Source organism: Carettochelys insculpta, chromosome 3 (assembly GCF_033958435.1).
Source record: "Carettochelys insculpta isolate YL-2023 chromosome 3, ASM3395843v1, whole genome shotgun sequence".
In the NCBI taxonomy this organism is placed as follows: Eukaryota; Metazoa; Chordata; order Testudines; family Carettochelyidae; genus Carettochelys; species Carettochelys insculpta.
In genome coordinates, this window is record NC_134139.1 from 63,604,513 (window position 1) to 63,676,601 (window position 72,089).

The following is a 72,089-nucleotide window of genomic DNA, read 5'->3' on the forward strand; positions in this document are numbered from 1 at the left end:
TGTAGAGGTGGGGGAGACAAGAGCTGAGGGTGGGAATGAGCTTCTTGAGTCTGCAGTGCTGAGTTTTGTGGTGGAGCATACAGACAAGGGTGCGGTGCTGGTGGGGTGGAATGGCTGGAGGTTCTTTCCCCCAGCCTGGGGAGGGTGGGCTGCTGTGCCTGGGGACTGGGCGGGAGGACAATGGGGAGGGTCTGGGTTGAGTGCAGGAGGGAATGGTGTGTGTATCTGGGAGAGATGAGAGACTGCAACACCACAAAAGGAGAGCTGGGACCAGGACAAAAGAACAGAAGATCCTCGGCGGTTAAATACTGTTTTCTTCTATACTGCTTGACTGAAAAGCATCCCAGTTTTTTCTCTGAAAAGATAGCCAGGGTGGGTGGTGTCCCATTCTCCTCTCATGGTGCCTCTTCTGGTCACCCTCATCTGCCACCAGAAGGATTCCTTGTGACATCCCTGCTGCAGCGTTTCAGGATTTGACTTTGAAAGTCTGATCAACCTGCATGGGAGAGCAGAACAATGTGTGTGGAAGAAGATAAGGGGAATTTACCACCTGCAGTAATATCACTTACTGACACCTGCTGTTACTGCCTCTTTTATCTTCACTTTCTGCCCCTTGGCATATAAATTACATTCATGTTGCACATTAGTGAATGGCAAATTTGTGCAGGTTACTTTGCCCCTTAATTGTGTTTATGAGCAATGTACCAGCAATAGGCTAATTCCTGTATTTCATACTCAAGTAACAACAAATAAGTCAATGGTTACTCCAGTCCAATATCAGGATCAGGCCCAACGTATAAGTTACTCCACAATTTAGTCACCATTTAATGTGGCCCAGAGACTTCCAGAGGAACTGTGTGCTTACACCACTTCTGAGTTTGGCCCATTGTTATCACAGGGACAAGGTGAACAAGAGCTCACTTTCAGCACAGTGGCACGAATGACACAGACTCACCTGCCAGACTCAGGTCTTTATTTTAATACTTTAATTAGAAATCTGATTGCACTCACCACTGGAGTTATTTTGAAATGATTAACATTATTCATGATAACTCACACACATCTAGCAGGTGTACATCTTAAAGGATGCATTATTCTAATATTTCACATCTCTAGGAATAATTCTTTGTTAATTGCTCAGAACAGATTGTTGCCTGGAGCTTATAGATCAAAATTCGACACCTAGGCTGGGTCTACACTTGCCCCCAACTTCGAAAGGGCCATGGTAATCAGGGTGATGAGAGATTACTAATGAAGTGCTGCATATTCACCACAGCACTTCATTAGTAATCTCCCATCATCCTGATTACCATATCCCTTTTGAAGTTGGGGGCCAGTGTAAACAAGCCCCTAATGTTTTTCAATTTCCATATATTGAATGTTCAATTAACCTGACATCATAGAGCAAAGGAGATAGTGAGTGTCCATATTTCTTTATAAAAACGGATTTATTGCCATGACTCAGATAAACAGAATTATCTTTTCATAAAGTTTGAGTGATCTGTCTTTCCATACAAGATGCTGCTATGGTAACCCAGGTGGTGTTAGGAGAGTAACCTAATAAAAATAATTGTCTGGTTTTGCATAAACTATTTTAAAAGAGTCTGGGCATAACACTCATCTTCTCTTTCTTTAATAATACATGTACTTATGTATCTAAATTAGGAATACTTTCTAATTTCCCAATTGCTGTTACTAAGCATTCAGATGCCATTTTAATACTGTCTCTTAATATTTAACACTTATTTAGATATTTTCATCTCCAGAACTCTTCACAAACTTTAACTAGGCGACACTCCTGAAGTCTGAGTTTATAGATGGATAAACTGTGGCACAGAAGTGACTTGACCAAGCCTACCAATGTTAGAACTGGATTGAAACGAAGAAGCATCTGGTGTCTGGTCCTGTACTTGGATGACTAGAATATGACTTTCCTCTTAATTCTGAACTCCTGTACACAAGGGCTTTTGCTTTTGGTGCTGATTGTCCTGATTCTGAGCCAAGACAATGCTTTCAGAGTCTGTGGCTATTCATGGCATGGGGCATGGCATGTGACCTTTTAGTGTTCGCTCTTTCAGTTCATGCAGAAAAACTGAGACAGTTCCATTGGATTTACAGCTTTCCATCACCTTTGGGGAAGGGAGGACAGTATATGTTTCTTGATCATTATTATTTTACTGGCATTAAAGAAGAATAAACAAAGCACAGTTTCTTTATTCACACTATCAAATACGCCATGGAATTTTAAAAAAGGTAGGACAGATTCTTACCAGAATAATTAGTGATGGCAACAACCAGCTGTTTTGAATGGGAATTATGCATATTTTTCCTTTTAATTTAATTCAGAGTATCAATGCCACAAGTAATAAAGCAGACAGATCTCAAGAGCTCATCAGGCATGTAATGTATGGGCAGTCACCCCATCTGTAAAATGGGATAATGGATTGGTATGTGCCCACTTTTATAAAACACTTTGGCCGCATCTACACTAGCAAGTGCTGTTGTAAAATCAGGACCTCTTCCAAAAGAACAAATGGAGCATCCACACACAAAATGCGCTCTTTCAAATTCCTTTCGAAAGAACACTGTGCTTCTTCCAGAGGCCTCCTTCCTCACCCAAATGAGGAAGAACGCCTTTTTCTGAAAGATTCTTTCAGAAAAAAGCACGTATAGGCGCTCCAGGAGTCCTTTGTTCAAAAAAGCACTCCTTATAGTGCCAGATTTTTCGATCCCTGGCCCGTTATTTCAGAAGAGCAGGGGCTGGACGGATGCTCTCTTTCGAAAGAGCAGATTGCTCTTTTGATCCACTTTTTTGTAGGTGGATGTGCTCCTTCAAAAGAAGCTCTTCTGGCAGATCATCTTTCAAAAGATCACTGTAGTGTAGACGCAGCCCTTGAGATCTGTGGCACTAAATAAAAACAGGCTGATTTTCAAAGGTTTTGAGTCCCAGCAGTTCACCTTGTCTTCATTAGGATTCATGGGCACTCAGCACTTCTAAAATCAATCCATTTTTATTTAAGTGCCTAATGCCCTGGTTAAAGAAAGCACTTAAGCACATACTTACCGATAATTACATGCCCAACTTCCATTGAAGTCCTTGGGATTTAAGCATACGCTTAAAACTATACGCTTGCTGAAGTGATTTTCTGAAGAGGTAGGGACTTAAGCATGCGTTTAAATGAAGTAGGATCTAGATGTGGATTTAGGAGCCTAGCTGTAGGCCCTCCAATCTGAGCATTTTTGCCACTGTGACTATGTAAATCACACACAGAAGACGTAAGGCCTAGAATTTTTGGAGATCATCTCTAAGAATCCATACTTCCCCAGGTCTTTCTAGCTGTAGCACAGCCACATCACTCATTGACACATACCCAGTTATCTAGCGACTTATGGGAGCAGGAATCTGAGGCAACGTCAAGAATGCCAGACTTAACTGGACGTCTTCCTAACAGCCAGCTCACTATTTATGTGCTTGCGAAAGAAAAAAATCAGGGGCTTTCAGATACGTGTTAGAGTACAGTAGAATCTTATCTCACTTTCGGCATCAGTGCGCTTTCAGAGTGAAGGGACCAGCTAAAGTACAGTCCAAACGGTTGTCTTTTTGCTTATGATAGCTCAGCTGTTCGGCTGCAGCCCCTTTTCTATGATCCCCTGACAACTGGTGTCCATTTATGGGTTACAACAGTTAAGAGCCTTCTAACTGAATTGCCAACATTTTATCTATTATAACAAATGTGTTGCTAAGGAGCTGTCCCTACTACCATGAATGCAGTTAGGCCATTGCACAAACAAGTTAAACACAATAACTAAAAGCAGCTTAAGACAACTGAAAAACCCAGTGAAATGTTTAGAAAGCCATTATATAGTGACATTAGAGTCTGAGGAAGAGGCTGAAAGTGCTCATGGCTGCCATGTCCTGAGCATTGTGCTGTGCATCATTGCAGTGATGTGTGGTGGTAGAGGAAAATCTGCAAATAATGAGAGATTGTGAATCTTGAAATGGTGTTATTGCCATTAAGCTGCTATTGCTGCATCTGGCATCTTCAGTGTGAAATATAGCAGTATGTGGCAAAAGAAGGAGAAAGCAAAGCTGGCGAAATTAATCCTTATTCAGGGTCACTGTAGTTGACCTTTCAAAAAAAGAGGACACCCCCCATGAAGTAGTGTATCTCTATCAAGTATCAGAGGGATAGCTGAGTTAGTCTGTATCTTCAAAAACAAGAAGTCCTGTGGCATCTTATCGACTATCAGTGTCTACAAAGGCACATTGTATTAATGTACCATATATACTATAACACGTTAATACAATGTGAGTTGGTAGATCCTGATACAGATACACTCCCTCTCAAGGGGGTGTCCACTTTTTTATAGGGTAACCCTGCCTTATTACCCTCCCATTCCCTTACCATCTTCCTCTCATGTCACGTAAATCTCTCCCAAATTCTGGTTCATTGTGTTGCTGCTTCTGCTACTCCGGGGTGGTTGTAGGTGCCTTGAGTCCTTAGGCAAAAATGGAATTAGTACCTCCTCATATCCTTGTCATTCCTTCCTTCCTGTCTCTCCCAGACTTAACCACCCTATGCCATTTTTTTCTCCAATTCATTTGTGTCTGTTTCTTGATCAGTTAGCTGGGACAGGAACCTTTGATTTCTTAACACAGCCCATAATCCTTCCATTGACTGCAATAAAGGTACCACTGCAGCCAATGCAGGATTCTGGAGGCACAGCTGAGCCCCAAAGTTGTCTGCTGATAAGGAGGACAGGAAACAAGGATAATACATTCTGGGGCTGGGGAGAGTACCGAGTACATGGCAGCTCTGCAGACAGAGTTGTCTGGATGGTGGCAGGCTGTGGCTACCGCAGTGGTAGGTCAGTGCCCTTCAGCAGTGGAGGTTACAGCCAGCCATTTATATAGCCTATGCCTAAAGCTGCTCATGCTGATACTGTGGAAATATCAGGGCAAATGTGGGGTTTGGTTGCAGCACAGGGACAAAAGAAGACCAGAGGCGGGAACTGAAGAAGAGGAACTGTGTTTTTGCGAGGGAACTGAAAGTTCATTTGCTGGAGATACATATGTGTTGTTTATTGTCAGGAAGGACATTTTTCACACCATCTTCCACTTCCAATTCCCCACTCAACAATCTGCTGGTCAAGGAAGGCTGGACATGTTTCCTCTGGCGTATGTTTGCATAGCTCATGACTCAAGTGGAGGGGAATCAGCTGAGTGTCACAAAAGGCGTTTGCAGGACCTGAATGCGTAATCTGTATATTCCTCATTCCCCTCCAAAAGCCTTGGGTTTTGTGCAAGACTTCCACAATACACACAAGGATATGTTAGCCTGCAAGATATCATTTGAGCACGATACGTCTTTGTGTTATGCAATTTCCAATGAGGTAAGCCAGGGAAACAAAGCTGGAACAGAGCGTATGTGGAAGTCTGAGTCTGTAGGTGTAGTTTTCCTTTCTAAGTGTCTCCTGCTTAAGTGATTCCATACATCATGACAATGAGTTGCTTCTTGTACGAAGGTCATGCCTTTTTTGCTTCACATCTACTCTGCAAGACGCTGCATCTATGTGGAGGAGATGTAATTATTGCATTTTTTGAGGAATAATGAGTGGTCCTGCAGCTACAGGCTATTCTTTGGCATGTACAGAGCGGAGCAAGTTGAAGCATCAGTTTGCAACTTTAACATTGACATTTCCTGACTTTTGATTCCTTAATTATGCAGCCTTAATGTTGGTTAAATTTCCTGTGTCATGCCACCACCTTCTAAGCAGATACTAAAACATTCTGTTTATTGAAGTAACCATGTCTAATGAGACGTGAAGTGAAGGGTCTGTGCACAAAGGGACAGGTGGCTCAAGAATGAAATTAAATGCTATGGGATTTAAAATAAAAACAAACACTAAGATAATTGTACAATGAAATAGTTTTGTTCATTGCTGTTGGCTGTGTGCAGAGAGCAGCATGTTCAAATTAATTTCAGTAACATAATGATTGCTTGTTACTTTAACAACAAAGCTTTTATAAGCACTCACGCTCCCCATTATTAGCTGTGAAGTCTAGTTTTAGACCTTTTCGGAATCTCTGCAGATAAGTGATTTTTTTTCTATCAAGGGTATCCTTAGACTGTTTCATGAAAGAATGTAGAGTGCCTGGTTGTTAGAGCAGGGAAGGCAGCATGGACAACCCCAGGAATGCTAAAATCATGAAGAAGGCCCAAAAAATAATGGGATTTGCTTGCAAATAATTAATTTTTTAAAAAGAGATGTGGGGGTTCATTTTATTTGTCTTGTCATTTCTGAGCTTTTATGGTAACTCTGGTCAAATTGTCAAGCTCTTCTCTGCAACCATGAACATTGAGATGCTCACCTCACTGCATATTTCTGGGCCAGTGGTGGGCAACCTGTGGCCCACTGGGGCTCCACCTATGGCCTGTGGACCGGGTAGCTGCCCTCCCCTCTCATGTGCACCTCGTGTACCAGGGCACTGGATCGCAGCACTGCCTACACCTCCTTCTCCCTATCAGAGCTGTGCATAAAAAGGCAAGCAACTTACACAGATAATGACAAGATGTCTAAACCACACTAGCTGAAGCCTGATTGCCTTACAAATAAGAGCAGATAGAAGAAGAAACTGGGTGAGAGACTGAATATATGTTGGCTAGTGCAAATCCGTTATAGGGCTATGTTGATAGGAAAGTTCCATTTATAAAGAAAAAAGGTGTTGTTGAAGTTGGTAGGTCCCAAATTACACCAATCCACTGTCTTTTCCAATAGAAATTCCAGTTGAAATTTTAAACTGATTTTCAATTGGCCAACTAGGTTTTGGAGTGATTCAATGGATCTGTAACTCTACAGGATCCTGGTACTACTGATATTTAAATAACTCCAGTCTTCTAGAATTTCCAGTGTGGTGAAGCCTTTGCTCATCTGAAAAGCATTCAAGCTAAAATATTTGGCCAGCACCTGTAAGTGTCAGGATATCTACATTTAGGAACTGTAGGTGCTCAGCTCTGAATATATAAGCTTGAATATTTTAGCCATAATTTGTAATGTTTTCCCAAATAAGTAAACAACCACAAAATCCTCACACTGTAATTTAAGAGTTTTGCACTCACAAATCACATTCTGCTTTATCAACCTAAACCAATCTATAAATATGAAGTTCTCTAGCAGCCCTCCAACATATGTATTATTCCCATTTGGCAGATGGGTAAACTGAAACATGGGGCACTAACATGACTTGCCCGATACTTTGCAGCATATAAGTTCTGGCTGCCACTGTCCTGATGCAACTACTATACTATGGATAAAGCCAGCAATGTAGCATTTGTGGGTAACCCTACAATAACAAAACAGTGTTTATACCTGGAAAAATATATAGTTCAGTAAACAAGGCCAGTTTCACCTTCCAAAAACTTATTATTGTAAATCTAGAAAACATTTTTTTAAAAGATAGCTTATTGTTCTTCTAAGAAAAGAAGTTTGTTGCCATACTTCGAATGAATTAAGGGACACATGAGCAAATGTATATTTATTTTTTATTAAAGTATCAAAACATAACCTTGAGAATAGAAAACAAATTGCTTTTAATGCTGTTTTAAAGGTTCTCCTGAATAAAGTAGACATTTACAAAACCCATGCAATGAATTGCTCACGTCTAGCCTTTTTAGACATTGCTTTGTTGGGTATGTCCAAATTAATTTCAGTACCATAACTTCTGAATTATACTCGCACATACACACGCGTGCATGCATACACACACATAGTGGTGAGCAGCTATAGCTAAACAGAAAGAAATAAAAACAGTATCTTCTGACAAAAGTAGTGATACCACATTGACATTTGGCATGCTAGTAAATAACATTTATGTTTAACTCAAGCAGCAAAAGCATGACGCCTGCGTCACCTGTAATAAAGGTAAGAGCAACTGTATACAATTCCTAAAGAAAAGATATGGATTTTGTGATTATGTTTAAGAGTAAATGAATCCAGCTCTGCACTAATACCTTGTATGAGTACACATGACAAACTTTTTTTTATTTTGCCTTTATTGATACAGGTTGAACCTCTCTAATCCAGATCTCTCTGCCGGCAACATCTGTAATCTGGCATGATTTTAGTTAGCTGGATGACCACTTATGGGTGTGGCCAAGTTTCCCCATGGTCCCATAAATTTTGTTTCCAGCCACAAGGGGCTCACAGTGTTCTGTGGTGTTATTTAGCCCTAGTTTATCCCTAAGAGCCCAGTAAACGGTGGAAGTGTTGGTAACGTGCGAGGCAATATTGACCTTCTGTGATCTAGCAAATTCTCTCATCTGGCACCAGTCAGGTCCTGAGGGTGCCAGATGAGAGAGGCTTAACCTGTATTTGATGAACAAAGGACAAAGATAAGGAGTTTGGTATCTGGATTATGTCTAGATCTACTGCTTCTATATTACAGAAGTCAAATGCTAATGAAAATACATTTGACGAGGTTATTGAAATGTTTTCTGTGCATTTCCTGTATCAGGCAGTGGGCCAGATTTATCCATTGTGTAACTCCAGTTAAGACAGAGGAATTGCATGAGGAGGCTCTGTTCTCCAGCCACAGGCTCCAAGAAACTCACATTGTAGTCAGTGGGAGTTGCACATAATCTGCAATGTGAGACTTGGTCCCCAGGATTGAATCTGACCCAATGTATTACATTTTGTACATTCACTTTTCAGGTACTTGAAGTACATATTTCAAACATGATATAGGACATCACAATATATCCAGATACTAGGAAAGTATTAAGAAGTTCTGTTTCAGAATATAAACATTAAAAAGGAACTGGTATGATACTCAGTTTACCCATTTGGAACTTGCAAAATAAGAAGCTGATGGTTGAGGTATCTGCTGGTTTTGCTTTTAGATTGAAATTGTACTTTTAACACTGCAGAACCGGTGCAAAATATTATGTTCTGTAAGCTCCATTCTGATGGTTTGCTTCACTTAAAATGCATTATTAAGCAATTACACCTCACTGAGTTATGAAATCTCTGAACCCAATCCTGCAAGATGACCAACACCTCATGTGAGGCAAGGATCAGGCATTTACGCTTTTTAAACAGTGGTGTCCCAAATAGAAGCACTGAAGTTTACCAAGATATAATGTTAGACACCAACAAGTAAAAAATAAAAAACAGTACAACACTTGTGTTTTCAGTTTTGTCTTCTTTGCAATATTTATTAGTTCAACTTCTTAGGAATATTAGTGATAAATAAGGATAATATTTAATAGGATTAAACAATCTGAGGATTTCACAGAAACATCAGAATTTAAACACTCATAGCTCTAGTTATTTAGTCCAGCTGCTCAACTAGTAGTTCAAGACATTTAGGTTAGATTTTTAAAAAGTAAAAATAGTTCCTCATTACATCACCAAGCCCTAGGCTATTCTTGGATTCAAAGCAGCATTTTGGTTGACTGCAGTTAACACTCAGATGTGAAAGAAAAAGGACTACAATCAGAATTCTCCCCTCCCCCACGCCCCCACTGTATAAATCCTCTGTCAATAAGAAATAATCTTGACAGGATGAGAGACTTCAAACCATTACTGACATGAGTAAGAGCTACCCATGGGACTACTTATGTGAACTGGACTACTCATTTGAGTAAAGATCTGCAGACGCCGTACCTACACAAGCTAATGTAAGGTCTTCCTCATTTCTCTTTCCTGTGATTCACAAACTGGGGTCCAATCCTCCAATCCTTATTCAAGCAAAAATCCTAGTGACGTCTCCCTTCCTGGTTAGTTTCCTCTTTCCAGAAAGTACATTCACCCATAGGAAGAGGGCCAGCACAAGGCTGATGCATTATTTAAATTGCACTTATTCAATCGTATTAGGGATAGATAGCCCTTGCATCTGCCCTCTGCACAGGAGTGAATTTCACCCACACAATGACAAATGGGAGTTTTGCATGGCTAAAGATTGCAGGCTCAGAATCCAACACACCAGGGAATCATTAGATTTTTCAGGACTGTTTTTACTGTGTAATTTCGTTTCCATAAAGTTATTTGAAGTACCAATATTATTTTTTGGGTGCACAAAGGCCAAGGTGCTTTCCTGCTTTTCATGGCAATATTGCAATTCCTGAAGAACAGCGAGTGGGATTCCAGTTCAGTAAATGCAAACTTAGCTACATGGACATTTGACAAGAAACTGACTTTTGTCACACCTATCAAACTTCTCAGAATCTGCCTCTGAGTCATAGAAAAATCCACACAAGTGTTGTGAAAAAACAACACACAACAAAAAAACCCAACCACATAAGTACAATGCTTAAAATTGAAACTGAAGTCTTTGCAGCATTAGATTAGACTACAGTATGTCCCACCACTTAGCAACACATTCTGCCAGAAAGCATCATTCTGGAAACTGCAAACCTGTAAAAATACTCTCAGTGTGCTTTCCCTACCAGCAACAAGGAAAGGTAGTGTCCATCCAGCACAGCTTTTGGTACAATGCACATCATTGGAAGTCAGTGTTCCAACACAAACATAATGAGTGCAGGCACTGTACACTAGCACGGACCTAAAACTTCCGGAGCTGTTGTAGCTTCTAGGAACAGCAAGAATGACAGTTACTGAAACCTAGAGTTGAGGCAGAGGACTCGTCAACTTGACCGAGGCCAAATCTTTGGAGAGGAAGAATCACAGCTAAGCCAATATGATCCTTCCCACTTAAACCAATCTCCTCTGCCTAACGGTTCTAGACTAATAGGATCCTACAGATACACATTGAGTCAAATCCTCCATGGTTTCTGTTTTGTTTGGTGTAAAGATGTACTATTAGAACTCTTCGTTTGCCTCATCAGTGTCACTTAACTCTGCAATGTTCCTTCTTTGATCTGTTGAATAAAGAGGTTTCTTTCATCCTCGGGCGTCCTCCCATTCTGTGCTCGGACTATGCAAGTGGGCCTGTGGAGATTGAGCATGTATATCAAATGTTGCTTCTCATTCTTTAGCTCTTCAATCTGGGCCTTTAGTTCTGCATTGATGGTTTCCAACTTTTCGGATTCCTAGCCAAAGAGCACAGACATGACTATTAGGTGAGCATTTTACACAGTTAACCATAATGTTATTGCCTGTTATTGATAGCAAAGTATGGTGGCTGGATTAGAAAGAATTAACTGCTTCTTCATTCATCTTGCAACAAGGCAGTTATACCTCAACAGTATATAACAATTGAGGAAGAGATTCAGACAATGGCCTTTGCCCTTTAAAGAAATATGGCAGTGGTCACAAAGTCAAATTTAGCAGAACTACTTGACAAGCATTGTTTTGGCCAAAAGGAAACTAACTTGCCACCACCAGAAAAAAGCAAAAAAAAAAAAAAGCCATTCTGAACTCACTCCGCCAAACCAATGGACTAGTGGAAGTTCCAGCAAGCTGCACCCCATGGTTTGACTAATCTAGCCTGGTTCCTTGTTCCCACACTTGGAGAATCTTGAGGCTGTCTTTTTGTTTTGGGTAGGGGAGAAGAAGGAGCACCCTGCTTTTCTCTGATAAGCACCCTTTTGGCAACACAAACATGATGTTAATAGGCTCCCCACACTTTCCGAAGAGAGTCACTGATATAAGGCCTCTGAAAGATTGCACTAAATATTAATGCCACTAATCATATATTTGCTAATGCAGAAAGACATTAGCACCGTAAGGACTATTTTGTGCCTATTCTTGTGTCCTCTGTGCTACCAAGTGTAAATGCTTTTTTTTAATTGAACTTTTATGACATCTTTACTCTTTTACGGTATCAGTAAGCAATAATAGTAACATCACCTAAGCTTGTGATTTGTAAAAATTACTTCTATGATAAGTTCAATCAGGAGTGTTAATTATAAACGAAATGAGCTGCAGCTTTAATATATTAAGCTACTACAGTGATTATTTCTAACTGGAGAGCCATTTCACAGCAAAATCAAGTTTTGGTGCATGAAGTAAGCACAACTTAGAATCTGTAATATACAGTGTATGAAATGTAATTTTAATTCCTTGGGTAGTCCACATAATGCTATCACTCATTACATTTGTAACAAACTTTTTTATCCTTCTAGATTTCATATATATCTTTCATTGTTAACCAAATTTGATTTAAAGGCATTGGGGTGAAATTCACATCAGTGCCTTAGGATTTTTTATAGGCCTTTTGACAGCCTTCTGGACAGAGATGAATTTCACCCACATTGTTGAAGTCAGTTTTCCACAGCTCAAGTGGTGGAAATATCTCCATTTTACAGTTGGGGTAAAGAGGGTAGATGGGTTGTCCAGGATCTCACAAGAAGTCTGTAGCAGAAATAGGAACAGAGTCCGGATCTGACTTGCAGTCCTGACTTCTAGCTCAAAGACATTATCCTATCTGCTCAAATAATAAAAGAAGGAAATAGGGTAAGAACAGTCAAAGTCAGTGTCTTACTTTCTGCAAGCATTCTGTTTTCTCCTTCTTTTTGTTTCGGCATTTTGCAGCTGCAATTTTGTTCCTTTCCCTTCTTCTCTTTTTCCTTTCATCTTCTTGGGGTGAAAACTAGCAAGATTCAAATTGCAAGTACTCAATATGATGCAGTAAATGCAGATTAATTATACTGATCATTGCAGACTTTTAAAATAACAGTAGTACTAAAGGCTAGCACTAATAGGTGTGTTACCGATACGGAGCATCAGACACCCTGCAAGTATGATTCTGATCTCACAACAGTGAAAATAAGGAGTATCAACATAAAACTGGTGTAACGAATCAGAAGAAGATCCTGTGTGTCACATTCTGAAGATTTATTTAACCCAACATTTTTAAATTAAAATATATTCAGGTGTTATTCTACTGACTAATGTTTAATTCCCTGAAGTCAGAAGGAATTTTGTCCAAGTAATAATGATGTGCTCCTATTCTGGTTGTTGAACAGCAGAGTACAATGCTAGTTTCTAAGATCTACTAGCTGTACTCAACTCAGTCAGTTTTGCACACTGAATACCCTCTAATGCCAAAAGGAGTTTGGAGAGGGGTTGACACATGGAATTCACAAAAGTTTCACTCTTTGCACTCAATTCTGCTCAGTTACTCCAGCGCAATTCCAAGTAACTTTGGCCCTGTGGACCAGATTCTCATCTCACTTGGATGTTACACACTGGATTTTACTGTATTATACTCGAATGGGCATGAGTTCACAATGTGGCCCCTAAGACTCAGAATTGAACAGCTGGTTTTGCCAGAAAAGGGTGCTGTTATACAGTGGAATCCTTGCCTTTTGGCCACCTGATAGGTTCACAACAAAAAACTGGTTTACAACTGCTTCACAGCTATTGAGCTAACTGAGGCTATGGTCTTGCTCACAATTAGAGGTATCTTTTTACCCTGAGATAGCTAATTTGAGAGAGTGATCTTGAAGCAAAATCTTCATGGTGGATTTTACGTCACTCTAGCAATGTGAGGAAAATCAACCCTTTATCTCCCTCTGGTTAACCTCAATGTGCTTCAGCAAGGTTAAACAGCAATGACTTGCTCATGGAAAGGTGTGTGAATCTAGGTCCTAAAGCAAGTCAGTAGGTAAGACAGAGACTCTTCCATTAGTAAGGGTTGCTATTACCTGTGTCATGCTAAAAGTAAACTGGCTCTATCTGAAATTAAAGGTGAAACAGTGTTTCACAGTAGCATCTTACGAAAACAGAATTAAAGAAACAGTGGAGCACTGAACACATTGACAGATTTAGTCCCCTGAGGACTGTCTGTGTTTGAGATTACATCATTTGTGGTCTTTGGTTTATTTTGTAGTACATTACATTAGAATACTAATCAATCAAATGGAAATATTAACAAAGGAAAGATACCTCTGCTTTCAGAACAGACATTTCAGCTGGTCTTTCCAACACTGTCACTGTATCCAATGTGGAGGACATCCTGTGGGATAGGCACTTATTTTGGATGGCAAATCTCAATTCCTCCTTCACCAGTGGGGTTAGATTTGTGAAATCCTCAAGCCCCAGTGACACAGTAGGAGGCAAACAGGGAACAATTGCAGAAGCGCTGACTTCTGATGCAGATACATGGCCTGGGTTTTGGAGCATCATTTTGCTGAAAAGGAACAAAGTAAAAACATTGCATAGTCTCAATTATCTTGATAAGCCACACAGATCTGATGGAGGAGAGCTGCATTTTTCATTATTGTGAACAAATCCCTGTATGTTTTTAAGATGACATTCTTATAATATTTATAAAAAACAAACAGTCCTGTAGCACCTCAAAGACTAACAAATGTATTAGATAATGCGCTTTCTTCCTTCTGAAGAAGTCAGTCTTACCATGAAAGCACATCACCTAATAAATAAATTTGTTAGCCTTTAAGGTGCTACAGGACTGCTTGTTTTTTGTGATGTTACACACTAACATGACTACCCCCTGAGACTATTTACAATGTTTTTGTGTACATATACACACATTTATAGGTTTATTTTAGAATCTCATGGAAAGGTGTGTAAATTGACACTGTAGTTCATAATGGTTGCAAGACAACAGTTACCAATTCAGGATCGGATCGTAAGTGAATACATCTATAGTTAGTATGTGAGGATACCATGAGGATGGGAAGGAGGAAAGAAGGACCATGCAAAGAAAAAAGGCAACTGAAGAAGTTTTAAGTTTTAAAGTGTAGAAAGATACAAAATAAATGGTTCCCTCTTAGGGCTGTATTTGAGTTTGGAAGGAATGGGCCAGACTGTGACCTCAGTTACTCCCACATAAATCCAGAGGCACTCCACTGGATGCCTAGCTATCCATAGGTGTGACTGAGCATGTCATAGAGCTGGAAGAGACCTTGGGAGGTCATTGAATCCAGTCCTGTGCCCTCTTGGCAGGACCAAACACCATCCCTATTATTTTCTTTTTTAAATCTATTGGCTCCAGATCCCTAAATGGCCCCCTCAAGAACTGAGCTCACAAACCTGGATTTAGCAGGCCAATGCTCAAACCACTGAGCTATCCCTCCCCCCAACATTAGACTCTGGCCCAAAATTGTTTCTAATCAAAAGAAATTTCTGCAGAGTAGTTTGTAATAAAAGCTGGCACAAGTGTAAGCAGCTATTGTGCTCAGGGTAGTGATAGAGGGAAAGTAATGAAAAATTTGAAGCATATTCCATTATTTTGCTCTTGTGAAATCTGAAAGTGCCCTTGCACACCCTCAAAATTAAGATATTTCAAATTATTAACATTTATGGACAGCTGCTTCTCCATTGCAGATTGATGTATTAAGTTCAATGGAACTATGCCACTTGAGACCAGTGGAGGATCTGACCCTTATTTTTAAAAATTGGATAAAATTCAGATTATTTTACCATATTGCTGCTTCAGCTGCCTCACAAGATGCAATCAGCTGTATATCTTGTAGTTTTGGGACTACTGCAGTATTAGCTGTTCTTGGTTCATATGGTAATTAATAGACAGCAGGTTTTAAAAACAAACAAAAAAAAACACAAAAAAAAAGTTTTCTTCGCACAGTGCACAGTCAAGCTGTGGAGCTCCTTTCCAAAGGATGTTCTGAAGACCACGACTTGATTAGGGGTCAAAAAAAGAACTAGATAAATCCACTGAAATTATGTCCATCAATAATTCTTAGCCAGGATGGGTAGGAATGGTGTCCCTAGCCTCTATTGTCAGGGTCAGGACATGGATGACAGGAGAGAGATCAATTCAATGATTACCTGTTCTGTTCACTTCCTCTGGGGTATCTGGCATTGGCCACTGTTAGAAGACAGCATACTGGGATAGATGGACCTTTGGTTTGACCCAGTTTAGTGGTTCTTAATTACAGTCAAATCAGTTGCAGTTAACTCTCTAGCAGATATGCAGACAGGTGCCTCCGGGAATCTGTGTACTTAAGTGAAGGTCCTATGTAGTCGGCCTAGATTTGTGCATTCACCTTTATGCCAGTGTTATAACTTGGCAGCTTCGGGTGGTGGTAAACATTATGCACCCTACCAAAAGGCCAGATTCTTCTCTCAGTTATCTAGAAATTTATTCTATGTTTACACTACGGTAACTGAGAGCAGAATCTGGGTCACAGCTAAATATTTGTAAAAGTTAATTAAAACATCCGAACGTTAACGAACTAGGAACATGTAGAATTCCTTTGCCCCGGTCACCAAATCCCAGGTTTGGAGGCTTTCCAAACACTTTCTCGCTTTCAATAAAAATAGAAGAATTGACGAGCTCCCAAATGCTCTGTGTGAAATCCTGGCCTTACTGAGGTCAGTGGAAAATTCCCACAGATTTCAGTGCATCCAGGGTTTTACCCTCAGTTGTTTAAGAAGGGAAAATTTCCTAGAACTAGCTGTCATTCTAGCAGACCTTGGGAAATTTATGTAATTCACTTCAGAAAGTCCCTACTTGTGGATCACATCTGAAGTACTGATACCCATTGCTCCTATAATCTCAGAGGGCTACGGGATACTTATTTCTAGTAAGTTAGAAATGCCCCTCTGATTTCCAGCTGACAAACTGACAACAGCATTTACCATTTAACCAATACATTTAGGATAGGTTCTTCCTGTTTCTCAGCAGGATTGAGCCCATGATTGCCTGTAGATAGAAGCAGCCTTAGCTATGCGTCACTGTGTTTGCTCATGGTGAGGGTTTAATTCTATATAAGTAAATTTGTTTAATTCACTCTCACCAGAGAACTAAATTAATAAAGCCATTTCTTTTGCCCACCCCAAGTAATTAATTGTGCTAATAATTTTTTCAGTGCTAGGTCTGTTTTTTCTTTAAATATGTGGACAAACTTTTTAATTAAAATCAGCATTACCAACAAACAAATCCAAGAATATTCACAACTTTCATGGAAAACATCATGAGAAATATTGTCCATGCTGCATTTTCATTAGTAATTGGAGAACTTATTTTCAAATATTCACTAACACCAACAAAACTTCCCTAAAACCCCTTTTATAATCTTATTAGCTTTTCCTGGTGTCTCCTTGATTTAAGAAGGATGGGGGAGTGTTATCTATAGGTGCCCTTGACTTAGAACATGTGGCTCCCCTTGGTCTGAAATAGCCCAAGTCTGTTGACCTTCAAAGCATCCTGGAAGATATTTCTTCTTACTCAGGCTTGAGGGAAGTGAAGAAGCTGAGGTTTGTGGGAATGTTGTTTTGGGTCAGTTTTTCTTTGGTGGGGTTTGCTGCTAGCTTCAACTTATTTGGTTTAGTAAGGAGTTTTGTGCCAGGGACTGACTTTTTGTTACAGTTATACAGCACCTAGCACAGTGGGGTCCTGCTCCATGCGTAGGGCTACACAAACTATAATACAAATAATAATAAATCAGAACTGTATCAGAAGTACAGAGTGCTAGGTAGACTATACCAAAGTTATGGGGAGTGCTAGATAAATACCTCTTGTATACTTGATAAATCAACATAAAATTGTAATGTTGGTATTTTCTTCTGTTTAGAAACATTTTTGATCCAAGATATGACATACAGCTTCCCTTATAACAATACTACAACAAGCAAGAGTTTAAAAATGTTGTTTTGCATTCTTTTCCCCCAGTCATTTGCCCATAAATTATCTGAGGTTGTTAGTTATTTGGGTCAAGGACCTGGTTTACGCCATTTGTGAAGCACCTAAGGTACTTGGCTTGCTCTATAATTAGACCAAGAAAATAAGCACACCTAGACTTTTCTGTGTAACCACAAGTCAACTACCTGGATCCAAATCTGGTGAGGTGCTGATCATTACTGATGTCACATTAGTTCAATTGTTCCCTGGTGTAAGTGCACTCTTCTCCATCAGAATCTTATGATCAAGAAAAACAATACATTTCCTGATGGAAATCCCATTCAACAGTTTGTTTCTATATCCAATGGGTTATACTTGCTAGTTATTCAGAGTTCATTTTCAAACCTGACACTTCCATCTATTAATTTATTAATCATCACCACTATTGATTTCCCACTATTCTTAGTTTTCACTTCTCACATTTTTACATTTTATGTGTCAGGACACATTCTCCAAAGTCCAAACCTGTGTTATTTTAAGCGTCCTTCAATTTAAGGCTAATATTAAAAATTAACACTTCAGGTCACCCTCACTCCTGGCTTTCTTTAGGATTCACTGCAGATGAATGATTTAGCTGTATTTCTTTCTATGAATTCATTTCCTCTGCTGGTGTCACAGCAAACCCTGAGAGCCACACAAATTAATGTGAAAGGGCATTAGGAGCAATCATCGTTCAAAACCTCTGTGGACTCTAATTGATCTTTAGGAGTCTGATATCCCTGTCCTACCTGCCTCCCTGTTTGCTGACTTCTCTGTTGTTTCTGCCAAGACAATCAATTTGACACAGGAAGCTGGTTCCGCGTAACAGTTTTCTGTTGCGTCATCGGTCAACCCTGCTCAGTGAGGCAACAGTTCAACTGATCTTTTTCATGGCTGTCCTCAATAGGGGAAAAGTGACTAGTGTGATCTCACAGTGACTTTCCCCACTATCTAATTATTCACCACATTTTGCTGGACGAGATTGCCTCTTGTCACTGCTTTGCCAGAGTATCAGAGGGGTAGCCAAGTTAGTCTCTGTCTTCCACACCAACAACAAGAAGTCCTGTGGCACCTTATAGACTAACAGATATTTTGGAGCACAAGCTTTCCTGGACAAAGACCCGCCCACGACAGCTTTTGCTCCAAAATATGTTAGTCTATAAGGTGCCACAGTACTTCTTGTTATTTTGCAGAATAACAGAAAAGAAAGTGGCTTCGTTTGCCATCTGCAACACTTCTGCGTACCCCCAGACCCGGCAGCCACTGGCACTGCTGTCACCTACATGAACAACAGTCTGAGGCTGCCTTAAGTGCTCTGGCTACTAACTTTTCTCTAAACCACTGCACCCCGCACACCCGAGGCAGTCGATTGCGAGCACAGCGCCGACAGCAGCCGCGCCCCCTGTGGGTCCAGCGCTGCTCCAGCCCAGAGCACCGAATGGATCGGTCCATAAATCAAAGCAGTGTGAGCCCCCCAGACCCTGGGCGCTCTTGTCCCTCGGGAGGCGGGAGCTGGCAGGATCCCGCGAGCAGCGCTGCTCCCCGGGGCGCCCCGTGATAAAGCATTAGGCTCCAGCCGCGAGCTCGGGGTAACTTGTTGCGGACCAGCGCAGAGCCCGCAGCCGTGGCGGGGCGGGGTGTGCGCGTGCAGTGGGTGCCGGAGTCTCCCAAGCAGCAGATCCGGGAGAGGCTCCTCCTGTGCGCGGCTCAGCGCCCGGAACTCCTCCGGCGGAGCCAACTTGTCCTTTCGGTTGCGGTTCGCGGGGCGATCCTTCGCCAGCAGCCCACCGGCACCCGGCCGGCCACCTTCCCCGGCTGCGCGCCGCTGCCGAGCGCGGACACGCCCGGAGCAGCCGGCCGGGTCGCTGTTCCCCTCTCCCGCCCCTTGCGAACTTCCTTACCTTCCCCCCGCCTCGTCTCACGCTGCCGGGCCGCCGCCAGGAGAGGCCGAGCGGGACTGAGCGCTGAGCCGCCGGCTGCCGGGCAGTTCCGAGTTGGCCGCCTGGCGAGCAGCGGCTCCAGCTCCGCGTGCGGCTGGCTCTCTGGCTCCCGAGAGGTTGCATCACCCGCTTTATATAGGCGAGCGGCAGCGCTGGTATTTACTCTGGCTGCGAGTCCCGGGCTGATGTCATGCTATTAATAGCCGGGCCCGGAGCGCTGGGAGGGGGAGCCAGCGCGCGCGGGGCGGTGATGCAAGGTACTCCCCCGGCCCGGCCAGGAGGCGGAGCCAGCGAGCCGGCTGGCAGGCGCGCGCGCGAGCCATAAGAGGACGAGGGCCGCCCGGGCGAGCCGCCAGGTGTGAGCTCCCGCTGCTGCGTGTCAGCCTCATGAGCCAATGGTGCCCAAGCCCGCTGCATGACTCCAGAGCGCTGGCATCCCGCTCCGCCCGGGGCGGGCGGTGACTGACGGGGGCGGGGGGATTAGGGGGTCGCTTGTCATTTCGGGGAGCTGTTTAAATGGGCTCACTCCCCCTCCCCCCATTAGATGGGGTGTGGCGGGGGGAAGGGGGAGCGAATGTGTAAGAGTCCATCAGGCACCTGTGCCGGGGGCGGGTGTGAGACTCGCTATCCTCGTGCCCCTGTGAGGAGTGAGCGGCCGCGGCGCGCCTTAGCGCAGCCTCCCCGGCCCGCCTGAGGCTCGCGCCCTCACCCCCAAACACCCCGTCGCCCCGAGCTGAGCTCTCGCGCCTTCCCAGAAGCGGCCGTGCCCCTTCGCCAGCGGCTGCGAGGCAGGGAGGCTGCGGGACGGGCGAGGGGCGCCTCTGCCCGAGGCTCGCGTTGCCCCTGGGCAGGGCAGACGTCTCAGGGAGCTCACCCCCCGCCCCCGGGCTGCGGCTGCACGCCGCGATTTCTGGAGAAAAGTCACTTCTCTATTCCCGCTCCCCAGGCGGCGCGAACGTGCTGCCCGGGAGCTTTGAGCGGGCTCGGCTTGTGCTTCCCCCACTTCCTCGGCTTTTCCTAGGAGCCGGCTGCGGAGGCGAGAGGGGCTTTTCGGCGTTAAAAGCCAAGTCGGGTGGAGGCTAATTTTCGAAGGATTTATGTAGTTTGCAAAAGAGCTGGTGGTGTGATCCCGTGTCACTGGGCTGTGGTTTCCCCAGGGTCGGACGCCGCCTGAGCCTTCAGTATGCGAATCTGCTGGTCCGACGGGTTCATTTGTGCCCCTTTCCCGACACTGCTGGGAGCTCGAAAGATCCTTCCTGAAACACGGCAACTAACAACATCCTTCTGGCTGGGGAGGGGAGAAGAGCTTAAGCCTTCAGGGAAGGAGAAGGTTTTCCTTTCCTTCCCTATCCCATCATCCTATTTTTTTAAACAACACGAGTTAAATGCTAACAGTCACAACTGCAACCCATAGTTTCATGTTTTATATATTATGCTTCAGTATTCACACAGAAATGCACACATATATATACAACATCATACAAAAAATGTGAGTGCAACTTGCAAACTCAGGCACTCATGTCACGTTAACTGCCCCTCTATGTACTGTGTACATGCATATTATGATATATATCAATAAATACATACTATATATTCATGGACAAGAGTTATTTTAAGATCTGCAAATAACAAGCAGTCCTGTGGCACCTTAGAGACTAACAAACGTATTAGGTCATGAGCTTTCCTGGGTAAAACCCATTTCCCTTAATAAGAGGCTACCTCTGTGCCTGGGGAACGATCTAACATTGAGAATAACTTTAAATGCCATGACATTTGCATCGCTCCCTCACAAATTTAACACTTGATTAACAATGGCATTTTGCATTATTTTCCTGCTTGTTTTTAGTGATAGGGACGGAGGATGAAAATCTGCCTTGTACAGTTTAGAACATCTTTGCTGTGTGTAGGTGGTTTGTTCCTTATGGGACATATTCCCTTTATAGATTCTGCCAAGCTCTTTATTCTATACCTGTTCACTTTTGGACCCCTGGCAAATCCTGAAACACTGATTGCTGCACACAACCTACCTGTGCACTTTTATAGTGGTAATCTCTCTTTAACTACATACACATCTACACACACTGGAAAAAAACTCAGCCGGTTCACACCCTTCAAAAGAGTTTATCTTTGTAAACCCACCAAATTATCTTAACACAAGGTGAAAATATTACTCTTTAGTGGGGACTGTGGAGACTTGTCTTTGACAGGGTTCTTTTCTGGAGTAGCCCTGTAGTTAAATTGTTTATACAGCATGGGGATGTTTTCTTCGCTCAGACAACATCCAAAAACAGCTGGAAGGACTTTCCTCAGACTTACAAAAAAGTTAGAGGGCAAACATGGAGAATTTCTTACCCAGATGTAATCGTTGTGTCAAGTTCTGAGCATGTGGAAACATGGATTATTATGGAAGTTGTTTTGCAATATTAATTTTAATCGTCATGAGTAGGTGCCTGCTGCAATACAGAGAGCTTTAACAACTACTCAGGGTTGTTTAACTACTTGTATTATCCATGGAAATATTTTGGAGCATTTTGAATTAAATAGAGCAATGTCACACAAATAGGGGCAATTAGAAAGGTTAAATCCATCATTTCGTCTTTCAGATTGGTTAGAAACACCTAACAAAGATAACAAGCAGTCCTGTGGCACCTTATAGATTAACAGATATTTTGGAGCATAAACTTGTGGTCAAAAACCCGCTTCATCAGATCCATCTGTCTTCATCAGGACTTCTGGGTTTTGAAGATACAGACTAACTCGGTTACCCCTCTGATACCTAACAAAGGTAATTACTGTTCACCTGGTTTTGTCATTTCACGATCACATTGTTTCACAGGTATAATATACTAATCAGACGAATGCTTATGTGTCATGTATCTTCTAGTATCATCATTGACAAGGAAATATGTTTAATGTGAAAAATGCTGTTGACTGTAAAATAGGTGTGTTGTTTATTAAATCCTTCAGGTGAGAGGGCTCCTCCCCTTAGAATAAAACATAGACATAGCAACTATACATGTTTTAAATTTAGTTCAATGTACAATGTCATGAAATTCCTCAGTAAGAAAGAAAATGAAACTATAATAAAAATGAAACCAGATTTTTACATTTAGTTTCATTAATTTACAGGGCCCCACCCTGCTCCCATTTAAATCAATTTCAAACTTTCACTGACCTCTGAAAGGATGTAGGATTGGGTCCAGATTCAACATAATACAAACTAATGTAGCTATCAAGAATGTCAGGAAGTTAAAGCAAACAATAGATGCACATTATGCTTAAACACTTTTGGTAGTTTTACTTTTCTACTTTAAAAAAAATGTCCACCTTCCTCTATCTGAGTATTCCCTGATCCTTTTAGGTTTCCTCTTTGTACCAGAAAACACAGGGATCAATCTAACTGAAACAGTAGGTCTATGGCTACGCCAGTGATCTGTCCACCGAAGTTACTGTCGGAAGCTATCTTTTGACAAAACTGTCGACAGAGTGCATCCACTCAAAAAAGCAATCCGCTCTGTTGATGGAGGGTGGCTGGACTGCCCGTCCCTCTCTTGACAGAACGGTGGACCAGAAGCACAGCAGACAGGGCTGCCTGGTGACCCAGAAGTCCTGTCTGTCAACAGAGGGACCCCTGGAGTGTCTACATGGCTTTTTTTGTCAACAGAAACTGTTGACAAAGGCATTATTCCTCATTGTGGAGTGGCAGAACACTGTCGGCACAAGTCCTGGGTTTTGTTGACAAGACCATGAACAAAACACATTTTTACTTTTACATTTTACTTTTCTAAGTATCCGTCCTCCCTAGTGAACTCTTAGATGAAATCTGATTTTTTGACTCCTTTGTGGCTTTACTGCTGTTAGGTTTTGATATCCTTATAAACATAAATGGCCTAATTTTCCCCTCCATTGCACATACAACTGAAGAACAATTCTGTTGAACTCAGCGGGGTTACAGCAATGTGAAACCATTACAGACTAGGCTCTTGCAGTGGAGCTATTTTAGAGTTCTGTGTTGAACAGCCACTTTGCTATGATTTTTCCTGTACAGTATATTTCTGTTCTAGTGCTGTATTGCAAGATTCCTGCATTTGTTCTTGAGTTTGTATTGGCACCAAATTCCTATATCAAATGAATGTGGCTTCACCAGCATTTAAACCTGAGTCCATTGTCTCTCCATCATAGATCTTCACTGCTTGACTGAAAGTAGTAATTCCTAGTAGAAGCAGTACCAGTAGTAGTAGCAGCCACCAAGAAGGGTATGTCTACATTGCACTGTAAGCCCCGTCTCTGATTCAGGTTTAAGCCTAAGCCCTACTGTCATCCATGCACATAATTCTGACTTGGTTCAGCAAGTGCTCAGGACCCATACACTAAGACCCTGCCAAGTAGGGCGAGTCAAACTCAAGCCCAAGTCGTTAAGATTTTGATCCAACCCACTTCTCAAGCTGCAGATCTGACTCAGAAGACATGTGTGTTATAGTATGAACACATTAGTCCACTGTGAGACCTGGGTCCAGTAATTGTAAGCCCAGGTTTACATGCAGTGTGGATGCTCAGGTGCTGACTTGAAAACACCGCGTCCACTACACTGGGTCCCACAGATGAGCCAGGATTTAGAATGCAACTTAGACATCCCTTAAAGGGGCATGCAACACAAACATTACCCATGTGCTACATACTGTCCTACTGTAGCCAAGGGAATTTGTGTATGTGCACCTCAGGGGGAAATTTGGCATGTTATGCATTCTTGCCACTTCTATTATTAGCAATAAAATATTTGAAAACAAGATTTGGTCACGTCAGAATTGTGGGCATCCTCTTTTCTTTCTTCCCACTCTCTCTGTTTATATTCCCTTATTGACTGTCTCTATTTCCATCTCTGTTTTCATTCTCTCCAACTTCATTTTCATCCTTTCTTATTTTATCTCCTTTTCATATATTCTCTCTTTTCCTGGACTCTATTTTGCTGTATGTTTGAGCAATAGCACTCTTCCCTATTTCCTGACTACAACAACTTCTCCTTTTCTTCTGGCCACTTATCTCTTCTCTATTTCCCATCCTTCCACTTCTCTCTTTTCTCCCACTTGTCTCCCTAATCTCCCTGCCATTCTTCTTTCTTCTTTCTGTTCCCTTTTTCCTGTTATTTTCTCCCTTGGTCCTCTGAGACCTGCCTCTTGAGCTTCCAAGCTCCCTGAGTTTTGACACATAATTTTATCCTGCATTGCTAAGTTTGACCATCTGTGAGATGGAGATAATAATACTGTGTTTACCTACCTGACAGGGATGGAAGTAGATTTATTTACTCATAGACCAAACATTGTGGCCTAAAAATCCTATTGACTTAGGTGGGTGTTTTATTTCATTAAAGACACCAGATTTTGGCTTATTGTAAGTTTAGTGTTTGAAAAAAAAATCAAGGGCAGATGGTTTTGCTCTTTGGCTGAATGAGCCAATTTGTTGTTTCCTTCTTCTAAAACCCTTTCTGAGGTTTTTATTACATGGACTTTGCATGCATGAATATCGCAGTGGTCTGTGAATACTCCTTTGGAGCTGGTATGGTCTATCTAGTCAGTAATCAGCAAAGAAAATTCCATGTGAAAGTCTCCTCAGGAGTTACTAAAGTCCAGTGTGGAAAGATCCACTTCTTATAAAATGACCAAATACACTATACCACCTCCAAAAGTACCATTATGCCCACTGAAAAGACTACCATCACTCTTTGGTCAGAGCTCCTCACACCCAGCACATTTTCCATTTTGGGGTCCTGCATAATCGTTTTAAGTTAGTAGAAGCAGTCACAAACATAGACTGAGTTTGGGATTACGTGTCTGCAAAAACATCACTGTTGAACCCTTAATCAACTACCTACATGTCTAATTAAATTGAAGTAAACAGAAAGATCCCCTCACTAAATATTTATGTGTATATATATATACACACACACACACAATTGGAGATATACATCTCTTACAGCTGGAAGGGACTCTGGGAGGTCATCTAGTCCAGTCTCCTGCCCTCTTGGCAGGACCAAGCATATCTATTTGTCCCAATCCCTAAATGGCCTCCTCAAGGATTGAGCTCAATGCTCAAACCACTGAGCAATCCCTCCCGTGATAGTTCATAATTATTCAAAATTTAGTGGAAGGGAATATTTTAAGATGGGAATTGTTTGCTGGAGATCCAGGTTTCACTCTAATGCCTAGTACAATAAGGGATCCAACACAAAAACATACACCCAATCACACACCCGTGCACTCTCTCTCTCTCTCTCTCTCTCTCTCTCACACACACACACACACTACAAATCTTCAGACATTATCATATCAGACATACCCATGATTCCTACCTGTATGTAAATGTGTAATTTATAATCTACTGGAATAATTACAATAATATATTTTAAGCATTACAACAAGTTAATTTTTAGATCCATATTCATGTTAAATAACTGTAATCTCCAATACAGATTAACAATCTCTGGCAAAGTCAAGGCTGACATTTCATCTTCTGGTCAGATGACCATAGTGCCCCTTTGCCCTCTGTAGGTGAGAGTTTCTGTAAGAAGGACACATGCGTGCATCTTAACTTTCAGTTTCTTGACAATGCTGACTTGTTTTGTGGCTTTAATTGTACTGTGAATTGTCCAGCAGGAAAGGACAAGGCATAAGGAAAATGAAACAAAAATGTCTGGATGCAGCTTTTTTAAATGGGAAAAGTTTAAATGAAAATGCAAAAGCATTCTGCTGTCGTCTGCATAACGAGTGCAAACCCTGATCCTTCTCCAGGCGCATGGAACCCCTGGACAAAGATGTAAAACAAAAGGAGATCCACTGCCTAGGAGGGAGAAAACACAGTTTAAAGCCCCCATTGGGGATGCAGATCTTCAAGATGACATGCTGTAGGGTCTCTGTATGTGTCGCAGTAGACAGTTTGACAGGGATGGGCAGGAGTTTACCAGGGAGGGGAGGAGAAAGAGTGTATATAAATAGTGGGGGCTTCAGTGGGATAGTGGGGGCTTCGGTGGGAACTTCTAAGGCTGCATTACTGGAATGACTCTATAAATTTTTCTCAGTGGGAAAGGCTGACTCCAACCTCCCCCCACCCCAGTTGCCTACTGCAGATCCTCATGTCATAACCGGTTGCTGGGTCTATGCAATCAAGTAATGGGCCCTAAACATTTTGATGTATTATTTAGCACTGGCATCTGCAGTCAAATGGTATGACCCACTGTACAGGACAGTGAAGTGAGACTCAGAAAATCTGGGTTATATTCTTACCCCTGCCCTTGATCTTCTGTGTAATCTTGGGGATCTTTTGGACAATTTCCCTCTCTCTCTATTTTGCCATGGTGAGATGGGGGTAAAGAGATACAGTGTACGTTTACACTACAGGGTGAAGAAAAAATCCTTGTCTGGACCATGCCAGTTGATGTGGCTTGCAGAGCTCAAGCTGAGAGGATGTTTCATTGCTATGCTAATTTCTGGGATTGGGCCCGGGTCTGCAGGTGCCTACGTCCCTGCAGGTGCCTATCACCTGGGTTGCAGCCCAAACCTAGAAATCAGCCCACAGCCAAAGTACCATGAGATTAAGTCAGCTGATATGGGCTGGTTGTAGGTTTTTATTTGTTTGGAGTTTGTGTGTGTGTGTGTGCGCGCACGCACATGCACACACACATTTTTTGTCTACTTTCTCTTTGTAAAAATAATTTTACTTTCTATTGTGAAACATCTGGGGTGCCACAGATCAAAAGTGCTGTCATTAAATATTTTGTTAGATATTTTAATTAAGTTACAAACTTAGCACCCCAGGTGGCCCGATCAGAGGGGTGGCTTCTTATTGTGTGGGTGCTGCACAATCACATAATTATTCAATATTTGTGTTGCAGTAATATTTAGCATTCCCAAGCAGGAATCAGGGTCCCATGGTGTCCCACACTGTATCTATATCTTAAAAGACAGTCCTTCCCCCAAAGTTTGCCTGCAAATAGATAGTCCCTAAAGTTCTTATACTCTATTTTAGATAGCGCTTTCCTAAGTGTAAACATTTAATTTGGAATTTGGCAAGAGACCAGTAACTTTAATTAAGTAATATAGGACCAGATTCAGGAAAGTATTTAATTGAATACTTAATTTTCAACTCATGAGTTGTCCCAGTCCATTTAAGTGCTTTGCAGATTTTGGAGGGTCTTAATGATTAGTAAATAATTCAGAAAGTTCTCTATAAATATTGCACCTTCTTTCTGTGTTTAGCTCATATATTTTTCTCAAATATTTGGGAACTGAGTGGTTAATGGGATGGGGTATATTGATATTATGTTGGAATCATTATTTTGGAAAGTCTAAACTTTATTATACATCTGGGCTGATCAGTTAGTTCAGTGTAGTTTGCAATATTATAATAAATACTTTTAAATTGTGAAATGCCTGAAATTTGAGGGAGATACTGATCAATTAAAATAAATAGATAAATAACATAAAGAACAAAATTTGTGTTTCCATATCCATAATAACTTAAAACTTTTTTGTAGTAATAGTGGACACAAGAGATGAACTTACTTATTCAAAAGTAAGATAAATTGTGTCCTGTGTACACAAATGTACAATAAGATAAATGTTGTTAGAGCTTCATTCATTCTGCAGTTCTCATGCACCCAAAATTTCTAATTACTTCAGTGGGAATTATGAATGCAAGAGGACTTCAGGGTTAGACCACCTTATTTGTTAGTAAACTAAGTAATTTGTTTTTAAAGAATTCAAATGAAGCAAAGCTAATGCACAGACCAGCTGCTCTGTATAAGAAGTTTTAAATAGTTTATGGGTCTTTTTATTGAAATAAATATAGGTATTTAGTAGAAGGTTGAACTTATATATCAGGCTCTACAGAAAATTCCACAGAGCACCAGGTGCTATTATAATACAAAATATGTACATGTTTAAAACTTATTACAGTTAACATCAAAAACTTATACTGGTAAAGGAAGACACTAGTAAGATTTTCCAGTTTACTTGGGATGTCCTCCGTGTATTTAATAAAGGATTACAATGACTGCATTCTAATTACATACATATTCTTTTTAATGCTAGTGGGTTCTGCCTAGATGATAAATGGCAAGAATTTAGCAGATCACAGGTACCTGTTTGGAAATGTGCGTGCATGCAATTAAATGTGTATCCACAAGACTAGTTAGACTTGTACCTGGCTAATGCACACACAATCTTAGTAACTGCATGCACAGGTGAATGCATATATTTCTGAAAATGAGGGTTTGTTGACTTAAGAGTGGTTGGAGGCTTTGCATTCTGAAGTGACTCCCTGTCTAGTAGGAGGGAGACCTAACAAATGTTATGTACAAGCAAAACAGACCCATTAGAAAAGATTTTCCTGGTAGTGTAATCATCAGATGGTAGTGTAATCATCAGCTGAAAGGGTTTCCACCTCAGAATCTGGGTCTCCCTCCCTGTTGGTCATTATAACCAGTGCTTTTTTTTTTTTTTTAGAAAAAAAAAGTGCCGGAACTCAAATCTGATGATTCCGAATAGGGGTTAGGGTGTTCACTTTTAATGTCCTGGTCCACATGCTGCTGCAGGGCGGTGGGGGATCCTGCTGGGTCCTTGAGCTGCTGCAGGACTGACGGGGGCTCCTGCCTGGGCTGGCGGGGGGCTGCTGCCCCAGTCCCTGCACTACTGAAGGACCAGCGGAGTCTCCTGCCCCAGTCTGCACAGCGGGGGCTCCTGCCCTGGTGCCTGCACTTTTGCAAAACCAGCGGTGAAAATTTTTCTGGTGTTCTAACAGAAGAAAGGTGTTGGAACTCTGTTCCAGTGTGTTGCACCAGAAAGAAAGCCTTGATTATAACTATAGTAAATTATGGGAGTATAAAATTATAAAGAGAAAAATAAATGTCCCAGTTCTGTTCTACTTACCTGAGTGAAACTCCCATTGCAGCAAATAAAGATTGCTGCTATATAAGTAGAAATAGACCTAAGATGAAAGCAGTGACAGAAGAATCTCTCTAATTTGCTCTGAAGATGGTAGAGCTATTGCTTATGAATGGATTTTGCAAATTAATAAGTGAAGAAAACAAAGAAATTAATCAAGGCAATTTATACACAAAATACATTTTGCTAGTTTTGTCAAGCTTAGTTTTATGGTATTATTAATTATCTTTAGTTCCACTGTCTTCCTTGGAAGCAGGCTCAGCAAACTCATGATAGTACATTTTGTAAAACTAAGGCAATCACAAGTACATCAAACTTTGCTACAGCAGTAAGCAATTAAATCTTTGCTGAGTAGTGAAACAAACTGCCTGATTTTCTAACTTATGTCTGTTTATTTAAATGGTGTGTGATCCTTACTCGTAAGTTCACAATCCTGTTTTATTACTTTTTACTAGTTGCAGCTCTGCTTGCAAGCAGAAGTTGGGCTGTAAGAAAGTTGTAGACATAAATTTCTTGTAATACACATCCAAAGTATATGGGCCAGGCCCCCGTTGGCAAATGTGGGGTCAGGGCTCCATTGGGGGGTGCTGGGCCAGGCACTGTTCTAGCTGGGGCTGGGGCTGGCATGGTGTGGGGAAGGCTCCATTGCAGGCTGGGCCATGCCCTGCATGGGCCAGGGGAGGGGCTCTGTTGCAGGGGCTGTGCCGGGCCCTACTCTGCCCAGGGGAGGGGCTGGAGCTAGCATGGTGGGTGGGCTTCATTGGGGGGGGGGACTGGCTCAGGCCTTGCACTGGCCAGGGAAGTGGCAGGGGCTGGCAGGGTGTGTGGGGGATGCTCTGCACTGGGTGGGGGAGGGGCTGGCATGGTGCAGAGAGGGCTCCATTCAGGGAGTGGGATGGGCCCTGTGCTGGTCAGGGGAGTGGCTGGGGCTGGCACAGCATGGGGGTGTGGGGTAGGAATATGGCAGAACTTTAATAGTAACAGAGAGGAAGCCGTGCTAGTCTATACACTATCAAAACAAAAAGCAGTCAAGTAGCACTTAAAAGACTAGCAAAAAAGTTTATTAGGTGAGCTTTCGTGGGACAGACCCACTTCTTCAGACCATAGCCAGACCAGAACAGACAATATTGAGTCTGTTCTGGTCTGGCTGTGGTCTGAAGAAATGGGTCTGTCCCACGAAAGCTCACCTAATAAACTTTTTTGCTAGTCTTTAAAGTGCTACTTGACTGCTTTTTGTTTTGGTAGAACTTTAGTTGGACAGACAGATAGACAGACACACAAAAATAATATATATATGATAGTAGATACTAGAGATGTGTTTTATCACTGCTCCAGTTGACCATTAGGAATTAATGCATGCAGGTAACAAATAGTAACATTCTGTCTTAAGCAAGTCTTTAAGCTGTCAGCAAAATTTTGTAAAAAGATTGCTTAACAGAGGTGATCTAATAAAGGCAGACAAGAATTTTAGGCAGTGCCTTCAAGAGTAGTCTGTGGGTGGCTTCTCATGAAAGAAGGCTGCCTCATAGAGGTGACCTCTTGTTTAGCTAGATACTTTTTTCTCCTCCAAGAATCAACATAGAAGTGAAAAGGTTTAAGAACCAGTTTTTATTTTTACTCAGATACAGCTTCTGTGAGGTTTGGTGTGATGTTTGCTTTGGACAATTCTGCAGAGTTGAACCCTATAGCCCGAAGGATAGTTTATCAGAAAAACATACTGTGACTTCCACGATTTACTTCCTTTTGCATGTTAACACTGAAAGTTTTTTGTACCTTTGACACTAAGCAACCTTGAAGCTACAACTGCCCTCTTCTAAGTACATGAGCCCTCCCTCACAGAGAAAGAGCAGTATGTGACACAGAAATGTAGAAACTATATTGTAATTTACAATTGAACACCAAATGTGAGAAAGAAATCATATGTAGGGAATGTGGCAGAAGGAATGCAGTGCTGCTGAAGGCTGGGAGGAATGAGTCTCCCAGAGGTCATCTGCATAAGAATGCAAAAGGTGTGCATGTGTGATACCTTTTCAGGCAAAGCCTAATGGGTAGCAAGTAAGCCATGAGATTTGGTCTATTGTAAACATGTAGTTGTAAAATCACAATTTAAGCTGACACTTAATGCGGGAGTTGTGAGATCTCAACAATGCTCTGGGTTGTTGTGGGGGACAGGGCAGTCGCCTTAGCTGCGTAAGACATTGATTACACAGGGCTCCCTGGTTTAAAGCATTGCGAGAGAAAAGGGGAGGGGTACTGGTTGAGCCAGCTTGCTGAGTGCCTTGGCCCTGCCTATGCCTTGGCCATATAGCTATAAGCCTGGCTTGACTAACTCTCCCCACCTGTTAAAAGATAGAGCTGGATACTAGGGTGTTTGTGAAACCCCACACTAGAGATACCAAGAGCTGAAATCACAGAGTGGCAGCTGAGGCCACACAGAGCTGAAATCACTGGGTTCTGCCTTAGAGCAGTCCCAAGCAGTGGGGTTAGGACCAGCGGACAACAGCAGGACCAGCGGGCGGCGTGTAGGAGCGGTGGTAGATGGCGGCCGGTAGGAGCGGTGGCAACAGTAGACGACGGCAACTGGCGGGTGGCTGGTAGGAGCGGCAGTAGATGACGGCGACCAGCAGGCAGCCGGTAGGAGTGGTGGCGGCGGTAGACGGCGGCGGGCGGTCGGTAGGAATGGCGGCAGATGACAGCGACTGGCAGACGGCTGGTGACAGCAAGGAGAGGCTACAGACAAGTGGACAGCTAGTATTGCCCTGGTGATGTATCTGTGGGCTTTGAGTTTGGGACTGCACTGCCGAGGGTACACCCTGTAACTGTGTGTGTGTGGAAAAGGGCCAAGAGCCCAGCAAGAGACTGGGTTCTACTGCATATGGGGATGGTATCTGGGTAAAAGGGGTTTTGTCTCTTCTGTGCTGAGATATACTGCATCTGTCGCTGTAACCTTGGGGTAGGTTACGGTCATTAAACAAGCCATTTCTATCTCAGACTCTGTGCTTGCGAGGGGGCGGGGAGAACCGCCTTACAGGCACCCAGCACGGGGGTGAAATTGTCCCAGGCCACTGGGTGGGGGCTCAAGCCGGTTGGTTGTATCCTTGATAGGAAAACCCCACAAGAGTTGAACCCGGCCCTTCTGGCAGGCATCTGGCGTTAACAGAAGGGTTACACATATAAAATATAAACTATTCATCTGAAGGGTCTCTTGGGACTGTTCTGCAGATCTCACATTGACTTTCCTGTGTGGTTTAAAATCTATGTTCTGTTCCAGAATTGAGTTCTGTTCAGTGGCATATTTAACCAGAGTCCCACTTTCTTCTTTTCTCTAAGTTCTGTTTCTAATAAAAGAGTTTAGATGAAGCATACTTGTATTTAGCAATTTTCCCATGAGTGGAAGCTGATCAAAGTAAAACATGGCACAATATCCAATTCTGTCATGCCCGACATCTTTCAAGAAGAAAATCTTTTCACTACAGACACAAGAACATTTATACAGAAGGTTGCCTAAGCGTAAGCCAAGATGTGTGACCTTTTATCTGAGAAATTGTAAAATGTTTAGGTAAATACACATTGAAATGATATCAGGGTCATAGCAGTTGAAAGCCAGGAAAGTCACAGTTAAGATTATCATTCCATTCTTAATTTATAGTGTTGTGGTCAACGTTTCACAGCGAGTTTTGCTGGAGAAAGGACTGTTGGCTTGTTTGAAAACAGAGGAGCTCCATTTGACACTTCTAATCTGTGGCAGTCCCCTCTTCTAACTTTATTTTTAGAACTGTATGACTTTTCCAAGCATATAAAAATCACCCCTTTGATGTTAATAGCTGATACTAGAGATGTGCCAGATTACCACTAGTGTAAATTGGCATAGCTCCATTGATTTAAAAGGAAACTATACTGATATCCACCAGCTAAGGATCTGGCCCCTGACTTTTTACCTGCTAATTGTTTTGTTCTTTTTACAAACAGGAATTTGAAGCAAAGGAGATTTACAGATTAATGGTCAAATGTATATTTGGAGGATCATATTCATAACTGATTTGCCTCCTGTTCAAAAAGGGAAGTTTAGACTTTAAGTTCTCTAAAAGATTTCTCATATGTTCTGTGAAATCCTGTTGAAATCACCTTATATGTCAGCAAGGAGTTGGGCCCACTGTATTTAGAAATACTGAGATTGTTGTTTTACAGAATTGTAGGTCATGGTAGCATTTAAAAAAATGTTTATTTCATTTATGTCTGCATCCTTATAATAGGCACGCAGGTGCCCCAGTGGTTGTAGACAAAAAGCCTCAATCACCAACCTGAGTATATGGGTGTAATCTTTTTTTGAAGTAAACATACCTTTATGAAAGGAATTGTATAAGCAGTGTCACTGGGCCCAATCCTGCTCCTGCTGAGCTCAGCAGCAAACCTCTCACTGATTGCAAAGATAAATGGATCAGGCCTACTTTTTTCCTTTAATTCAGTTCTAGGGTTGTCTTCATCTCATGCACAGTAGAACTTTTGAATTGGAACCTCTGAGAGAACAGTGACATTTTCAGGAATTTTTACACCATCCATCCCTTACTTTATGAGTTTCCCACTGGCCTAGTAGTGCTGTAGTGAGGCCTGAAAATAAATCCCACAGGGATTTCAAAAATTTGTACTCCACTATCAATCTCAGCCTTGACTATTCCACATAAGAGATCCATTTCCTGGACACCACAGTACAAATTACTGTACTTATACTACTCTATACTGGAAACCCACTGACCACTACTCTTTCCTACATGCCTCCAGCTTCCATCCAGGACACATCACACTATTCATTGTTTACAGTCAATCCCTAAATACAACTGTATCTGCTCCAATCCAACTAACAGAGACAAAAAAACTACAAGATCTCTACCATACATTCCCTACCCGGGAAGTAAAGAAACAGATTGACAGGGGCAGATGAGTACCCAGAAGCCTGCTACATCTAGAGAGGCCCAAGAGATAAACAGCAGAACACCATTTATCGTCTACAGCCCTCAACTCAGACCCTCCAGCACGTTATTGACAATCTACAACCTATATTGGAACATGATCCCTCACTCTCCCAGGCCCCAGGTGACAGGCCTTTTCTTTCCTACAGACAGCCACCCAACCTCAAGAAAATTCTTACTAGCAGCCACACACCATACCACAGAAACACTAACCCTGGAACCTTTCCATGCAACAAACCCCATTGCCAGCTCTGTCCATGTAACTATACTAGAGACACCATCACTGGATCTAACCACATCAGCCACCCCATCAGGGGCTAATACACCTGCACTTGCTCTAATGTGATATGTGCCATAATGTACAAGCAATGCCCTTCTGCCATGTATATTGGACAAACTGGACAGTCCCTACAGCAAAGGATAAAAGGACGCAAATCAGATGTCAGGCATTTGAATATACATAAACCCTTAGGTGAGTATTTTAATCTTGCAGGACACACTATAATGGACCTTAGGGTAAGTGTATTGTTACAAAGAGGTTTTAAAACCAGATTGCAAAGGGAGACATCTGAATTGGAATTCATTTGCAGGTTTGGTGCCTGTTACCAGGGACTCAACAAGGATCTCAATTATCTTGCATATTACAAGGACAATTTCCCCACCTTCAGTATTTGCAGGAATTGCAGACATCCCACTTAATTTACTCTCCCCAGAGGTCCTCTTAATGATAAGTGATTCCCTGGTCCCTCTCCTCCTCCCTGTCTTCTTTTCTTTTTCATCCCCCTTCTTTCTCCCCCCGCCACCTTGCTTTTTATATTTCACTGATTTCTCAGTTCTGCTCCATAATGTGAAGAAGAGGGTCTCACCCATGAAAGCTCATTACCTAATAAATAAAAATGTTAGTCTTTTAAGTTGCTACAGGACTGCTTGCTTTGGTTTGCCACAGGCAAGGAAATTAAGCAGTATGTGCTGACAGAATTCACCTATAAAAAGGTGGAGCTAGAAAGAGGCTTCATGAGTTGATGCTAACAGCCTAGCTATTATCTGGGAACTGTGTCAGCAACAAAGGAGCCAAATGTCAGAAATGCCCCCCTTTTCCTAGACACCCCTTCTTGCTCATGGAACAAGGTGTACAGATCTCTGCCAATGGATCTGCAGTCAGCACGCGTGTTCTCCAACAAAACTTCTGTCGACAGAAGCCTGCAGTCTAGACACAGCCTGTGAGCATTCCTACTCCAACCTGCCTCTCTCCCTCCACCTTCAGATGTGGCATATGCAGAGAGGGGAAAGAATAAAGACCAGTTCTGAGGTGCAAACAGCGGAGTCCCTCTGTGCATCTGCTTAGCATTCACCTTACCAAATGTGGCTGAGCAACATTGGCCCTTCACAGTCCCCTGTATTTCCGTCTCTCCCTAGCTTCAGGATGACACTCTTTCTGATAGAGTATCATTTTGCCAGGAAAAATAAGCTTGGCAGAACCACAAGGATCACAAAGTAAATACAAACTCTTCTGTTGTACTCAGGGATTGAATTAATGCCTATATAATACACAAGAAAAACTTGCATGAATTTTGATCTTTTTTCCAGTAGTCATTTATTCAGATTTATTCTGCAAAATGCCCACCCCAGTAACTGTGTACAAAAATTAGGGAAGTGTTAATGAGTGGCACTACTTCAGTTCTAGTCCTGTCTTTTCCCTCACTTCATCCGCTCATTTAACTGAACTAGAGACAGAGGTGCCTAGGGAACGGCAAGGTGTGTGAAATTCAAGAGGTAAGGTAGATGATCTAATGGTTCCCTTCTGACTATAAAAATCTATGGGTCTGTCTTTGCTTGAGAAGAAAAGGCGTGGTCATAACTTGGGTCAGTGAATGGGTTCAAACAGTGAAGACACTGCAACTCAGCTTTTAATTCAGTCTAGTGAATTAACTACAAGTTAATAAATTAAAAAGTTAACTGCACTACAAGTTTTAACTGGAATTGCTAAGTCAAGTTAAAAGCCAAATACAGTAAATTCATTTATATTCAGCAACCCTGGGATCAGCAGGTTGCCAGATATTCAAATATTCTGGATAGAGAAGTATATCTAGCAGTGCAAAACACTAAAGAAAAACAAGACACAAACAAAAACAAAAACATATGCAGAGTAGTTTACCAACAGTAGTATTGTACACGGTAAATTTATACTGTATTTGCTGTATTTACTTTTACTATACTGTACTTATGAAAAAATGTAACTAAAATTTACTTATGGTTAAAATGCCAGTTATTTGAGAGTTCTGGATGATAGGATGCCAGATATGAAAGAGTTTACAGTAGTTTCAACACTCAGGCTAGCAAATCTGCGGGAAGATGCACCTTACGAATCTAGCTCTTGCCACCTATTTTTGGCCATGTCTATACTACAGAGGCATAGCTATGGTCCTGTGACTATCCCACTGTAACTGCATTGCATTAATGCAGACTACAGCAATGGAAGGGGGTTTTCAATCTTTGTAGAAATTGTGCCTCCCCAAGCACTGGTAACAAGGGTGATAGAAGCATTCATCCATCAACCTAGCTGTGCCTACAGTGGGGGCTAGGTTAGCATAATTATGGCACATGGGGATGTGGATTTTTCATAGTCCTGAGCACCGCAGCTGTGTCAACCTAACTTTTAAGTGCAGACTGAAACTTACACAATCTTACTGTGGTTCAAGAGGGTTTGCCCTCGACTTTCCATTACACTTCATATCCTATCAAGCAAAGGTTTTATATCAGCAGTACTTAGGTGCTTAACTTAAATCCCCATTCAATTTATTAGGAGGTAGGTATCTAAATAACTGCAAATCTGGGCGCTAATATTTGAAAGCTCAATCCTACTTTTATGGAAGTCATTAATGAGAGACTACTTGTTGATTTCCAAGTGTGTAGGATTGGTTTCTTTTTAAATCCACATAGGTTTCTTTTAAAATCTGATTGCAGTTTGATAACAGACACAATGAGAACATTTGTTGAGAACGAACGTGAGGCCATTTTACTGTATCCTACTCTCACAGCAGTACACGATCAGAGCCATCATTCTTTTATAGAACACTGGAGAAAATGTTCAGACAAACTAAAGTTTCCAGGCCCCAATAACAATCTGATTTAAACTTTTAATTTGACAGCATTGCCTTGGAAAAATTTTCTGTTTCTGATCTAGGGAGGGGTTGTAAAAGATAAATATGAAAAGCACAATCCTCTTTTGAAGTGTAGCATTCAATTTAATTTTGAATCTTTCTGGAAATACCAGATTTAGTGACTCATTTGGTTAATTTTGAATCTTGACAGAAACATCAGATGCAGTGACTCAAGCTTTTTTTACATACTAACATAATTGTAATTAGATTAGTATGTTAAACTCAGAACCCCCATGAAACATAGACTACAACCTACCAAACAAGTACAATACATAATGTTTTCCCTGTATGAGCTCCATTTTTCATTTCCTCTTCCTTACCTTGAGTGCAAACGTCCCTCAACAAAACAAAGCAGCTGAAATGTAGCACTTTAAAGACTAACAAAATGATTTATTCGGCTATGAGCTTTCGTGGGACAGACTCACTTCATCAGATTAATTTCATTTCCAATACAGACTGACATTTATAAGTCCAGAGGACCAAAAAAATTGCAATGAAAAACTGACAAATCAAATAGGATTGAAAGAAGGGGGCGGGCATGTGGGATGTTAATTGTTCTGTCTGTGATAATTACAAGCATCAAAGGAAGGGAAGCAGTCCTTGTAATGCACGAGGCAATTGATGTCTTTGTTCATACCATGTGTTAATGAATCAAATTTGAATATGTCCCTAGCTCACAAATGTCTCACTCTAATCTGTTGTTAAATTCTTTTTGTTCCAGGACACAGTTCTCAGGTCTTTAACAGAATGGCCCACTCCATCGAAGTGTTCACTGATCAGCTTATGTGTATGGAGTTTCTTGATGTCTGCTCTGTGTCCATTTATTCTTTGCCCAGTCTTTCCAATGTATATAATGTCAGGGCACAAGAAGTTATTTTTCAGCCTCCTGCCCCGTGATCTGCTGGAGACAGACACACGCATCTGTGAGGAGTGTCATTGGTGGGTTGTGTCACAGAGTTAGAACCTATATTGCAAGTTTTCATGACAACTGTCTTTTATATGTACGTTAAGTGACATGGATGTTTATAAAATTAAATATATAAAAAACAAAAATATAAATAATGTTACTATTTTTCTTGGACTTTATTAGTTGGTAACAGCTCATTGTGGAGAAACATCTTTCTACCCTTCTAGCATGTTGGATGGATGAGAATGCACAATCTGAGTTGAATGTCCTTCTGCTTGTATAAAACACTGCACTTGAACATCTAAGATCTGAAAGAACTTTACAAGCATAGATGAATTAAGATTCACAGCAACCTTGTAAGTATACCCTTTTGTATACCGGGAAGCCGAAACACAGAGAAATGATGTGACATGCAGCAAATTTGTGACATGATTCCCAGATCAGCAATTCAGCTGCTAGAACATGCTTCCTCTCCCTTATTTGCAAATGAAATGAATAAGGTGAAACTTGTTAGGGCATAGGTGACCAGCACTCTTTTAGAGTGTGCTACAATACCTGTTGAAGTGAATGGAAAAACTCCTATTGTGTTCAGTGAGCCCTTGGTATTTGTCCATAGAGCAATGACTTTGTTTCAGTGAAAAAGGACTGATAATTTATTTAATTAAAAGCCTTTTTCCAAATAACAAGAAGCAGTTTTCCCCTGTTGCATAGAGGTATCTCTCTTTTTACTAGATGGTTCAGCCACACAAGCAATCTCATTATTTGAATACCATATTATGTTTAATTTGGTGGACACATATCTTATGCTTTTTAGCCATCAAACTACAGTGGGCCCTTTAAAACAAATAGTGATTCACATAAAATTTGTGGAACTTCTGTAATATTTTTACTCTGCATACAAGATGACAGCAATCTAAACTTTAAAGCCATGATCCTGCAAGTCTTTAGGCATGTACTTAAATTTAACCAGGTGAGTAATCTCAGTGGTTCCAAAGGCACTGTTCATAAGCTCAGAATTAAGCACATGCCTAAGTGTTTGCAGAATCAGGCCTGAATATACCATTTGATTTAACATCTAATTTTCAAAATTCAAAGGCGATATGACTAAGGCAACTGCAGAATGCTGGTTTTGGAACAGAAATTGTACTTTGTAAAATCAATGACAAAAATCCATCAGAAGGGAATAAATGTTTTGTCTCAAGCATATTTTTGAAACTATTTTAATATAAAAATGGATATAGAGAATTTTTGGAGGTTCAATTTTCCAGAAAATATAAAATAAAGAATACATCAAGGACATAATTAGATTTTTTTTTTTTTAGTTTTTCTTTTTTTGTAGTGTGGCAATGTTTTCAACCTGCAGCTGAGATTTGGACCTCATTGTGCTAAGCACTGTGCACACTTTGTGAGAGACAGTTCATGCCCCAAAGAACTTAAAATATAGCCCACTCTGGTATGGTAATACAACACGCACTGGAGACACCATGCCATAAAATATGGTTAGCTCCATCTGCTGTGCCAGATCAATTTATAGCATAGAAAAACCCCTTGGGGCAATTAAGGATGGAAAACTCTTGAGGTTCCTAGAGTTCTGTTAAGTCATTCTATTGTAAAATTTCCTTCCTCTCACAGAATGGGTGCAGGGTTCAACCCCAGTATCTTTAGGTCCCACTGAATTTGCTAGAGACCAGATGTCTTAACACAGTTGCCTCTGTATTTCCCCCTGCGTTCAGAATCCAGGGGGCTACGTGTACTCACTGCTTCCAGCCCCCTGTGGCAATCACATACCATCTGTCAGTACAAATTGCGTTGATATGGCTTTTTCTGAAGACTACTAGCTTTGATCCCCTGGAGGATTCCCTGCAGAACACCTGGGACAGAATTATGTTCATAACACATCTATCCTGTCTCCCTGGCCTTTGTCTGACCCAATAACATACTTGGAACTTCCTGTGCAGCTTATTCTGCATGGACCTATAAGGAGCTTTCATCATGTTATATTGGAGCTACATCTACATTAGAGATTTTTGTTGACAAACCTGACATTTTGTCGACAAAACTTGTGGAGCGTCCATATTACAAATGCGGTCTGTCAACAGTAAATTGACAGAACATAAAAGCAGTCCAGTAGCACTTTAAAGGCTAACAAAACAATGGGTCTGTCCCACAAAAGCTCACCACCTAATAAATTATTTTGTTAGTCTTTAAAGTGCTACCGGACTGCTTTTTTGTTTTGATAGAATACAGACTAACACGGCTATCTCTGTTACTATTTGACAGAACATGGCACTTCTGTCAGCAGCATTTTGCCATTCCCCAAGTAGGCAGAACACTTTTCTCAACAGAATCTGTTGACAGAAAGCCAATGTGGACACTCCAGGGGCCCTCTGTGAACAGACAGGGCTTCTAAGACCCTGCCTCCTGTGCTTCTGTTTGGCCATTTTGTCAATAGCAGCTGGGCAGTCTGGCCACTGTCGACAGCATATCGACAGAGCAATCCGCTTTCATGTGTGGCCACAATCTGTTGACAAATTTTTTTGGAAAGTATCTGTCGACTGACCACTGTAGTGTAGACAAACATAGGATGCTGGCATGGTGCTATGATGTGGCACTAAATGGTACTACCCCCACAGATTTCATACAGTTAAAGAGAAGTCCAAGTATGCAGGAATCCCAGGGAAACCATCTGAGTCACTTTGTGCAAGGAGGAAGCTTTATTATGTGTTATGTTTAAAGAGGCATCTTATATCTGATCTATGCACTCTGTAGACAATTCTTGAGCTGTAAATTCACAATCAGAAAATTAAATTATATCAAGTAAATCTGTTCACTCATTTTCCTTTGATTTCTAGCACCCTCAGAACATTCAACACCAAAAACTGTCTAAGAATACTGTGCTCACTGGCTCAGTTCAAGCAAAAAGAACAGAGCTGGCAAAGTTCACAAGATGTAAACGTGATGGGACTTAATTTGAAATGGTTTGATTTTGTCAGTCACGCCTGGTCTAAGACTCAGCAAGCCCTGCTTTCCCCCAAATTATTTTAAAGGCTGACTTGGAGACAACTCTACAATTTTCAGAATCCCAAGTGAGAACACCAATTAAACATGTAGGATTTTCACTGGATGTAAATCCTGGCAGAATTTAGATTTAAGTATTATTATGAGAAAGGCCATCAAGAGGGATGCTGCACAGAGATACCTCTAGATAAATAAAATAAAGTGCTGGTGCAGCTTCCATGAGAACAAAGGAGGAAGGAAATTCTATTGGAACCAAGTGCATGATGAGGAACCAGGGCCTAAAGGTAAATGATCCTGCAAGGAACCCATTCAGTATGAATCGCAGAAGTATTCAACTGTTGGGCTTCAAAAAGCCACTGTCGTTAAGGTTGGGTATGGGAAGAGCTACTATTATTATACAGAATTAAACAAGTTTTTATAATGGAAGTGTTTACAATCTTAACTATAGGAGATTCACCTGCCAGTCTAAGGGTGGGAAACGTTTCCTAACAATTTGATGTGTGATCTTCTGTAATTCCGTATTCTTTTTTGCCCTAATCACTTGAAATAAAATGTAAAGACAATTTAATTTGATAATTCAGTACAGTGATATAGCACAATGAATGATACTACAGAAATTGTGAGAAGCACTCAATACATCAACAATTGTAAATTGTCTGGATATGTTTACTGCAAAACAAGATTGGATTCTGACCGCAGGAGTATGCTTAGAAAGTACTATTTTAATTTTGTTTGTCCAAATGATACTGTACATGCATGTTGATAAAAATGCTTTTCATCTCTGCAACTGTCACTCTGTGTACTATGTGTATGTAGTACTATCCTATGTGTATCTAGTACTATCTCTATGTATTAGGTATACAATAAACCTTACAATACATCTAGGATAGGAAACTGAGGCAGATGTAAATTGAGTGATTTGCCCAATGCCACATAACAAATCAATGGAAGAGCAAGAAACAGCAAAGGTCATGAGTCCTGACTCTGGGTGTCCTGAAACATGTTACCTTTATCATCAGATGACACCATTATAGCATTTTTTTTCTGCAGCTTTTCCATTCCACATCCTTCTTTACCATTTCTGGTACTGCTCCATCTTCATTATAGGCCGGTGGAAATTAAAGTCAGCATATTAACTGTCTGGTTAGGTCCCCGAGCAACTTTTTCAGAGTGAAGTGAGGGGCTTATGTGAAGTTTGGATTTTATGATTTTTTAAGAATTGTTTAGACCCTCTCTGATGCTCCCTAGAAAACTTCTATGGTATACATATTTTCTGTATTGTCCTTCTTTCACTCTTTTTATTACTATGAACACTTATAAAAAAATCTGCTTGCTAATTATTGTAAGTTACAGTCCTCTGTAACATTGCAATTAGTAATTTTCCTGTGATATCACAAACACAGGATTCTGGTTTCATCGACCCAATCCTTAGAGGCACTGAGTACCCTCAACTTTTGCTGAAATCAGAGGAAGTTCAGGGTGCTCCAAATTTCTCAAGGGATACTTTATTCCTCATAGAATCAGGCCCTGTGTGAGGAATAGCAAAACAATCTAAATAAACTTCCAAGCAGCAAGTGTCCCATATTCATTCAAACATTTATTGTAATAAAACGTAAGTTATGAAAAATCAATAGAAAAAACTAGTCAAGATTGTTTTTCAATAATCTTTGAACATTTGCTTCAGGTATCTTATTTTAAGCAGAGAAGAGTTGAATGAGATAGGGACCACTTTTTAAAATGTTCCTTGAAATTTAATTTATTTAGCAGAGACCACTTTAGTATTTATTTATAATAAACATTTGAGTTACATTTTTTACTACAAAGATTATCCTCTGTACTAGAGCTAAGCTTGTACTTATTCAAAAATGTATAATCAAAGCAAACAAACAAAACAAATGTGTCTTGTTATACATTTTCTTCCTTTCAGTCAACTCACATTCACTATTGACTCAAAATATTTATGGGGTGGCCTCATTTTTCCAGTTTTTTATCCTTTTTTATTTCAGCTGACCGGATGCTTATTACTTGCATTCTGTAATGAACTCTGTGTACATAGTCACTTCTTGAAAACAATCAGTGCAGACAGAAATATAGGTAAAACTTCCTGTGTGCAATAGCCACAACCTCAATCTGATTCTGATTACAGTATGCTATGAGTTCTAGATCTTTCTTCAAAATACACTGCCTGTCTCTTTTCTGTTAATGACTCTGAATTCCAAAGAAGAATACTTTGACTGTAAGACTTTTTTATTCCCTAACTTACTTCAGCAGTTATCAGCAGTTGGTTACTTCAGCTAGTTGTTATGTCTTGCCATCTTGTAAGCACTGTTTAGTATTGTGCATTACTCATAGTTTGAAAACCACTTTGACTTCTGCAACATAATTATGTTAATGTCAAATGAGTCACAAAGAAACAGCAAGCTCCTTGTATGAGAGCCTCACCTTGGTGCCAGTTTCTGAATACTCTCTACTCCTGCTGGCATGAGAGGGGTAAGACAGGAGGTTTAGGGGAAAATAATCCCTTTCACTTTATGAAGTAATTAAGTTATGATAATGACACACAAAGGAGAATAAGTAACAATCAAATTCAGATTCACTGGAACACAAAGTTACTGTTAAGAGGAAAAGATCATCTGATATTCATTAGAGAAAAGAACATTAAATGAGGGCAGCTTAGTGTATACCTGCTAAACATAAGCCGCTTTTGTTGCTATGCAGTGACATATGAACTGGCATTTTAACTATATTAAATTTCAAAACTGATCTTTAATGTCTTATGAATTTTACTTCTTTAAATATTTCTTATTTTTTAAACATCCTGTGGGGTTTGTTAAACTATTTTCGCTCTTTCTGGGAATTGGGAGAGCACCAATTGCCAGGAGCTAGGAAGTCCTTGAAAAATTAAGTTGCTGTACCAACTTCTGTTCTGACTTATAACCCCACTAACAGATGTCAGAACAGAATTTGGTCAATTATTAAAAAAAGAAAGGACTGTAAATTTGTGAAACACTGGACGTCTCAATTCTAAACTGTGGAATTTCTTTTATAGTGTACAATAGGCAGTTACTTGTTCTTTTTTATTTATCTAATCAGATTTTATAAATTCAAACATTAACATAAAAGTTTACCATACCTCGGCAGACAGATAATGAACAAAATTTATCATCTGATTATAAACGAATGTACTTTTTTCATATAATACTAGTTTTCTTCTTAGAATATAGGTGCTACCCATTGTTTCAATGGAATCCACTGTGGTTAAAAACGAACAAATAAATAAATAAAAAACACTAGTGAGCTAAAAAAAGCAGACAACTGATAACAGTGGCAATGACAGCACTGGTAAAATACTTTAAAAACTGGTAAAAGCAATTCACACAAAATTATATATAAGATTGATTGTAAGTATGTCTGTATATTAATGTATAAAATCCTCGTTGAAAATATTATGAGACAAGACTTACATTTCTCTGTATTAAAATCCTTAAGACAGTGTACATTCCTTTCAGAGTATTTTTCCTTCATCCCACTTCTCAGCCCTTTCAAATCTTTCTGTTCACTTATCATAGAAACTCTGTTAATAAACTAAATCTCACTTGCCCCCTCAGGAACCAACTGTTGTTATTAAATTAAATAGAAATATGAAGTCATGTCATAGGTGACTAATTGCATTCTAGATTTATCTACTAGCTATGATCTAAATATGAAGCCACAGCATCATCTCGACCTTAAGTGAGTGAGGGGCTTTATTTCAAAGCACAGCCGCCATTCAAAGATAGCCTACTATAGGCAATATCTGGAGTTTGAAAGTAGCAGAGCCCTGAGTTCTAATTATTCTTCTTTGATTTATTACAGCCCTCTGACAAAGTAGAACCAACTTATTATTTCCTTGATGGCACTTTTTGGAATATGTGGTATTTCTGTTTTTCAACTACACATTTACAAAATACATTTTAACAGACAAATTCACAAAAGAAAAACAGTCCTTATTTTGTTAATGATTTATAAATTTAAATTAGACTGTTCACAGATGATCACACAAAAATATCTATAAAAGGATATTACCTAAGGTTGAGAGCTTTCAGAGTTGGAATTGTCTCTAATTTACATGTACAGCATGTGGCAGAACAGGTCATTCCTGACTGAAATTTCTAGGTGTTACTCTAAATAAGTAAATACATAAAGACTATATTGACTCCTCTTGTTACTGTCCAGTCCACTCAGTGAGGTGGAAGATGGAAGGAGAGTCTCATAAAATTCAGTGTGTTAGTTAGCTTGGCCTCCCAAACAGAGTGATTACAAATAAAACTGGACAAATACATCCATGATATCATCCCAGTACATTCATAGGATGAAACTTTGGATAAAGATGGCCCATGTTTAATACTGTAAAACTTAATTTACTCTGGACTCCTCCATTTTAATTATTTTTGGACAAGTCTATGGTCATCATACCTGGATACATGACATACATTACAAGAGAGATGTAAAATCAAACTGCCCACAAAAGACAGTTGTAATCTAAAACTCCCTCTGGACCAATTCTCATTTACATCCCCATGGCACAAATCATATATCAAGCAACTTTCTGCCGTCTCTCCCTTCCCAGTTATCCAAACCCTTGTTTATCTGCTTATTATATTTCTGTATTGCTTTTCAATAAACAGGACTCTATAAGAACAACTTTCAAGAAGTCAAGTTCCTACATATTATTAAGCATAATATCCCTCATTCTCTGATTCCTTCTCATGTACTATTTAATTCAGGGGTCAACAATAATTTTTGGTAGGGGAGGGGCCAGATTTTGGTAAGTGGTCAAGGGTCATACTTTTCTATGAAAGGGTGTAGGGTCTGGGACAGAGGTTTAATGTAGAAGAGAGCTCCAGGTAGGGGATTGGGGTGCAGGAGAAAGTATGGGGGTCTGAGAGACAGTTTGAGTGAAGAAGGGAGTTGTGACATGGGACAGGGAATTGGGGCTTAGGGTCTGTGAAGAGGGTATGGGTACAGGAGAGGATTCTGACCTGGGGGAGGGGTGCAAAGAGTTTGGGATGTGACCTAGGGCAGGAGGGGGTGGTAACCTGGAGCAGGGAGTTGGGGTGTGGGAGGAAATGGGGTGCCAGAAGCTAGCTGGGGCTGCGAGGTGTTCACCTAGGCAGCTCCCAGCCAGCAGCCCAGTGGGACCCTCAGACAGGCTCCTACCCTGACACAGCCCCAGGCCACTCAAAGCAGTAGGCTGCTGGGCCCCTGAGCCTCAGTGCCGTGAGCTCCCTTGTGTATGTGTCAGGTGGGCCAGAGAGTTTGAGATTTCACACTGCTCCTGCCACCAGCACAATCCTCACCACTCTCACTGTCTGGAAAACTGGCCAATGGGAGTAGGAAGGATCGTACTTAAGGCACAGGCATTGTGCAAAATCCCACGCCCCCACCCCCACAAGGGGCTCATGGCCCTGAGAGGCACAGGGATTCAGCAGCCTGGGGCTGTGGCAGGTAAGGAGCCCTCCTGAGGGTTGTATCTCGCCTGTTCCAATCTAAATGGTCACAGTAAATTCCCAGCAGTGAAACATACACATAAAACCATATAAAAGGAATTACATATTTGAACAAAAAATAGTATTACCAGTTTGTCCATCTAACTAACCTATCACCTGTGTCTGTCTATCATTGGTCTATCTGTCATTCTGCATCAACCATCTGTTTATCCCTTTCTTTCCACCTAGCTATGCCTCTTACACTGTATGTCTGTACATCACTATTACTTAGTCTGTTGTCTCTGTTTCACTTTTCCTCTTTATGGTAATCCCCATGAGAGGCTTTGGAAACAGGAGGGTTAAGAGATGAGGGAGCTGGGGAGAAGTATGGTTGAAGAGACCTTGAAAACTTGAAGTCGGGTACAGATGAGACCTTGGGGAAGAGGGTCCCTGGGACAGATACAGGAAAGGACTGTCAGGAGGGAGACTTGAGGAGATATGGGACTCTTTGGCAGATGAGGGAACAGGTAACAGAGAGAGCTTGGGGACAAAAAATGCAGCCCAGAAGAGGGAGACAAATACTTAGGGGACACTTGGAGAGAAAACTGAGGGCAAGAAGCAGAGACTTGAGAGGGCACTTGCAAGTGGGGGATCTGGGAGAGGCAGAGAGAAGACAGGTGAAGTTAGGGAGCTGAAAAAACAGAGATACAGGAAAGGCAGAGAAAATGGAGGTGTGTGACCTTGAATGGCTGAGTGGGTCTGAGAGAAGGGGCATAGTGAGTGTGACTTTCAAAGAGATCTGAGAAACTGAGGGATATTGGAAAAGGTGGTGAAGCACAGGGAGACACTTGCAAAGCAAACAGAAAGGGAATCTTTCCAAATAAAGATTTGTGTCTGTTAGAACATGAAGGAGGACAGAAAAGGAAAACATGAAGTTAACTGGAAGGAAACAAGAAGGAAGGTCTGGTTAAGACACTAGCCCGGGACTTGGAATTCCTGGGTCATTTCCTATCTATGCTACCAACTTTCAATATGATCTTAGCCAAGTCACTTAATCTGTTTGTGCCTTAGTTTTCCATTTGTAAAATGAAATACAGCACTTCCTTACCATACAGGACATTGTGAAAACAAATACATCAAGACTGTGATGCCTCAAATATTATGGTAATAGTGTCTGTATAAGTACCTTAAATAGAATAGGGAGGCAGCAGAGTGGGAGGGGACACGTGTTACGGGGCCCCTGGGGAAGCAGGACGCACTAGAAACTTCTCCCCAACTCTGTAGGCAAACCCAGAATTCAGGCACACCACAGCACTGGGCGACTAAACCAGTGTTTCACGCCGGACTCTGGCCGCCTCATCTTCTGACACGAGTCCTAGTGTGGGCTCTGCCTGAGGGGTTCAGTAAGATGCCGGCCGGCCTGCTCCAGGGCCAGTCAACACGGAAAGAGGAAACTGAGGCACAGGGGGGCAAGCAAACTGCCCGTGTGGCACTGACATAAGACGCTGCGTAACACGCCCGCGGCGTCACCCCGCCTTAATCGCCACACAACGCGGCCTCCAGCCTTGACCGCGGGAGAGGGAAGAAACCGGGGCCATGCCCCTTTAAGGAATCGAAACCCCAGTAAACATTCCAGTTGATATGTCATCGTTCCTGGAAACGGATGGCGTCATCCCGTCCCGTCCCGTCCCGTCCGCCCTTGACGGGCGGCGGTAACTGAGCAGCGCGGGCCTGAAACAAAGGAGTAAAAATAGCAGCCGAGGGGCGGGGACACTGGGGCACACCACCGCTGTTCGGCTGCGAGCCACGTCGGAGTACGGTGGCTGGCGAGGGCTGTTAGGCTTTAGTGTTTTCGGTGGGCGGAGCTGTGGCTGATGACGGGCAGAGACTCCCAGGACACTCGCGGTACCCGTTAACGCCTATGCTCCGCGATCGCCCTTGCGCATGCGCAGTAGAGCGAGGTATTTATAACCGTTTCTCGGGGAATGATGTAACGTGAGGAGCAGCTGAGCTGGGCGGGGTGTGCTGCGTCACCGGCTCGCTGCCTCGGGCTGTTTACAGTGGGGGGGGAGGGGGACTGTCGGTTACCTAGCAACCCAAGCTCGCACACTGAGGAGTAGGGCGGGAAGAGCGTCGTCCCAGGCCTTGCTCAGCTCGGGGACATCGACACGGGCCCCTTGTGGGGCGGGGGAGCGCGCCAGCCCGCCCTCGTTAGGACCCAGTGCTCCTAGCATCGAGGGTATTAGGCAGGCAGGGCCCCATCCCGAGAGCACAGCCCCCCGCCCCCAGAGCTCCAGCATGTCTCCCCCTCTGCTGAGATAGAGTTCCCAGTGGGTTCCCGGTGTCTCCAGGAGTTAAAGGTTTAATCTTGAAGAGTATGGGGTGTGATGAAACACCCAGGAATAGGTTCAACCAAAATTGGCCCCCTTATCATGAGTTCCAATATTGTTCCCTCAAGGGCACCAGCATAGGTCCCTTCGCCCTAGGAACAGGGACATGGGTCCCCCACCTTAAAAATGTCTACATGGGCCCCTTCCCCTGAGAGCTGATGTCAGCCCATGCAGCCCTAGAGCACCAATGTCCTCTCCACCACAAAAGCACCCATGTGATCTCCAACCTACTCCAAGAGCACCAACTCAGGACTTCCCCACCCAAATGGCACTGACTTAGGGTGCAACTGCAGCTGCTGATACAGGACCCCTTACCTCACTTCAGACCTCTGACAAAGATGGTGCCCCCTGCTGGGTCCAGAGTATCATTACAGAGGACCCCCACTCTAGAAGCATTGACACGGCCCCTCCCATGTCCACGTAGCACTAGCGTAGACTTTGTGATAGGATTTAGTTCCTGTTGCATCACAGGCTTGGATGCCAGATTTGGCAAAAGACCAGTATCCTGCTCACCAGACCACTGACCATACTATAGCACCCACCACTGCTACTTATGATGGTGCTGGATCTGACTACAGGTTGAACCTCTCTAATCCAGCACCCTTCAGACCTAACCTGTGCTGGATGAGAGAATTTCCCACACCACGGGAGGTCATATTGTCTAGCAGCATTACCAACACTTCTGCTGCTTACTGGGCTCTTAGAAGACATTTAGGGGTAAATTACAGCTGAAGAACAGCACAGAACACAGAGAGCCAGAACTGGTGACTGGAAACAAACTTTATGGGACCACGGGAAACTTAGTCAAATGCATCGTAAGTGAACACTCAGCTAACTAAAATCCTGCTGGATTAGAGAGTAGGCTAGATGAAAGAGTTCTGGATTAAAGAGTTTCAACCCATAGCACATTGAGAAACCTTAGAGCAAAATGTCAGATATAGACACGGACTATTTCTTGGATCCACAGCTTTATCAAACTTTCCTCAAACCCCAAATAGTCACCCATAAATCACTGTGATCCACAGTCCTCTTTAGTGTTTGACAAAGACCCTCCCAAATGACAGAAACAATATAGAGCTTCTGAGAAGGTCCAGGATGTTGTGGGATTATTTTTTTAACCTCTGCTCACTTCTTAATTAGTTTGGCTCAAGATTTCACATTCCTGATGTCAGCATGAAGAGACCGCAAGATAGCCCCAGGTATCTGTTGGGAGGTGGTAAGTGAGTGATGTAGCTGATAACAAAAGAAGTTTGTATGTTCTAACCTGTTTTACTAAAAAGCTACAGGAGGGAAAATAATTGGGGGCTAGACGTATTTCACTGAAGTGTCATGAATCAGTGATAGTACTTTCCAGGCATTTTGAAAGAACAGATTCACCTTCCAACCTTAGAAAATGGTATTGTTAAAATCTTTTTTTCTTTCAGTTTTCTTTCTTTTTTTAAAAAAGGAAGTCACTTTTTGGTGGGGATCTGAGAAGTTGTTAAATTCTGACCACGTCTGTGAATTGTCAGGGTCGATTTAACTTGATTCAGTTTAGAATTTTACTGCAGGTGGGAAAGTGTCTCCATTATATGCTATCACTTTTCATTTGACTTTTAGCATCTTCAAATGAGTCTACAAAATTGCTTATCCTAATTTTTGTGGGATTTCATTTGAAAAAACAAAATTCTGCTATGATAAAAGAAAAAGAAAACCCACACACTAGCTCCTTTTATTTCAGCAACAGTTTCTGAGTTCTCTATGGACAAAGCAGCAGAGAACACTAGAGTATTTGCAATTCAGGGTAGAATGAAGATGTCAGCCATTTTTTGGTTGAGGGATCATTTACCAAGAGTGATTTTCATTTCATCATATTTAGCTTTTTTCTGTCTCATATAGCTAAGGCTTTTACTTTGAGTGTCTCAAGGGGGTCTCTTCTCTCAACAACTTTGTCAAATGGATATGCACTAGCCCACTACTTATGTACAGATTTGAAATTAAGATACACAAGTTCAGTCACTTGCTTGTGGTTCCCAGGGAACAAACTTTATGATTGAATTCAGGAATCTAATACTCACAATCTTCTGTTGTCTCTTAGATCTATTACCTCATTGTTTACATTACTCAGCCTTTGACTGGTCTACTGAAAGAAAAATGCACTTTCATGCTTGGAAATCACAGGCTAGATAAAATGAGTCTCTGGGGTAGATTGGCAGAGTAATCCTTCTGTTCAGTGGAGAGAGGTGATTTTCACTCCCCACATGAACTCTTGTTTTCAGGCATAAAAAGTAAAGAGAACTGAGTTTTTCATCTCCTACATCCCCTTTAATTATAAGCCTGACAGTAAGGATAGGAGTGTTTATTGTTTCTGAGTATAATACTCCTGAATTAGTTCAGTCTGAAGGAGTTGCTGTTTTGTTAATGCATCGTAATTGCCACTTTCCTGCTCCAGCTGCTTGGCCAGGAGAGAATATATGTGGTACATGGCACTTCTGATTTGTGTTTGATCTGCCCTTATATGGGAGCTTTTTTTAAAAAAGTAAACTAAACATTTGTTTCTGGTAAGATTTTTTTTTTTGTTTCAAGATCCTATTTTCCCTTTCATTATCAGAACTAAGTGTTCCACTTGCTCAAATATCAGGAGCCAGAGTTGAACATTAAGCTCATTTTGGCAATTGAGCTTTTTCACTCCAGACAAAATGTGGCCATCTGGAATACCATTATACCATAATCTCAGGCCTGCGGTGTCCAACATGTTGGCCACTTACCACATGTGGCAAAAAGGACACTTCAGTGTGGCAATTCCAGGCTCTGGAGCCACATGCAGCTCTTGGAGTCTTTAAATGCGGATCCTCAGAGCCCCACACATGGACTACTCTTGGCCCACTCTGCGCACACGCCCCACTGTTTCGTGCAACAAGCATGTGGCTCCAGCCCAGGTTCCTGTGGCCCTGGTGGGCCCAGCACAGCTCCTATGCTCTAGCTCCTGCAGCCATCCTGGCGGACCCAACTTCAGCAGCTCCAGCCCGAGCACAGCAGCCCCATCTGCTCCTGCGGCTCTGGCACGGTTCCTCCAGCCATGGCTCCTCTGGCCCCAGTGCAGTTCCTCTGGACCTGGGCCTGGTCCTGCTGGCCCTGGCATGGCTCTTTGGGGGTACCAGTGGCCCTGGCACAGCTCCTGCATGGCTCCAGTGTCTCCGTCCCTGGCACAGCCCTGGCGGCTCCAGTAGCAGTGGCTCTGCTGGAGTTCCTGAATGAGTTCCTGGCATTCATTTAGAGCACAGGGGTGGGAGAGCTGCGGGTGCCTGTCTTTGGCTGAGGGGGAGGGCATTCAGTTGGAGTGAGGAGGGAGGCTGTGGGTGCTTGGCTCTGGCAGATGGGGAGAGCATTTAGTTAGATTCAGCTATTTTCCATTTTTTGTCCATCATCAAAAAGCCTTAAACATCATGATTTCGTGGACTCTGATAAAGCCATTATTGAATTCAAAAGATTGTGGCAAGGTGATGATACTTCTGCCTTGAGCAATTGTAAGCAAAATTGGCGCTACCCCTGGTCTTTATTTCTTCTAAGAGAAGTGCAGATGTTCAAGTGTGGTTATGGTTAGGGTGCAAGCAGAGGATTTGAGAGACCTGGTTTCAGTTTCTTATTCTGCTGCAGGATGACTTGGATAAATTTACTTATTTTTTTTTCTGTGCCTTAGTTTCCCATCTATAAAGACAGGGATAATAGAGTTTCCATACCTCATAGAAGTTATGTGAGTGTAAATAGATTATAGATTCCGAGGTATTCAGTTAACATTGTTATGGGAGCCATATAACTCGCTAAAACAGATAGAATGGGTGTCTGATCCAAAGGGGTTATAATTATATCATTTTACTTTTATTCCCAGTGGAATAACTTTTTCTGTTTCCTACAGAATGAAAATCTCTACATTATAGGGCTATAAGGAATGAAACAAAACATAATTTTTCATAGAGTTAGCTGTTGAGCCATTAGCCTCAAAAATCAGTTTGTTCAGTTTGTGCAGTCTTATAGCTTGTTTCTCTAATTGGTATTGAAGAGTTGTATTTAAAGATAAATAATTGGTCAAAAGAATACACTTTTAAGCTTTTAATTTTAAATTTCAACCAGAGTTTAGAATGCTTCACTTTGGAGATTTTGTCATAAGTAAATTACAGGTTATTATTAATAGTCAAAGTACTGGAATTAGTTTTAAACTAGTATGTTATCGAAACTAGAGCTGGAAGAACCTATTACATCATCCTGTCCATCCACTGAGGTCAGTGCAGCATTGATACCTATATAGTATGGTATACTTCGTAGTGCTTTGTTTAATCTTGTCTTAAAAGTTTTAAGCCCAGGATAGTTCTGTTCTCTTTCAAGAATATTCTGCATTCAAAGATCTCACTGATGTGCAGTCTGTGTGCTTTTTTATTATCTCATTACTTCTAATTCCCTTCTCCTCCTCCTCTAATATTCTAGAAAGCTAAGGAATGATGGTGTAAGTATAGGATTGGGGAGTATAGGGTTATTTTCCTGGCTCTTTCAGTCACTTGCCTAAATCATTAACATCTGTAAAGCAAGTGGAGATCTTGACATATAGTGCATTATACAAGTGCAGAGTTTTTGTTATTTTTATTGTTGTCACTGCTGTTTTTCAGGTTCATGACTTGAAAGGTTACGTTAAGTGTGACCTTTGAGGCTCAGAAAGAGATTAAGCCTAATGGCTTTGCTCTCTCTTCTGAATCTTCCCCTTGTCCCCCAACCCAAGTGTTCAAGACTTTCAAACCAGAAAGTTCCACAAAATCCCTTTCAATGCAGCTTCAGCTGTTTGAAACTTTTTTTTTGTTTTGTTTTTTGTTTTTTTGGTTAGCTGTGGAAATTCTTGGATCATTTCCTCCATGTCCTTGGGTCTGTCTTTTGTCTGCATTGAATTTATGTGTTTGTGTTTACTTGGGACTAGTGTTGCTAATACAGTGATAGAATGTGGATTTATTATTTTAATCAATTATTAAATGCTTTAGATTTTATGAACTGAAGTCAAACAGTTGTGATTAGAAACTTCAAGTTTAGCATGGACTACTTGCCATCATTAATGAAGAATATGCTTTGCTGTGTGCGGGGAAAATCTGTAAAAATGTTAGCAGCAAGTGAAAGCCATTTTATGTTCCTTAAGTGCTCATTGTGTACAATTATTTAGATGTAGCCTTTTACACAATTGTGCAGTCTATCCCACCTCTGAACCCTTATCCCAGCATTAAATGTGACAGCAGAAGGAGCTCAGCAGGTCTGTCTACCTTCCAGCTAGGCCATGATGCCTGTAATTTCACATCATCTGTAGAGTGTAGCATATGCTGGAACACAGCTGCAAGGTGCACACTGTTTGGAGAAAATCTGTGACCCAGAGAACCTTTTTTATTAAATCTCCAACAACACAACACAGCTACACTGTAAATCTACACTAAAAGACACATAGATTTCAAAGCCAAAAATCAGCCTTGTGCTCCTCTGTTCTGACCATCTGCATAATACAGGTCATAGAACTTCCCCAAAGTAATTAACTAGAACATATATTTTAGAAAAAAAAATCCAATCTTGATTTTAAAATCGCCAGTGGTGGAAAATCCATTTCAGCCCTTGGTAAATTGTTCCACTAGTTAACTACCCTATTAAAAATGTATGTCTTATTTCCAGTCTGAATTTGTCTAGCATAATTTTCCAGCCATTGGATAGTTAGATATCTTTCTTGGCTTCATTGCAGTCCACAATTCAATATCTTTTCATCATATAGGTACATATAGGCTATAATCAAGTCACCCCTTAATCTGTTCTTTGTCAGACTAAATAGTTTTGTTCCTTGAGTCTGTCACTATCAGGCATGTTTCTAATCACATAATCATTCACAGGGTTCTTTTGTGAATGCCCTACAATTTATCAACATCCTCCTGAATTGAGGACACCAGAATCGGACACTGTATTTCAGCAGTGATTGCTCAAGTGCCTAATACAGTAAACCCCCAAGATATGCACAATAGAGTTACTCATGTCTCGGGTTAACATGACTGCTGCCCCTGACAGGAGCAGGGAAACTGGGCTGCTGCCTCTGACAGGAGAGAATTCCCAGCTCCTGTCAGGGGCAGCAGCTGCTCCTGTCAGTGGTGGCAGCCTAGAGTCAGGCTCTCAGCTGTCGCCATTGACAGGAGCAAGGAAACTGGTGAGGGCACCAGCCCTGGTCAGTTTGCCAGCTGTGCAAGTGGAGGAGAGCTGGAAGCGGGGCTCCCCCGAGTTGTGCAGGAAGTTTTACTTATGCGAGGGTTGCAAAAATGCAACCCCCAGGTAAGTAGGGGGTCTGTGTACAGAAGCAAAATATCTTACTCCAAGAGACAAGCTGGATGAGGTAATGTGTTTTGCTTGGACCAACCTCAGCTGGTGAGACTGAGAAGCTTCTGATACCTAAAAAAGAAGAGTTCTGTGTGACTGGAAAGCTTGTCTCTTTCACCAAGAGAAAAACAAAGCAAGCAGTGCTGTAGCACCTTAAAGACTAACAATATTATTTATTAGGTAACAAGCTTTTGTGGGAAAGACCCACTTCTTCAGGTCCGGGGAAAGATATTACCTCACCTATCTTGTCTCTCTAGCAGCTTAGGACCAACAGGGCTACAAAAACACTGTGTAGTCACTTCTCCCACTGAAGAGTCCACTGCTTATGTATCTAAGGATTGCATTAACTATTTGACCACAGCATCTCAAGAGGAGCACGTCTAGCTGAAGATCCAATACAACCTCCAAATCTTATTCAGCCTAACTGCTTCCCAGAATAGAGTCCCCCATCCTGGAAAAATGGTCTACATTCTATGTTCCTTTAAGATATTGTATTTAAATGTTATTAAGAGAATCACAAAAGTTACATACATACAAGAGAACAGAGTTGCTGTTTCTGCTTTAGGAACCTTGACTTGACTTTTCTGCGTGTAAAATCTCAGTTGTAATATGGTATTTGAATTTACTTATATTCTTAATAGTCCTCTAAAGGTTTCCTGTTTCTCCCTGAATCCAAAAGTAATGTAAACAAAGATAAAATTGATTTGCTGATGAAGGGCCTACAGTTGTTCATATAAAAGTTAATAGAAAAGCTTACCTTGACTTCATTGGCTCAGGCTCAAATTGGTTTAAGCATTGGCCTTGTAAACCCAGTGTTGTGAGCTCAATCCTTGAGAAAGCTATTTAGGTGACTGGGCAAAAATATTAAAAAAAAAAATCTGTCAGAGATGGTGCTTGGTTCTGCTGTGAGTACAAGGGGCTGGACTTAATGACCTCTTGAGGTCCCTTCCAGTTCTGTGAGCTATGTATATCTCCATGTGTTATTAGTAGCCTTCTCTGGCTACATCTAGACTTAAGTGATCTGTTGACAGAAGTTTCTATTGGAAGATATCTTCCAGCAAAACTTCATTGACACATTGCAACCAGGTACCACAGCTGATCGCTCTTTCGATCCACTCTGTCGACAGAGTGGCCAGACTGCCCAGCCACACTCTCAACAGAATAGCCCCTGGAACCTCACCAGACAGGGTCGCATGGCTGGCAACCCCTTATGGGATCCCTGGCGAGGCGTGCACTGAAAGGGACTTCACCAGTGCCCCTTTCCTGCCCACACTGAGGTTTGCCTACCTCCATGAGGGATGGTGCAGCTGCTGCAGCAGGGCTTCAATGCTTGCTGAGAAAGAAACAATGCTTTACGGATAGCCGTGGTGCCAGAGGTACTTCAGTGTCTGCTGCACATCCTCATGTCAGTCCTCCTCCTCCTTCTCAAGGAGGGCAACCCTGTCACCAACTTATAGGAACATGCCCTTCCTGCCACACAGGTGCACCTGTGCTCCCCCCTCCCCCCAGGTGCTCAGGTGGGTCTGGAGGCACAGCACCAGTTCCAGCTGGTGGGGCCAGCTGGTCATGGGGTAGTGCAACAACCAGCAGTGGCTCCAGAACTTCTGCATATGGAAGGACATCTTCCTGGAGCTCGGTGTCTGGCTTGCCCCTGGACTCCAGAGACAGGACACCCTGTCCTGGCCTGTCATACCTGTGGAGATATGGGTCGCTATCACCCCATGGAAGCTTGCCACTCCAAACAGCTACCACTCTGTCAGGAATCAGTTTAGTGTGGGTAAGTTTACTGTTGGGGACATCCTCATGGAGGCAAGGCACTCTTGGGTTGCAGGCCCTGCACAGAGGGTGTGTGTCCCACCCAAGGAGTACCCCTGGGGTGTGGGGTTGGAGGTGCAAGAGGTGGGGTAGGGGGATCCCCTTCCTCAGGGGACTGTGCTGTCCTACCCTCACACAGACCTGCCATTGAGGAGGTACCTCACATGGGGGGGCACCCAAAGAGCTCAGGGAAAGAGGATGGGAGGCGGCAGGAGAGCCCCTCCCCAGGGCTCAGGGGCTCCTTCCCTCAGTTCCTGAGATGTGTGTTTGGTCCCCTCCCCTTCCAGGACCTGATGCCCATCAACATGCTCCTGCTGTGGATGGTCATCCGTCTGGCACACACCGACACGGTCATGGCTGGATTCACCGCCCTGGGGTTCACCAACTGCTTTGGGGCTATCGACAGGACCCACATCCCCATCCATGCCCTGGATCATAGCTCAGGCAAGTTCATCAACTGTAAGGGATATTTCTGCATCATGCTGCAGGCTCTGGTCAACCACTGTGGACAGTTCGTTGACATTTATGTTGGGTGGTCCACAACTGCAGCCTGTACTGGAGGATGGAGATGGGCACTCAGGCCCTTCATGCAGAGCTGGCAGTTGGGGACATACACGTGCCACTGTGCATTGTGCAGGATGCTGCCTACCCCCTCATGCCCCAACTTATGAAGCTGTACACCAGCTGTATGGAGTTGACCCAAGAACTCTTCAGTGCCCAGGTGAACCGGGCCCGGATGCCGGCTGAGTGCGCCTTTGGCCACCTGAACATATGCTTCAGGTGCCTCCTCACCTGCCTGGACATGGGGAAGCACAACATCCCCCAAGTAGCAGTGGTGTGTTGTGCCCTCCACAACACTGTGGAGGGAATGGGGGAGGTCTTCCTCCTGGGTTTGGCGGTGGATGCTGGCCATGACTACAAGCAGCTGGGTGCAGCTTTGATCCACCAAGCCCATAGGGATGGGCTGCAGATCCGTGAGGCCCAAAGGGAGAGCCTCTCCTACAGCTCCCAATGAGCCTGCTCAGGGCACTCCCAATAGGTTCCTGGGCCCACAGTCCTATCCCATCCCCACCTTGACCCCTCCATTCACCCCTTCACCTCTCCCTGACCCCTCCTCAATAAAGAGGGATGTGGTGATGGTCGAATAATTTTATTTCAGCAAAGATAAACATGCAAAAACAGCGAACGATATACAGTGGGAGGGCTTGGAACAGGCAGTGGAAAAGTATCAAGCCAGGGAAGGGGTGGCGGCCATAACCCCACAAAGGAGCAGGACCCCAAGCGGAGTTGCTCCCACTGCAGTTTCAGGGTTCCCTTCAGGGCTGGGTTGAGGCTGGGAGCATGGGCAGGTATGGGGGCAGTGGGGCTGTGGCAGGATCTGGGTCTGCAGGGGGAGCAGGGGGGGCCCAGGGAGCAGGGAGGATGGACATGGCTGGGGGGTGCATATGGCCCTCATCCACTGGCAAAAACTGAGGAAGGCTTGGGAGATTGCTGACGGGCTGGACGGTAGGGGCAGGGGAACAGGGACAGGGGGAGCAGCAGCAAGGGGAGATGGGGTGGCAGTCACAGGTAGCTGGCCCAACAGGTCCTGCCAGACACCAGTGGAGGCACCAAGATAAGATATCAGTTGGTTCCAGGCCCGTGACCGCCACTCCCCTTCCCATGACCGCCACTCCCGGTCATCCCACAGCCACCACTCAAGGAGGTCAGTCAACCTTCAGAGGGCATTAGCATGGACCCTCTGGAGGCTGTTGCGTGCCCGGTGACATCTCCTCTAGCCACGGGTCCACCCTCTTGGTGCCGGGGGGTGCTGTCTCACCCTGGTGCTGCCTTAAGGGTGGCTTGCCCTGGTGAGGATATGGGGCTGACTTGGTCCTCGCTCGGTGCAGGTTCAGCTGTAAGGAAGACAAGGAAGGGAAATGGTGAATCATTCACACAACAAAGCCACTGAGGCCGTGCTCCCCCCCCCGAGCACTGACCAACAACCTCTAGGCCATGGGAAGGGGATCTCCCAGGAGCACAGGCATGTGTGGCCTGCACAGTGGGCCCTGTGACACAGGGACTCTGTGGTGCCTTGGGGACAAGGCTGACTGTTGCAGGCATCTCTCCACTCCCACTCAATGGTCTAGGGGCCAAGAGGGGGATGTCTGGACACAGAGGGGTCTCCACATGAGTGGCAGGTGAGCCAGGTGTAGCCTGGCCCTCCCTGGGACCCCCACTCACATGTGTAGCTCACAGTGCTGTCCACAGGAGCAAGTGCTAACTGTCGCCTGTGGGCATGCCTGCGTGCTGGGAGCTGCATACCTGGGTGTGTCTGGGGTCAGGATGGCATCAGTGTGGCTTGCCCACTTCTCCCCCTCTTCCCAGGATCCTGAAATTCATCGGGGCTCCTGTGAGGCTGGCAGCAGGCTGGCACCCATATCTGGCGGCTGCCTGCTGAGTCTGGATGGCACACTGCCTTGCGCATGGTATCACATGCCAGAACCTCAGTGTGAGTTCCTCTCCAAGTCAGTCTAGCGACGTTCACAGCACATCCCATCTGTGCCCACCTCCCACGTGCTGGGGTGTGTGATGCACGGGGTACTTACCAGAAGGATCCTTAAACATCTCTGGGGATGCCCTGGAGGTGGCATGGCCGGAGGGGCCCAAGTCCAGAGGGCTGACCAGGGTGCTGCTACTGGTCGTGGACCTCTTGTCCACCTCAGGTGGGGTTGGGTCCTAAGTGCAGCTGGTCCTCCTCCTTGGGCTTCCGCTGCAGGGATGTGGCTCCTCCTCTGTATCAACAGGGGCGGTCGTTGGGGAGGTGTCCTCTCCACTCCCAGGAGCTCGTACAGCTCCATGTAGTAGGAGCAGGTGGTGGTCCTTCCCCAGATCTCTGCCTGGTGTCATGAGCCCAGGTGTACCCCTGGCGGAGTTCTTTAACCTTTGTCCGCACCTGCTTCATGGTGCGGCTGGGATGGCCCCATGACACCAGGGCGGTGGCCAGCTGGGCATATGCAGGGGCATTCCTCTGCTCTGTTGTGGCATCAAGGGTCTCTTTCTTGGTTCACATGCCCAGTAAGTCCTGGACCTTAGGCCTTGTCCAGGAAGGGGCCTGATGTTTTATGTCCCAGAATGGTTCCTGGGACCCCTGCAGCTGGTCCCTAGAGGGCCCTGGGGGGCCATGGGGTGGCTGGCTTTCTGCCAACTTTTTGGGATCAGGAGACAGGAGTGGCTGTGAGGGCGTGGGGACAAGCAGACTATGGCTTCGCTGCTTACATGCTCTCAGCTTCCTGCCATGGGGCTTCCAGGGCTCCCTGCAGCTTTAAGAATGGCTGGAGGCAGGGACCATAGAGCACTGCTTGCTGTGGACAGGATGTCCCCTGGGACAGCTGTGTGACAACCTGGAGGCCTTTTCTGTTGACAAAAGGGACCCTCCGGAACATCCAGACTGGCTTTCTGTTGACAGATCTCATGGGAGAACGTCAGAACGCTGTGGACAAATGTGTGTTCTGTCGATTTACTGTCAACAGAATACCTTGCTAATGTGGATGCTCCATAGGTTTTGTCGACATGTGTGGGCATAGCCTCTGTGATTTTTTTCTTTCATAGTTGTGGATGGGTGATTAAATGTCAGAGCTTTGTCTGTTAAAATATATGCCCACTAAATCATGTTTAAAAGTGACAGAGAGAAAGCCGTGCTAGTCTATATACTATCAAAACAAAAAAGCAATCAAATAGCACTTGAAAGACTAACAAAATAATTTATTAGGTGAGCTTTCGTGGGACAGACCCACTTCTTCAGGCCATAGTCATACCAGAACGGACTCAATATTTAAGGCACAGAGAACCAAAAATAATAATCAAGATTGACAAATCAGAAAAAAATTATTAAGGTGAGCAAATCAGAGAGCAGAGGGGCAGAAGGGGTTGTGGGGAGTCAAGAATTACATTAAGACAAGTATGCAAAAGAGCCCCTATAATGACCCAGAAAATTCCCATCCCAGTTCAAACCATGTGTTAATGTGTCGAATTTGAATATAAAAGAGAGTTCAGGAGCCTCTCTTTCCAGCCTGTTGTGAAAATTCCTCTTCAGTAAGATGCAAACTTTTAAGTCATTAACAGAATGGCCCACTTCATTTAAAAGTGAGTGGCACTGTTTAAAGTTTACATTTTTTCAATGCTTCTGTATCAGAAATCACTTATTTTTTAATATGATATTTGGATGTTCTTGTTTTGGTTGTAATCATTGTCCTTTTGCTTAGTGAATTTTCTGCCAAATGTGCATTTTTTCATATTGTTGTATAGAGAGGTCTTCTTTGGCTCTTCTGTGATGGTTCTTTTCTTTAATATCAAATCTTTGGTGGGATTGGGCAATTTATTATTATAGTTTGATTTTTTTCCAGTAAAGATACTGATTTATTCTTGAATATTAGGTACAAGGGGCTTGTAGATAGAAGCCTTTTAGTTTTCTGCTGTAGTTATATCAAAAGATAAATGTAATAAAACATTTTTAAATGTTACATTTTTGTAAATATTTTCCTGGACAATCAGTCAATCTGATCTTGGTGCTAAAACCTGTTTGTATTCACCTTTGCTTAACTAGTAGCTGTTCAGTAAGTTTTTACAGATACTAACTGTGCCAGTCATTCTGAAGATACTATTTCTGTCATCTTGAACAAATGTGGGTTTTTAAATATTACAATAAACTCTTCCATCCTCAGGCCTGGGAAGTTGCCGGATATTGAAATATTGTGGATAACTGAGAGGATCCCTTTGCTGTTTGGGGTCTGCACTGTAGCATCGCTCTCCTCCCTGATGCCCTTGGCAGCTCAGCCTCTGGAACACCACCTCTACCAGTGCAACCCACTCCTGCTCCCAGCAGTCGGTTCTGAACTGCCGAGTGGGGAGATGGAGCGGGAGGAGAGGGGGGCTGGCTCACCATGCTCCAGCCACCCATCTCTGCTGAGGTTAAGCTGGTCCCAGTGGCAGGCTCCAGTGTGTCTGTCCCCCCACCTCCTGCATGTTAATGTGCTGCCGTGCGGGAGGTGGGGGGACAGACACACTGGGGGCTGGCTCACTGTGCTCCGGCCACCTGTATTCAATCACCTGTCTTGCCACCCTCTCACAGGGGTGCAGCAGACCCCAGTGGTGCAGGACCCAGGCTGTATTGCTGTGCACAGGGGATGGTGATGCTGGTGCATGGTGGGGTGGCAGTCTCCCCTTTCTCCCCTCACCTGCCCACTGGTGGTTGTTGCTGGGCAGCCCTGGTGCCGGTGCTGGTTATATAAGAATACTGGTTAATTGAACACTGATTAAAAGAGAGTTTATTGTAATACATAGATATCTTTTTAAAGCTTGTGTTAGCCTGCACATAACACTCATATGTAGTACTGTTTTCACTATATAACTGCTCTGGCTCAGATTAGTCTTAACCAATTGTAACCGGTTCCCCCGATGGCAGAATACCTAGTGGCTAGGCCCCTTGCGGAGCCTAGAGGCCCGGGGTGTAGGTCTGCAGCCTGCCCCTAAGGGCTGTGGTCTTAGTCTGGGATGTGGCCCCAAGAGTCTAGCTTCCCCTCTGCAGAGGGTTGGTTCTCTAGCGATTCCCCCCCGCCGCCTGGGGAAGGGTTTGGAGGCTCCTTCCTCCCATGGCCGACCTGGTGGCAGCTCTGACTCCGGCCCTGCATGCACCAGAGCCAGTTCCTGCCTCTTGGCTGGTCAGCCCCAAACTGGTCTTGCTTCTCCTCTTTTATACCCCTTCCAAGCCCAACACCATCTGCAGGTGAACAGGGGTGGAGCTAATTGGGCAAACAGGCTCTGTTTAACCCCTGCCTTGCCCAGCCTTCCTCCTACTCCCTTACACTAGTGCTTTTTTTGGTGCTGGCACTTGCTGGTACTGAGTACTGGCACCTTGGCAGCCCCAGCCATGGGATTGCCTGGGAGTAGTGGGCAGGGAGCCAGATGAGTACTGGCTCCTCTTGTTTTTTTATTTTTATTTATTTATTTACAAAAAGGGCACTGATCTTAACACTTTTTGTTGCAAATACTAAATAGTCCTCTGCTGTTGTTGGCAGGTTAGTTCTGCTGGAATGTTGGCATATCCACAATCTTTCATCAAGTCTTTATAAATGTTTGAAGGTGCAAGCAAGGAAATTCCATGTTAGTCTGACAAAGTCTTCAGTTACTTTTGCTGTCATCATTCTCTTTAAAAACACAAAACTTCAGATCACACTGAAAGAAAATGCAGCCCTTTGCACATATTAAAAACAGGAACACAACTGTGACAAAATACAGATAGTGTGGGGAGGGCTGTGATTCTCGTTTTTCATAACTCATGTTGCCAAGCCTCGCGGATTGGCCACGAGTCTTCCAGAACTGGCCTAAATCTCCCAGTGCCTCCTGAAAGCAACCTGAGAGATTTTACTCGGGCAGAAGTCTGGCTGGGAGTACGTGGGGCCAAAGGCAGGCTCCCTATCTGCTCTGGCTCTGCTTTGTTTTTGGAAGCATCCAGCAGAAGCGGCCAGTGAGGCTCTGCGTACTGCCCTGCATTGAACAATGAATCTGCATCTCTGACTGGATTGTACAAACTCTGATATTAATACAACACCCATCGTCTGGCATCATCAATGGCCTGGAGCACTGACAGGGCAAACACAGTGGGCTGGAGTCATGAGTGTTGCTGGACTAGCAAAGAACAAAGCCCTGGGGCCCAGCTGCTGAAGCAACGATTCCCTACGGGTCATCAGTCAGAGCAGTGAGCCCCAGAGTCTGGCCACCAGAGCAGGGGAGTCCCAGCACAGAGCAGCAGAGTTCCAGGGACTTGGGGTGGGGTGTGGGGCGTGGCTCCAGAGAGCAGGATTCTCTCTCCACCAGCTCATTGGAGCAGGTATGTGACATTTAAACTGCATCCTAGCTCCAGCAGGCTCCCTCCTTCCCTACTTGTCACAGCAGTGGGCTGGCGGAGTGGACAGGCTCCCCACCAGCTCTTTCAGGCCAAGGAGCAGCATTTCAGCTGCCTCCTGGTGCAAATGGTCTCCTGCAAGATTGGGATTTCCCCTCACAGTGGCTCTACAAATAGCCACTGCTGGGGAAGATTGACCAACCCCGTGCCAGCTGGGACTCAGGCAGCCTTGCTTCTTGAGCTCCAACTAATATGGGATCATCAGTTCCCCTTCTCCTCCCCCCACCCCACAACTCCGCAAAGAGCCATGAAGAGTGGAAATTAATGAAATTTCACGGCACATTTGAACAGTTCTCATGGCACACCAGTGTCATGGCACACTGGTTGAAAATTACTGATAAGAATTGTTTAATTAAAATTATAGCTGAAGTGTATTAAGAATTCTCCATGGTTCATAAGAACCATCCATGCATGATAAAGAAGCACTTTTGCTCATTATTCTCACTATTAGTCAATTTCCAGCAATTTTTCATTCTTTTTTTCTTTTCAGGACAAAACCACAAATCTTACACAATGGCTGCGTCTACACTAGCCAGAAACTTTGAAATGCCATGCAAATGGCCATTTTGAAGTTTACTAATGAAGCGCTGAAATACATATTCAGCACCTCATTAGCATGCGGGCAGCCGTGGCACTTCGAAATTGACATGGCTCACCTAGACGGGGCTCCTTTTCGAAAGGACACCGGCTAGTTCGAAGTCCCCTTATTCCCATCTGCTCATGGGAAGAAGGGGACTTCGAAGTAGCCGGTGTCCTTTCGAAAAGGAGCCCCGTCTAGATGAGCCACGCGGCGGTGAGCCACATCAATTTCGAAGTGCCGCGGCTGCCCGCATGCTAATGAGGTGCTGAATATGTATTTCAGCGCTTCATTAGTAAACTTCGAAATGGCCATTTGCATGGCTATTTCGAAGTTTTTGGCTAGTGTAGACACAGCCAATATTACAAAGAAAATGTAAACCAAGAAGCTCTTAAACTAAAAAGAGAGTAGGAGAGATAATATTTTCTATACTTGGAAATTTCCCCAAGCCATGTTAGCAAATCCATGTGATCTGTGTTACAAGTATTGCTTAAACCATCATATGTCTGTTTTTTGCACCTGACTGTCAACTTGTTGGGAGCTGAAGGTCGCAGCATTGGGTAGATGGAAGTACACAAATGAAAGTATGGTGCGTAATGAAATGGAATGGTGACTCAGCTTTTTCTGAAAGTAGTGTTCAGTTATTTGTGTTAGTTACTTCCTCTTGACTAGCAAGAAATGCTCTAACACACTGAAATAACAAAATGTCTGAAATTTTCAGTAGGACTTACTCTTGAAATCTGCTAAAAATCAGCTAAAATCATGAACAGCAAAAAAGTAAATAGCAATGCAGTTTCTCAGCTGTAAATCTGTTGTAGACTTCATATGACTGTGTAGTAATTTTGAATGTAAACAAATTTTGTTTTCCTGATCCATTTAGACAGTGCTGACAATGTGGGGTGAGGCAGAAGCTTTTTACCAAAATTTTCTCTCTCCCAAAACCTGCATCAGGCTATGTCTATACTAAAGCATAAAGTCAATTTTAAGGCACTTAGCTCCATTTTACAATGTGACTGTCTTCACTGCAAATACCATTAGGTCAAATTTAAGAGCCCTAAGGTCAACATTCTTGCATCGACCATCTGATACAGTGTAATGCCAGTTTGAATGTAAAGGTTGGATTAAAGCTATTGTGAAAACGTTTCTTTAAATTGATTTTACTGGCCTACAGAGCTATCCCACAATGCCCAGAATGTGCACATTCTGTCCACTTTCACCTCCCTTGCTCTCCAGGTGTACAGGAAGTAGGAAACAGAAGCCTGACATTTTGAATTCATTTCTTTATGATCAGCATGGCAATCACATCTAGCCATAAGAGAGAGCCCCAGCATGGAGCCATCAGGAGAACCAGCATTTCATTTTGGCTGGTGGGTCAGCCCATGCTCCACCACACTAGATCCTGTCCTGAGCAGAGTGAGGGCTTCCTCCCTGCACAGGATTTAGCAGGGGAAGGTGAGAAACTTCTTTTCTGTGTTTTACACTTGTATAGGGCAGCCCCTTCCCTCACAGGTGCCATGGGGCTGGCAGGCTATCTCCTGCCTCACCAAATACTACAACTGGATTAAATTATTTTTAAGAAATATTTTCTTAATTTAACTGGAAAATTTCCCTGAGTGTCCTTTGCTCCTAACGGGCATATGTAACTGACATCTTGTTACAGCTGATTATGAATGCTGAATAGCATGTTACAAAAACAAAGTAATTTATGATGAATATTTAATTTTCATCTGTGTGCTAGTAAGACTATTTGGAAACAAACCAAGTTTTGGGATTTTTTGTGACTCAGCTGTAGCAAGTGATTCTTAATCCCTGGAGAATGTATAGTCAACACACCTTGGAAATTGTTGATTGTTGATTACATGGCAGGTATATGTGTATTGCTTACTCATCGCCATGGACTTCGTTAGTAATCTCTTGTATAAGTGGATTTACTTGCAGAGAAATTCCATGAAGTACTGTACATTGCAGATTTAACCAATTATTGTGAATACATTTTGGCTAGGTCTACACTTACCACCTTCTTCAAATGAGGCATGGTAATCAGGGTGATGGTAATCAAGGTGATGGGAGATTACTAATGAAGTGCTGTGATGCATATGCAGCGCTTCATTAAGCAAATTCTACCCCGTGGTAACTTGGAAGTGTCAAACTTCAAAGTGCCAGCATGCTGTGTAGCTGCAGGCACTTCAAAGTGCCCGTGCTACTTTGAAGTGCCTTTACTCTGGGCTACATGGCATGCCAGCACTTCGAAGTTGCCGCAGGGGAGAATTTGCCTAATGAAGTGCTGCATATGGATCACAGTACTTCATTAGTTATCTCCCATCACTCTAATTAACATGCCCCCTTTGAAGAAGGGGGCAAATGTAGACATAGCCTTTGTGTTCCTCAAATCGGATTTGAAACAACTTCATAATAGGGAGAAGTGCTATGCCAGAAGTTCTTGGCAAAACCCCAAACCACAAAAAGCTTGATTTTATGTTTTGACATTAAACTCAGTTGAGGCTCATGGGTCAACTAGTTTTTTTTTTAAAATTATTATGATGATTTTCCTTCATTTGTGAAATCTCGTGTAGTGGGTTTCAACCAGTGTGCTGTGGCACACTGGAGTACCATGAGAACTGCCTAAATGTGCTGTGAAATTTCATCAATTTCCCCTCGCCATGGTTCTTTGCACAGTTATGGTGGTTGTGGGGAAGAGCTGATGATCCCGCACCAGCTGGGGCTCAAGCAGCAAGGCTGCCTGAGTCCCAGCTGGCCCAGGGTTGGTCAGTTTCCCCCCTGCGATGGCTCTTTGCAGAGCTGCTGGTGGGGGGAAATCCCTAAAAAAAAACCCAAAACCAAAAACAACAAAAACATTTGCACAAACCCTTTAGAAATGCATCTGCTGTTTTCACATAGCTGTGATTTGTATTTCTGGAATAGAGTGTACAGACAATTTTGTAAATATATTCAGAATATTTCCTATAAAGAATACCATATGCTTTAAAATAAACAATTTACTAGATAGAGAGATAGAGAGATCTTCATATGTATAGTAAGTATATTCATTTTATCATCTATTAACACTATAATTTTTCCTCTTTATAAATATTCTGTGTATGTTTACCATAATTGTCGCACAGTCTTTTTTCTTTACTAAAAGCTGTGTCACATTTATGCACTGATTTCAGTGGGACTACTCATGCTTAAATGGCTTGCTGGATCAAAATCTAAGGGCTTGATGCTGCACTACACCAATAAAGAATGTTTCTTGCATAAGTGCAAGATAAAAAGTGATGAATAAGGCAGAACGTATAGATCCTACATTATTTAGGGTGCTGCTGCATGGCCATCAAGTTACTCCTTCTAGAACCAAAGTGCTTGTAATTGGGTGCCTCATTAGGTTGATGAGGAGTCAACACCACAGACAGGTTCATTCTCAAAGCCTTCTCTGCCCTTTTTTTATCTTGAACTTTTGAGACTAAGTCATGAAATATAGAAGGAAGTTGAGAACAAGATTGTGCCCCCTGTTGCATAAGGATTTGCAGGATCAAGGTCTTTTGCAGTAGAATTCTGGAAATCCAGATATATGTTGGGAAGCTAATACAGCGGGGCACAGACTATCCAGTAAGTTCTTGGATTGCATTGGAGACAATATTTTATTCCAAAAGGTTGAAAAAGCTACCAGCGGGGAAGCTGGTCTAGATTTGATTTTAACAAATAGGGAGGAATTGGTAGAGAACTTGAAAGTAGAAGGCAGCTTGGGTGAAAGTGATCATGAAATCATAGAGTTCACAGTTCTAAGGAAGGGTAGAAGGGAAAACAGCAAAACAGAGATAATGGATTTCAGGAGGGCAGATTTTGTTAAATGCAGAGAGCTGGTTGGTAAGGTCCCATGGGAAGCAAAACTGAGGGGAAAAACAGCTGAGGAGAGTTGGCAGTTTTTCAAAGGGACATTATTAAGGGCCCAAAAGCAAGCTATCCCACTGCATAGGAAAGATAGAAAATATAGCAAAAGACTGCCTTGGCTTAACCAGATCTTGCATGATCTCAAAATAAAAAAGGAATCATATAAAAATGGAAACAAGGACAAATTACGAAGGATGAATATAGGCAAACAACACAAGAAAGCAGGAGCAAGATTAGAAAGGCTAAGGCACAAAATGAGCTCAAAGTAGTTACAGGCATAAAGGGAAACAAGAAGGCTTTTTATAAATATATTAGAAACAAGAGGAAGACAGGGAGAGGTGAGGGCCATTGCTCAGTGAGGAGAGAGAAACAGTAATAGGGAGCCTGGAAATGGCAGAGATGCTTAATGACTTCTTTGTTTCGGTCTTCACTGAGAAGTCTGATGAAGGAGTGCCCAACATAGTGAATGCTAGTGGGAAAGGGGTAGGGTTAGAAGTTGAAATAAAAAAAGAACAAGTTAAAAATTGCTTAGAAAAATTAGATGTCTGCAAGTCACCAGGGCCTGATTAAATGCATCCTAGAATACTCAAGGAGCTGATAGAGGAGATAGCTGAGTCTTTATCTATCATCTTTGGAAAATCATGGGAGACAGGAGAGATTCCGGAAGACTGGAAGAGGGCAAATACAGTGCCCATCTATAAGAAGGGGAATAAGAATAACCCAGGAAACTAAAGGCCTGTCAGCTTAACTTCTGTGCCAGGAAAGATAATGGAGCACGTAATTAAAGAATTCATCTGCAAGCACTTGGAAGGTGGTAAGGTGATAGGGAACAGCCAACATGGATTTGTAAAGAGCAAATCATGTCAAACCTATCTGATAGCTACAGATATTGAGTCTGTTCTGGTCTGGATATGGTCTGGAGAAGTGGGTCTGTCCCACGAAAGCTCACCTAATAAACTATTTTGCTAGTCTTTAAAGTGCTACTTGACTGCTTTTTGTTTTGCTATCTGATAGCTTTCTTTGATAGGATAACGAGCCTTGTGGATAGGGGAGAAGCGGTAGGTGTGGTATACCTAGACTTTAGTAAAGCATTTGACAGAGTCTCACATGATATTCTTATAAAAAAAACTAGACAAATACAATTTAGATGAGGCTTCTGTAAGGTGGGTGCATAACTGGCTGGATAACCATACGCAGAGAGTAGTTCTTAATGGTTCTCAATCCTGCTGGAAAAGTATAACAAGTGGGGTTCCACAGGGGTCTGTGTTAGGACTGGTTCTGTTCAATATGTACATCAACAATTTAGATACCGGCATAGAAAGTACGCTTATTAAGTTTGCAGATGATACCAAGCTGGGAGGGGTTGCAATTGCTTTGGAGGATAGGGTCATAATTCAAAGTGATCTGGATAAATTGGAGAAATGGTCTGAGGTAAACAGGATGAAGTTTAATAAGGACAAATGCAAGGTGCTCCACTTGGGAAGGAACAATCAGTTTCACACATACAGAATGGTGAGAGACTGTCTAGGAATGACTACAGCAGAAAGGGATCTAGGGGTTATAGTGGACCACAAGCTAAATATGAGTCAACAGTGTGATGCTGTTGCAAAAAAAGCAAACGTGATTCTGGGATGCATTAACAGGTGTGTTGTGAACAAGACACAAAAAGTCATTCTTCCGCTCTACTCTGCTGTGGTTAGGCCTCAGCTGGAGTATTGTGTCCAGTTCTGGGCACTGCAGTTCAAGAAAGATGTGGAGAAATTAGAGAGGGTCCAGAAAAGCATGACAAGAATGATTAAAGGTTTGGAGAATGTGACCTATGAAGAAAGGCTGAAAGAACTGGGCTTGTTTAGTTTGGAAAAGAGAAGATTGAGGGGAGACATGATAGTGGTTATCAGTTATCTGAAAGGGTGTCATAAGGAAGAGGGAGAAAACTTGTTCTTTTTGGCCTCTGAGGATAGAACAAGGGGCAATGGAGTTAAACTGCAGCAAGGGAGGTTTAGGTTGGACATTAGGAAAAAGTTCCTAACTGTCAGGGTGGTCAAACAGTGGAATAAATTGCTAAGGGAGGTTGTGGAATCTCCATCGCTGGTGATATTTAAGAACAGCTTAGATAGATGTCTATCAGGGATGGTTTAGACAGTACTTGGTCCTGCCATTGGGGCAAGGGGCTGGACTCAATGGCCTCTCAAGGTCCCTTCCAGTCCTAGTATTCTGTGATTCTATGATTCTATGAAATCTGCATAATGCCAAGTCATTGAACTTTATTTGCGTGCTAAGTGTAAAGGCTGAGGGGGAGACTATATCCACCTTGGAACCTGAGAACCATTCCATAGTCCCCTTCATACAAGGGTTCCTGGTCACTGTATGAACATAGAATCAGGAGGTTTTTCCCTGATCCACATCGAGCTTTCCCTCATGTCTTTGCCTATTTACCTTGCCAGGCATGCTGGAATTCTTTTAAAGAAGGGCGCATGTCTGGAATTTAATGGACTCATCCTATATAATCCTATATCACATATCACTTGGAAGTTTGTGCAGTGGTGAAAGTGGGCTGGTATGGCACACAGGTGAGAAGTGGCCACTGGTATGGGCTCTCGTACATAGCTGATGTTCAAATGCTGCCCTAGGCCCTTTAAATCATCACTAGTACCTTAGGAGGTGCACAGTGTGCAGTGCTGAAGTGCTGGCTAGAAGAGGCTAGTCCCCAGCCCTGCCCCTTTGGGGGGCTTAGAGTCAGGACCACATATTGGTAACATTTTTTAATTACTTTTACTTTTGGATCAGAGCTACACCCAGCTGCTCATACCTGAGGCTGGCATCCACTCCCCAGCCCTGGAAGGAAGGCCTCCCTCTTGCCTTCCATTATGTTGTGCAGGGCACAACATGCAGCCACAACTTGGGGGATGTTGTGCTCCCACACATCCAGGCAGGTGAACAGGGAACTGGAAGTGTGCCTTGAGGCAGCTGGAGGCACACTTCACCTGCATCTGGGCCCAGTTGAGGTGGACATTTAAGTGTTCCTGGCTTGAGCTGAGCTGGTTGCTGTAAGGCCTCATGAGCCATAGCATGAGGGGGTAGGGCGCATCCTCCATGATGCACAATGGCACGTCATGTCCGCAACCACCAGCTCATGGTGAGAGACGAGCGCGCCCGCCTCCACCCTCCT

At 42.9% G+C, this 72,089-nt stretch overlaps 1 protein-coding gene across 2 annotated transcripts; it reads right to left on the reverse strand.

The window, feature by feature from the left end:
• Positions 1-7,527: 7,527 nt before the first annotated feature.
• Positions 7,528-45,056, reverse strand: ATF3 (activating transcription factor 3). Of its 2 annotated transcripts, none has more exons than XM_074990002.1 (4): positions 44,944-45,056; positions 13,852-14,095; positions 12,446-12,553; positions 7,528-11,051 (listed from the first exon to the last, which is right to left on the reverse strand). In XM_074990002.1, exons 2-4 carry the CDS (start codon positions 14,089-14,091, stop codon positions 10,854-10,856), a joined length of 546 nt encoding a protein of 181 aa, XP_074846103.1. In that variant the 5' UTR covers positions 14,092-14,095; positions 44,944-45,056; the 3' UTR covers positions 7,528-10,853. The 2 variants fall into 2 exon arrangements, with proteins under 2 accessions (XP_074846103.1, XP_074846102.1); XM_074990001.1 differs by lacking the exon at positions 44,944-45,056 and adding an exon at positions 19,453-19,607.
• Positions 45,057-72,089: the final 27,033 nt, after the last annotated feature.

Coding starts and splice junctions, on each gene's coding strand:
- ATF3 (XM_074990002.1), bottom strand. CDS start 14,091: ATGATGCTCCAAAACCCAGGCCATGTATCTGCATCAGAAGTCAGCGCT. Junction 12,554..13,851: donor TGTCTGTTCTGAAAGCAGAG/GTATCTTTCCTT, acceptor GAATCTTGCTAG/TTTTCACCCCAAGAAGATGA. Junction 11,052..12,445: donor AAACAGAATGCTTGCAGAAA/GTAAGACACTGA, acceptor CTCTTTGGCTAG/GAATCCGAAAAGTTGGAAAC.